This window comes from Bombina bombina, chromosome 7 (genome assembly GCF_027579735.1).
Source record: "Bombina bombina isolate aBomBom1 chromosome 7, aBomBom1.pri, whole genome shotgun sequence".
In the NCBI taxonomy this organism is placed as follows: domain Eukaryota; kingdom Metazoa; phylum Chordata; class Amphibia; order Anura; family Bombinatoridae; genus Bombina; species Bombina bombina.
The window spans coordinates 222275438-222347526 of record NC_069505.1 but is presented as its reverse complement, the minus strand read 5'-3'; the positions used below and the strand labels follow the sequence as shown (position 1 = coordinate 222347526).

The window sequence follows — 72089 nt, the reverse complement described above, 5'->3', positions numbered from 1 at the left end:
TTAATTGTGATATCTTTGTATAATCCCTGCACCATTGATTCAGCATACAAAGCTGTAGAGGTCTCATGTGAAAAGGAGCAAAGGGATTGCGTCCGATGCTGCAGTCATGAGACCTAAAACTTCCATGCACATAGCCACTGAAGGGAATGACTGAGACTGAAGGCGCCGGCAGGCTGCAACCAATTTTAAAGTCTCTTGTCTGTTAGAGACAGAGTCATGGACACTGAATCTATCTGGAAACCTAAAAAGGTGACCCTTGTCTGAGGAATCAAGAAACTCTTTGGTAAATTGATCCTCCAAAGATGTTTCCAAAGAAACAACACTAGTTGATTCGTGTGAGATTCTGCAGTATGTAAAGACTGAGCTAGTACCAAGATATCGTCTAAATAAGGAAACACCGCAATACCCTGTTCTCTGATTACAGATAGTAGGGCACCCAGAACCTTTGAAAAGATTCTTGGAGCTGTTGCTAGGCCAAATGGAAGAGCAACAAATTGGTAATGGTTGTCTAGAAAAGAGAATCTCAGAAACTGATAGTGTTCTGGATGATTCGGAATATGAAGGTATGCATCCTGCAAGTCTATTGTGGACATATAATGTCTGTCCTTGCTGAACAAAAGGCAGAATAGTCCTTATAGTCACCATCTTGAAAGTTGGTACTCTTACATAACGATTCAAAATTTTCAGATCCAGAACTGGTCTGAACAAATTTTCTTTCTTTGGTACAATGAATAGGTTTGAATAAAACCCCAAACCTTGTTCCTGAAGAGGAACTGGCATGATTACCCCAGAAGACTCCAGATCTGAAACACACTTCAGAAAAGCCTGAGCTTTTACTGGATTTACAGGAATGCGTGAGAGAAAAAAATCTTCTCACAGGAGGTCTTACTTTGAATCCTATTCGATACCCTTGAGAGACAATGCTCTGAATCCAATGATTTTGGACAGATTTTATCCAAAAATCCTTGAAAAACCTTAATCTGCCCCCTACCAGCTGAGCTGGAATGAGGGCCGCACCTTCATGCGGATTTAGGGGCAGACTTTGGTTTCCTAAATGGCTTGGATTTATTCCAATTTGAGGAAGGCTTCCAACTGGAAGCAGATTCCTTGGGAGGAGGATTGAGTTTTTGTTCCTTATTCTGACGAAAGGAACGAAAACAGTTAGAAACCTTAGATTTACCCTTAGGTTTTTTATCCTGAGGCAAAAAAAACTCCTTTTCCTCCAGTGATAGTTGAAATAATAGAATCCAACTGAGAACCAAATAAATTATTACCTTGGAAAGAAAGAGATAGTAATCTAGATTTAGATGTCATATCAGCATTCCAAGATTTAAGCCACAAAGCTCTTCTAGCTAATACAGCTAAAGACATGGATCTAACATCAATTTTGATAATATCAAAAATGGCATCACAAATAAAATGATTAGCATGTTGCAGTAAGCGAACAATGCTAGATACGTCAGAATCCAATTCATGTTGCGCTACGTTTTCCAACCAGAAAGTTGATGCAGCCGCAACATCATCCAAAGAAATAGCAGGTCTGAGAAGATGACCTGAATATAAATAGGCCTTCCTTAGATAAGATTCAAGCTTCCTATCTAAAGGATCCTTAAAGGAAGTGCTATCTTCCATAGGAATAGTGGTACGTTTAGCAAGAGTAGAAATAGCCCCATCAACTTTGGGGATCTTTTCCCAAAACTCTATAGATTTTGCTGGTAAAGGATACAATCTTTTAAACCTTGAAGAAGGAACAAAGGAAGTACCTGGCTTATTCCATTCCCTAGAAATCATATCAGAAATAGCCTCAGGAATGGGAAAAACACCTGGGGAAACCACAGGAGGTTTAAAAACAGCATTTAAACGTTTATTAGATTGAACGTCAATAGGACTGGTTACCTCAATATTCAAAGTAATTAACACTTCTTTTAATAAAGAACGCATATACTCTATTTTAAATAAATAAGTAGATTTGTCAGTGTCAATATCTGAGGAAGGATCTTCTGTTTCAGATAGATCCTCAGCAGAAGAGGATGAATTATTATGTTGTTGGTCATTTGAAATTTCATCAGCTAAATGAGAAGTTTTAAAAGACCTATTACGTTTATTAGAAGGTGGAAATGCAGACAAAGCCTTCATAATAGATTCAGAAACAAATTCTTTAAAATTTACAGGTATATCATGCACATTAGAAGTTGAAGGAACTGCAACTGGCAATGTACTATTACTGATAGAAACACTATCTGCATGTAAAAGTTTATCATGACAACTATTACAAATGACATTCGGTGGAATAATTTCTACAATTTTGCAACAAATGCACTTAGCTTTGGTAGAACCGATGTCAGGCAGCAATGTTCCAGCAGAAACTTCAGAGACAGGATCGGATTGGGACATCTTGCTCAATGTAAAAGAAAAAAACAACATATAAAGCAAAATTATCTATTTCCTTAAATGACAGTTTCAGGAATGGGAAAAAATGCAAAAGCATCGGCCTCTTGATAGAGAAGAAAGCAGGAGGCAAACATGAATGGGGTATTGAAATAATGAAAAAAATTTGGCGCCAAGTATGACGCACAACGTATCGCAAACTTTTTTATTTTTTAAAATAACCGGAAATGACACACTTGCGTCACTATTGACGCAGCCGTGTGAAAGGTCTCGACGTCACGTATGACGCCGGAAATGACGAAGTTGCGTCAAAAAACGTAATTTCCCGCGCCAAAAAATTTGCGCCAAAAATGACGCAATAAAGTCTAACATTTGACGCACCTGCGGGCCTAATACCCGCAAAAGTAGTCAAAATTGAAAAAGACTAAACCCCAGGTAAGAAACAAATTTCTTAAAGTGTTTATATTCCCAAATATGAAACTGACAGTCTGCAGAAGGAAATACATGAACCTGACTCATGGCAAATATAAGTACAATACATATATTTAGAACTTTATATAATTTGCATAAAGTGCCAAACCATAGCTGAGAGTGTCTTAAGTAATAAAAACATACTTACCAAAAAGACACCCATCCACATATGGCAAATAGCCAAACCAGTACTAAAACAGTTCTTTAGTAGAGGTAATGGTAAATTTGAGAGTATATCGTCGATCTGAAAAGGGAGGTAGGAGATGAATCTCTACAAATGATAACAGAGAACCCATAAAAAAGACCCCCGTTAGGGAAATCATCGTATTCAATAGGTGATACTCCCTTCACGTCCCTCTGACATTCGCTGTACTCTGAGAGGAATCGGGCTTCAACAATACTGAGAAGCGCATATCAACGTAGAAATCTTAGCACAAACTTACTTCACCACCTCCATAGGAGGCAAAGTTTGTAAAACTGAATTGTGGGTGTGGTGAGGGGTGTATTTATAGGCATTTTGAAATTTGGGAAACTTTGCCCCTCCTGGTAGGATTGTATATCCCATATGTCACTAGCTCATGGACTCTTGCCAATTACATGAAAGAAATCCTCATTTCAAAGCATTGACAGCTTTTTTTTTTTTTTTAAAGAAAGGGGTTCTCCCTCCATATGAATCCCCAACACAACTAGTAATAAAGAAGTACTTCTGTTATTTCCTCTTTGTGTGTGACATACTACTACTAGGGAAATGGAATAATTTCCCCACTTCTTTCTTTTAAAAGAATGACTCTTTTTTGTATGTTCAATTGATCACTAATGTGTCTAGATAAACAATTAATACAAAGCTGGAAAATTTGAATGAGCTGAGTAATTTCTGAGATATTTCCTACTTATCTCAGTTTAAAAACTTCTGGTGGTTGATGACAATTTGCTCCAAGAACAATATAATTACTTGTCAAGAACTGTGATACTAAGCTAAAATTAGAAAATATAATCAATTTGATAAAACTGGTTAAATATAGTTATACAGATAAAAGCTTTTTAAACACAATTTATATTGCTGAGACCTAGATTTGGAGTTTGGCGTTAGCCGTGAAAACCAGCGTTAGAGGCTCCTAACGCTGGTTTTAGGCTACCTCCGGTATTTGGAGTCACTCAAAAAAGGGTCTAACGCTCACTTTTCAGCCGCGACTTTTCCATACCGCAGATCCCCTTACGTCAATTGCATATCCTATCTTTTCAATGGGATTTTTCTAACTCCGGTATTTAGAGTTGTGTCTGAAGTGAGCGTTAGACATCTAACGACAAAACTCCAGCCGCAGGAAAAAAGTCAGTAGTTAAGAGCTTTCTGGGCTAACGCCGGTTTATAAAGCTCTTAACTACTGTACTCTAAAGTACACTAACACCCATAAACTACCTATGTACCCCTAAACCGAGGTCCCCCCACATCGCCGACACTCGATTAAATTTTTTTAACCCCTAATCTGCCGACCGCCACCTACGTTATACTTATGTACCCCTAATCTGCTGCCCCTAACACCGCCGACCCCTATATTATATTTATTAACCCCTAACCTGCCCCCCACAACGTTGCAGCCAGCTACCAACATTAATTAACCCCTAATCTGCCGACCGCAAAGCGCCGCCACCTACGTTATACTTATGTACCCCTAATCTGCTGCCCCTAACACCGCCGACCCCTATATTATATTTATTAACCCCTAATCTGCCCCCCTCAATGTCGCCTCCACCTGCCTACACTTATTAACCCCTAATCTGCCGAGCGGACCACACCGCTATTATTATAAAGTTATTAACCCCTAATCCGCCTCACTAACCCTATAATAAATAGTATTAACCCCTAATCTGCCCTCCCTAACATCGCCGACACCTAACTTCAAACATTAACCCCTAATCTGCCGACCGGAGCTCACCGCTATTCTAATAAATGTATTAACCCCTAAAGCTAAATCTAACCCTAACACTAACACCCCCCTAAGTTAAATATAATTTAAATCTAACGAAATTAATTAACTCTTATTAAATAAATTATTCCTATTTAAAGCTAAATACTTACCTGTAAAATAAATCCTAATATAGCTACAATATAAATTATAATTATATTTTAGCTATTTTAGGATTAATATTTATTTTACAGGTAACTTTGTATTTATTTTAACCAGGTACAATAGCTATTAAATAGTTAAGAACTATTTAATAGCTAAAATAGTTAAAATAATTACAAAATTACCCGTAAAATAAATCCTAACCTAAGTTACAATTAAACCTAACACTACACTATCAATAAATTAATTAAATAAACTACCTACAATTACCTACAATTAACCTAACACTACACTATCAATAAATTAATTAAATACAATTCCTACAAATAAATACAATTAAATAAACTTGCTAAAGTACAAAAAATAAAAAAGAACTAAGTTACAAAAAATAAAAAAATATTTACAAACATAAGAAAAATATTACAACAATTTTAAACTAATTACACCTACTCTAAGCCCCCTAATAAAATAACAAAGACCCCCAAAATAAAAAAAATTCCCTACCCTATTCTAAATTACTAAAGTTCAAAGCTCTTTTACCTTACCAGCCCTGAACAGGGCCCTTTGCGGGGCATGCCCCAAGAAGTTCAGCTCTTTTGCCTGTAAAACAAAACATACAATACCCAAGCCCCCCAACATTACAACCCACCACCCACATACCCCTAATCTAACCCAAACCCCCCTTAAATAAACCTAACACTAAGCCCCTGAAGATCTTCCTACCTTGTCTTCACCTCACCGGGTTCACCGATCTGTCCAGAAGAGCTCCTCCGATGTCCTTATCCAAGCCCAAGCGGGGGGCTGAAGAGGTCCATGACTTGGCTGAAGTCTTCATCCAAGCGGGGCAGAAGAGGTCTTCCATCCGATTGAAGTCTTCATCCAAGCGGGATCTTCTATGGTCATCCATCCGGAGCGGAGCGGCAGGATCCTGAAGACCTCCGACGCGGAACATCCATCCTGGCCGACGAATGACGGTTCCTTTAAATGACGTCATCCAAGATGGCGTCCCTTGAATTCCGATTGGCTGATAGGATTCTATCAGCCAATCGGAATTAAGGTAGGAATATTTTGATTGGCTGATGGAGTCAGCCAATCAGAATCAAGTTCAATCCAATTGGCTGATCCGATCAGCCAATCAGATTGAGCTTGCATTCTATTGGCTGATCGGAACAGCCAATAGAATGCGAGCTCAATCTGATTGACTGATCGGAACAGCCAATAGAATGCGAGCTCAATCTGATTGGCTGATTGGATCAGCCAATCGGATTGAACTTGATTCTGATTGGCTGATTCCATCAGCCAATCAGAATATTCCTACCTTAATTCCGATTGGCTGATAGAATCCTATCAGCCAATCGGAATTCGAGGGACGCCATCTTGGATGACGTCATTTAAAGGAACCGTCATTCGTCGTTCAGTCGTCGGCCAGGATGGATGTTCCGCGTCGGAGGTCTTCAGGATCCTGCCGCTCCGCTCCGGATGGATGACCATAGAAGATCCCGCTTGGATGAAGACTTCAATCAGATGGAAGACCTCTTCTGCCCCGCTTGGATGAAGACTTCAGCCGGATCACGGACCTCTTCAGCCCCCCACTTGGGCTTGGATCAGGACATCGGAGGAACTCTTCTGGACAGATCGGTGAACCCGGTGAGGTGAAGACAAGGTAGGAAGATCTTCAGGGGCTTAGTGTTAGGTTTATTTAAGGGGGGTTTGGGTTAGATTAGGGGTATGTTGGTGGTGGGTTGTAATGTTGGGGGGCTTGGGTATTGTATGTTTTGTTTTACAGGCAAAAGAGCTGAACTTCTTGGGGCATGCCCCACAAAGGGCCCTGTTCAGGGCTGGTAAGGTAAAAGAGCTTTGAACTTTAGTAATTTAGAATAGGGTAGGGCATTTTTTTATTTTGGGGGTCTTTGTTATTTTATTAGGGGGCTTAGAGTAGGTGTAATTAGTTTAAAATTGTTGTAATATTTTTCTTATGTTTGTAAATATTTTTTTATTTTTTGTAACTTAGTTCTTTTTTATTTTTTGTACTTTAGCAAGTTTATTTAATTGTATTTATTTGTAGGAATTGTATTTAATTAATTTATTGATAGTGTAGTGTTAGGTTAATTGTAGGTAATTGTAGGTAGTTTATTTAATTAATTTATTGATAGTGTAGTGTTAGGTTTAATTGTAACTTAGGTTAGGATTTATTTTACAGGTAATTTTGTAATTATTTTAACTATTTTAGCTATTAAATAGTTCTTAACTATTTAATAGCTATTGTACCTGGTTAAAATAAATACAAAGTCACCTGTAAAATAAATATTAATCCTAAAATAGCTATAATATAATTATAATTTATATTGTAGCTATATTAGGATTTATTTTACAGGTAAGTATTTAGCTTTAAATAGGAATAATTTATTTAATAAGAGTTAATTAATTTCGTTAGATTTAAATTATATTTAATTTAGGGGGGTGTTAGTGTTAGGGTTAGATTTAGCTTTAGGGGTTAATACATTTATTAGAATAGCGGTGAGCTCCAGTCGGCAGATTAGGGGTTAATGTTTGAAGTTAGGTGTCGGCGATGTTAGGGAGGGCAGATTAGGGGTTAATACTATTTATTATAGGGTTAGTGAGACGGATTAGGGGTTAATAACTTTATAATAATAGTGGTGCGGTCCGCTCGGCAGATTAGGGGTTAATAAGTGTAGGCAGGTGGACGCGACGTTGTGGGGGCAGATTAGGGGTTAATAAATATAATATAGGGGTCGGCGATGTTAGGGCAGCAGATTAGGGGTAAATAGGGATAATGTAAGTAGCGGCGGTTTACGGAGCGGCAGATTAGGGGTTAATAATAATATGCAGGGGTCAGCGATAGCGGGGGCGGCAGAATAGGGGTTAATAAGTGTAAGGTTAGGGGTGTTTAGACTCGGGGTACATGTTAGAGTGTTAGGTGCAGACGTAGGAAGTGTTTCCGCATAGCAAACAATGGGGCTGCGTTAGGAGCTGAACACAGCTTTTTTGCAGGTGTTAGGTTTTTTTTCAGCTCAAACAGCCCCATTGTTTTCTATGGGGGAATCGTGCACGAGCACGTTTTTGAGGCTGGCCGCTTGCGTAAACAACTCTGGTATCGAGAGTTGAAGCTGCGTTAAATATGCTCTACACTCCTTTTTTGGAGCCTAACGCAGCCTTTATGTGGACTCTCAATACCAGAGTTATTTTTATGGTGCGGCCAGAAAAAAGCCGGCGTTAGCTACGCGGGTCCTTACCGACAAAACTCCAAATCTAGGCCAAAGTGTTTTAAAACAGACCGCCAGCATACTATTGATATGCAACTGTAATAGTGTATATCTATCTGTCTTTTGTAAATACAAAATTATTAGTAATAGCACCATGTACCTTATGTATACAAAAAATGAATATGCATTGCTAGAGTTAGCAGGAAATGCATGTTAAATGCTTACTAGCAGATATACATTGAATCCTACTCAGTGGCATATTTAGGTTTTGTGCTGCCCTAGGCACTCAAAATTCTTATGAAACCCAATTTATTTTTATGATTCAGATAGAGCAGCAATTTTAAGCAACTTTCTAATTTACTCCTATTGTCAATTTGTATTTGTTCTCTTGCTATCTTTATTTGAATCAGGAATGTAAGCTTAGGACTCGGCCCATTTTTGGTTTAGCACCTGGGTAGCGCTTGCTGATTGATGGCTTAATGTAGTGCTACCCAGGGTGCTGAACCAAAATGGGCCGGCTCCTAAGCTTACATTCCTGCCTTTTCAAATAAAGATACCAAGAGAACAAAGAAAAATTGATAATAGGCATAAATTAGAAAATTGGTTAAAATTGCTGCTCTGTCTAAATCATGAAAGAAAAAATGTGGGATTCATATCCCTGTAAGTTAGAGGGTAGCAGATTCAGGAGAAATGGGAGGAAACTTTTTTTTTACAGAAAGGGTGGTGGAATCATGGAATAAACTTCTATTTGAAGTGGTAAACACAAAGGGGCATATTTAACAATGTGCGAGTGGACATGATGATGTCATGCCGTGCCGCTCTAGCCGTTGCTAGGGGCATGGCGTCTCCTTCCCTGCTCGTTGCCAGGGGCAGTGTCGACTCCGGATGCGTGCGGCGCTGATGTCATTGCCGCATGCTTCGGATGTCGGTCGGAGCTCAGTGGCACGAATCTGCGCCTACTTAAATGTTCTAATAACGATCTGTCACTGCCCAAGTATAGGTGATACTTTGTGTGCTCCTGGGTTTGACAGATCGTTCTTTCTATGTGCCTAAATATTGTTGCTGAACCTGCCTGTCTGACTACTCTACCTGCCCCTAACCATTACATTGCTGGATTGATTATTGTTGCTGAACCTGCCTGTCTGACTACTCTACCTACCTTAACCCTTAAACTGTTGGACTGCTTTACTGTTGCCAAACCCGGCCTGCCTGACCATTCTAGTGGTTTATCCTTGGACTGCTTTACTGTTGCCAGATCCTGCCTGACCATTCTAGTGGTTCATCCTTGGACTGCTCTGCTGTTGCCGCTGGGGACTGTCCTGCCTGTGGTGAGTGCCGCCTTCCTCATCTTAATAACTTTCTCTGCTCTGGGATATTCCCTATCATTCCGGCTCAATGCCGGGATAACAAGACTACTGGTCGAGTTTGGTCTGATAGAGGAGTATCCCACAAGTGTTACAGATACGGAGTAGCGTATCATGTCTGCTGCACATTGCTGCCCATCGATAAATGCTGACAGCATACGCACAAGAACTGCTGGTGCAATGCCGCCCCTGCAGATTCGCCAATCAATTGGGTTGATTTCTGTCCGCCGCATTAGAGCAGGCGAACAAGTTATGGAGCAGCGGTCTTTAGACCGCTGCTTCATAACTTCTTGATAACTTCTGTTTCCAGTGAGCCTTCAGGGGCTCCATACGGAGCTTGATAAATATGCCCTATTGACTGTAAAGGAATTAAAAAATGCCTGAGACATGCAAAAGGCTATTCTAAGAAAAAAATAACAATATGAGTACACTTGATGGGCCTTTTTGGATCTTATCTACCGTCAAATTCTATGTTTAGTGTAGGATATGTGCATATTCTTTTTCAACAAGGGATACTAACGGCTTGATTACGAGTCTTGCGTTAGCCTTAAAAAGCAGCATTGCTTTTTAACGCCTGCTGGTATTACGAGTCTGGCAGGTACAGGTGTACCACTCACTTTTTTTCTGCGACTCGAGCCTACTGCAAATCCTCTTACGTCAATTGCGTATCCTATCTTTTCCATGGGATTTTCCTAATGCCGGTATTACGAGTCTTGGAGAAAATGAGCGGTACAGCCTCTCCTGTCAAGACTCCTATCGCATTTAAAAGTCAGTAGTTAAGTGTTTTATGGGCTAACACCGTAACATAAAACTCTTAACTAAAGTGCTAAAAAGTACACTAACACCCATAAACTACCTATTGACCCCTAAACCGAGCCCCCCCCCGCACATCGCAAACACTTAAATTAAATTTTGAACCCCTAATCTGCCGACCGGACATCGCCGCCACTGTAAAAAATATATTAACCCCTAAACCTCCGCACTCCCGCATCACAAACACTAGTTAAATTTTATTAACCCCTAATCTGCCGTCCCTAACATCACTGACACCTACCTACATTTATTAACCCCTAATCTGCCCCCCAATGTCGCCGCCACTATATTAAATGTATTAACACCTAAACCTAAGTCTAAGCCTAACCCCCCCCCCCCAACTTAAATATAATTTAAAATAATCGGAAAAAAATACTACAATTAAATAAATTATTCCTATTTAAAACTAAATACTTACCTATAAAATAAACCCTAAGCTAGCTACAATATAACTAATAGTTACAATGTAGCTATCTCAAGGTTTATTTTTATTTTACAGGCAACTTTGTATTTATTTTAACTAGGTACAATGGTTATTAAATAGTTATTAACTATTTAATAACTTCCTAGTTAAAATAAGTACAAATTTACCTGTAAAATAAACCCTAACCTAAGTTACAATTACACCTAACACTACACTATAATTAAATTAATTCCCTAAACTAACTACAATTAATTACAATTAATTTAAATAAACTAAAGTGCGAAAAAAAAACACTAAATTACAGAAAATAATAAAATAATTACAAGAATTTTAAACTAATTACACCTAATCTAATCCCCCTAATAAAATTAAAAAAAAAAAAAAAACCCCTAACCTATACTAAATTACAAATAGCCCTTAAAAGGGCCTTTTGCGGGGCATTGCCCCAAAGTAATCAGCTCTTTTACCTGTAAAAAAAAGACAATACCCCCCCAACATTAAAACCCACCACCCACACACCCAACCCTACTCTAAAACCCAGCCAATCCCCCCTTAATAAAACCTAACACTAACCCCTTGAAGATCACCCTACCTTGAGACGTCTTCACCCAATAGGGCAGAAGTGGTCCTCCAGACGGCCAGAAGTCTTCATCCGATCCAGGCAGAAGAGGACCTCCAGACAGGCAGAAGTCTTCATCCAGGCGGCATCTTCTATCTTCATCCATCCGGAGCGGAGCAGGTCCATCTTCAAGCCATCCGACGCTGAGCATCCTTTTCCATCCGACAACTAACACTAAATGACGGTACCTTTAAGTGACGTCATCCAAGATGGCGTCCCTTCAATTCCGATTGGCTGATAGAATTCTATCAGCCAATCGGAATTAAGGTAGAAAAAATCCTATTGGCTGATGCAATGCATTAGATCAGGTGTAATTAGTTTAAAATTCTTGTAATTATTTTATTATTTTCTGTAATTTAGTGGGGGGGGGGGTTTTCCGTACTTTAGTTTATTTAATTTAATTGTAATTAATTGTAGTTAGTATAGGTAATTAATTTAATTATAGTGTAGTGTTAGGTGTAATTGTAACTTAGGTTAGGGTTTATTTTACAGGTACTTTTGTATTTATTTTAGCTAGGTAGTTATTAAATAGTTAATAACTATTTAATAACTATTCTACCTAGTTAAAATAAATACAAAGTTGCCTGTAAAATAAAAATAAATCCTAAAATGGCTACAATGTAACTATTAGTTATATTGTAGCTAGCTTAGGGTTTATTTTCTAGGTAAGTATTTAGTTTTAAATAGGAATAATTTAGTTAATTGTAGTTATTGTATTTAGATTTATTTAAATTATATTTAAGTTAGGGGGGTGTTAGGGTTAGGGTTAGACTTAGATTTAGGGGTTAATAATTTTATTATAGTGGCGGCGACGTTGGCGGCGGCAGATTAGGGGTTAATAAATGTAGTTAGGTGGCGGTGACATTGGGGGCAGCAGAGTAGGGGTTAATAAATAAAATGTAGGTGTCGGCGATGTTGGGGGCAGCAGATTAGGGGTTCATAGGGATAATGTAGGTGGCGGCGGTGTCCGGAGCGGCAGATTAGGGGTTAATAATATAATGCAGGTGTCGGCGATGTCGGGGCGGCGGATTATGGGTTAATAAGTGTAAGATTAGGGGTGTTTAGACTCGGGGTTCATGTTAGGGTGTTAGGTGTAGACATAAAAAGTATTTCCCCATAGGAATCAATGGGGCTACGTTAGAAGCTGATCGCTGCTTTTTTGCAGGTGTTAGTTTTTTTTTCAGCCGGCTCTCCCCCATTGATTCCTATGAGGAAATCGTGCACGAGCACGTTTAGCCAGCTCACCGCTACCGTAAGCAGCGCTGGTATTACAGTGAGATGTGGAGCTAAATTTTGCTATCCGCTCACTTTTTTTGCGGCTAACGCCGGGTTTAAAAAAACCTGTAATACTAGCGTTGTCTTAAGTGAGCGGTGAGAAAAAATGCTCATTAGCCCCGCACACCATTACCGACAAAAACTTGTAATCTAGCCATAAGAGAACAAAGCAGATTTGAAAATAGAAGTTCATTTAAAAGTGTCTTAAAATTACACACTCTATCTGAATCGTGCAAGTTTAATTTTTACTTTTCTATGCCTTTAATATAACATTGTTGGCTATGCAAAACTGAGGAATGGATATTAAAGGTATTATTTATCTTTTAACCCCTTATCGACCGAGGATGTACAAGGTACGTCCTACAAAAAACGGTTGTTAACGACCAAGGACGTACAAGGTACATGCTCAGGTAATCTGAGTGCTGCCCTCCCGAGTCTATGAGCCACGACTCATATGTGTTTAACCTTTTTTTAATTTCCCCCCCAAAAAAATAATTTAAATCATTTTTCTAGTGTAATCTAATAGTATTTTCTATCAGGCGTGTGTGTATCTGACTTACAGAGACTACTGTTTTAATAGCTGCCCTTCCAAGGCTATCAGCCACGACTCATATGTATGTGCTTAACCTTTTTCTTTAAATTCCCCAAAAAAAGTCTTTAAATCATTATGCTAGTGTAATCTAATTTTATTTTCTATCAGGCCTGTGTCTTACTGTCTATCTGACTTACACAGCATACTGTTGTTAATTGCTGCCCTACGTAGCAGCCAGCCAGTGCGACCACTCATATGTGCATTGCACTTCTTAACATAATTTTAATATTAAAATCTAAAATTTTAAAATATTTTGCTAGTGTAATCTAACTTAATTTTCTATCAGGCCTGTGTTTTTGTCACTTACACAGCATACTGTGTTAAATTGCTGCACTACCTACCATCTACGACTCATATCTGCCAGCCTGTGTGCCAGGCCCAACTAGCCAATTAGTGGCACCAATCATAATTCTTGTAACAGTATCAAAAAAATTAAAATTCATAATTTTTTGGAATGCAAATATTCAGTCTACTAGTGCCATTGAATTGCAGTTTCCTCCTGCCTGGCAGCCTGTGTGCCAAGCACAAACTAGCCAATTAGTGCCACCAATCCTAGTTGTTGTAAAAGTATTGTTAATCTTTAAAATTCCAAATTGATCGCTTGTGATTCCTCAGTTTGCTTGTACTACAAAATAAAAAAAAAACCTATGCTGCTCACTCAGCCTGTATTACTAAATGTAAACTTTGAAGGGCACGAACGTTACGCTAAGCAGAGCTGTATGTAACAAAGTACCAGCATCCAACTATGCTGGAGAGCCACAGTCCAGTCATTTTGAATAATGTGTCTGGGTTTCAGGTGGTCTGAAACCCGGACACATGATTTGAAACCTGGAGGTGTCAACCCTACTGGGACAGAATGAACAACTGGGTGGGACACTGGGACAGCGCCTCCAAACCGGGACAATCCCAGTAAAAGTGGGACTTCTGGTAAGCCTACTTATAGTGCTCCAATAGTAAAAACAAATAAGTCAACATAGATTGTGTAAAATAACAGCAAATAACTTTTCATGCTAAATGAACAGTTAGTATTTTTCATGTTAGCCCCTGTCCTCAGGGAGATACGAACAGTCATGTTGTGACCTAGTCTGAGCATGAGCAAAACAGACTTTACTGTCTCTCTAGCATTATATGAATAGTAATCCAGCTCATGTTACTCTAGTAGTTGTATGACATGAAGATAGACTTGCCTACAAACCACTGCCTCCTTATATGGGGTGACAGGAAGTAATGGACACTGCACAAATTATATTTTAAAATAAAAGGTAAAATCCTTTTAAAACTGCTGTTTTTTTTTATTACAATGAAACAGAATGTTTAACGTCCCTTTATATTGTGACTCCAGTGTAAGTGCTGTAGCAGTGATTACTGAGGTACTTCAGTGCATTTATAAAGTGAGGGCCTCAGGTTAAATTTAATTAAGTCCGCCAGACTTTCTGAGGAGATTTACAAAGAAGCAGGTGTTGGACATGGTAACATAAAGTGGCGCCAATCTCACTGAGGGGCTCCACCACTAAACTGCAGCTTGTTGCTCTTACAGAGAGTTACATCCGTGTATATACAGTTACACAGGACACACTCACACTGAGCGCATTGGGAAATGTCAGTACTTTTTGTGGAATGACGCAAGTACACGCCCCTAATGTAAACACCAATCAATATGCAGGAGGCGGAGCAAAGCGAAAGCGGAAGTTGACGCAGGCGCAGCACTTGTCAGGATTCAGTAGAGTTTTGGCACTGTTGCCTGGTGACATGTTCTTGTAGGAAGTTGAAGGTAGAGACTGGGCAAATAAAGAGTTAAAATATCATGGCTAAAATGACAGTAGATGAAGATAATAAGGAAAAGGCTAAAAAATAACAGTAATTGGGAGAGAAAACGAAGCGGCTATGCTGAGGGTTCTGTATATTTATTTATAACCAGGAGAGGAGGCACCGGGGAATTAGAGGCGGGGAGCTGAGCATGCAAGGGGAGGGAGCCGTTTTATTAAACACCGTATGGGTGAGCAGCACTTTAGAAATGAATGAGGGATCAGTATGGTCAGTTGCCCAGGTATGTGGCGCCCTGGCCAGCTGTGCGCTGCTGCTGCTCAGTGTCTTTATGGTCAGGCACATCATAAAGCAAAGGAGACCCAGGGGATTCCCCCCAGGGCCCACAGGTTTACCCCTCATTGGCAATATCCTGGCTCTGGCATCTGACCCTCATGTCTACATGAAGAAGCAAAGTAAGGTCCACGGACAGGTATTATAATCCTATACCCTGCTAATATGGGGGGAAGGGAATACTGCTGGGTTACTGTGTGTTATTTACTGCTACTATCATATATATATACTGTGTGTGTATATATGTGTATATGTATATATATATATATATATATATATATATATATATATATATATATATAGTGTGTATGTGTGTATATATATATAGTGTGTATGTGTGTATATATATATATACAGGGCAGGTTTAAATGATAGCTGAACCAGTGCACAGGTGACATAATCAGGTGATGGGTGAGAGCAAGTTAGTAACCACTGAGTTACTGATCAGCTGATTACTTCACCTGTGCACTGATTCAGCTATAATGAAAACCTGGCCTGTTGGGGGTACTTGAGGACCATTGTTGAGAAACACTGCACTAAAGCACCAGCTCATCGCAAATGTATTGATTTCCTGGAGAATAAAGCACACATACTCTGCTCACTGACACCCACACACACTCTGCTCACTGACATATTCACACAATTATGTGGCACAGTGCCAGTTACTAAGCAATTAGACTGATACACAATCTCTTCTCTACTCACTACTGTACAGTATTGTAAAAATAGAAATAATTTACCATACAAATTTTACACAAATGACAAGTTATCAATACTGCCAACACAGCTGCTGCAATATGGTGTTCAAGAAACGCACGTGCACAACACCACTTAGGTATGCTCTTCAACAAAGGACACCAAAGGATACCAAAAGAATGAAGTACATAATAATAAAAGTAAAATAGAAAGTTTCTTTATTTTTTTGTGCAATTTCTATCTGAATGATGGAAATGTAATTATGACTTTCATGTTCCTTTTAAAAACTAATTTGATTTGCTGACATAGGGCCAGTAACAGTTGATGCTAATTCTCAAAATATAAATAACTAGAAAAGTTAATTAAAATAGCATGGTCTACCTAAATCATGAAAGTTTAATTTTAAATGTCTCCCTTTGGCTATGTGTTTAACCAGTTACTTTACAGTGGCATTATTTCTAAAAACATTTAACTGCAATAATTACATATATTTTTTAAATGACTCATTATCTCCTTTTATTAATATAAACTTGTAAAAAAGCAGCACATATTAAAAACACAATGCAACAGCTTTCAATTGATTTGTGAATTACAAGTTAACAGCAGTCTTTAAAATAAATGGAGACACAGAGAAAAATAAAAATAGATACTGCATCCTCTGACTGAACAGACATAACATATATGGAGTTTGTACCTAATTAAATCAAATAACCATGAAAAAGGGAGGCTTAGCAATATGCAATGTCAAAAACTTTAATTTCAATAATGTGGACACTGCACACTTAACTTCAAACTCTGGGTTTTAAATTATGGATTTAAATTTGAATTGACCCTTTGACTTCCTGTCAGTATTGGGTTATGCTCACTTACTGTCCCCCTGTTAACGAGCTGTATCTGAACACAATTTGTGAATCACAAGAGATGTAGAATACTACTTTACTCTTCTGCTTGGTGTCATCTGTTCTTAGGTTACCTCAGCTTCCAGTTGTGTCACATGACCCTGCTCACTGCATCCTCCTGATTAATCTATATATCCTTCACTTGCTAGGAGGCATCAAGAGGGGTGCCTCCTATTGGTACCAATTTCTGCTGCTAATATATTGACAGAACACAGGTGGCGCTGCAGCACAGCTTTTCCTTTGACCCATGTACTGCAATGGAGAGAAGCGTTCCTGTACCTGCCTCTCCATAGCATTACATGGGGGGGAAAATATTTTTGGGGGACTTTTTTTGTTTTGTTTTAATTAAAATGTAATTAAGCTTTGGCCACATATGGCAGGGTAGGCACTGCCTCCCCTGCCTCCTATGAGTGAACGTCACTGATATATTGTGTGTGTATGTATATGTATGTATGTGTGTGTATGTATATATGTATATATATATATATATATATATATATCTCAGATGCCCTGCATGTTACTTACTGCTGCTATCACTATTATGTCTAATGTTACTTACTGCTGCTATTACTAGTGTATATATAATGTTACTTACTGCTACTATCACACACACATATACTGTGTATATATATATATATATATATATATATATATATATATATGTATGTATACCAGATGCCCTGCATGTTACTGCTGCTATCACTATTATATATAATGTTACTTACTGCTACTATCACACACTGTGTTTATATAACCCAGATGCCCTGCATGTTACTGCTGCTACCACTATTATATATAAGGTTACTTATTGCTAATATATATATATATATATATATATATATATATATATATATATATATATATATATATATCAATATATATATATCAATATATATATCAAACGGATGGTATCTGTGCTCCTTAGAAACTTCACACCGCAGGCACAGCAGTTTTTTAAATCCGTTTTAATAGTAAAGGTGAACCAAACGTTTCGGATCTCACAGGAGCCTTTGTCAATAGTGTCCGTTTTGGTTACCATTGACAAAAGCTCCTGTGAGAGCCGAAACGTTTGGTTCACCTTTACTATTAAAACGGATTAAAAAACCTGCTGTGTGAAGTTTCTGAGGAGCACGGATACCGTCCATGGGATTCATCACCTTGTTTGCTGTACATGTGTTTGGCAGAGCACCAGGTGGTTGTTTGATTGTAGTGTGCCGTATATATATAAACCAGATTCCCTGCATGTTATTTACTGTTACTAATATTATTATTATTATTATTAGGTATTTGTAGTTGGCCAACAGATTTGCAACGCTATAAAAATAGGCGGTATACAAGATAACATTTGCAGAGATCAAATGGGTAGAGGTCCCTGCCGAGAGTTGCACTGTTGTAGTTGGCTCTTGTGAAGGTGAACTATAAACAGATGGGCTCATATTCTTACATGCTAAGGGGTTCAAGGGGATAGCAGTGGAGATAGGACAGTTAGTGTAGGTTGTATGCATCCCTGAATAGTAGAGTCTTTTGGGAGCGCTTGAAGCTTTCAATACTTGGGGAGAGTCTTGTGGAGTGAGGCAGAGAGTTCCACAAGATGGGAGCCAGTCTGGAGATGTCTTGTAAATGGGAATGTGAGGAGGTAACAAGAGTGGAGGAGAGTAGGAGATCGTGAGCAGAGCGAAGGGGACGGGGGGAGAGTATCTGGAGACAAGGTCTGAGATATAGGGGGCAGCAGTGCAGTTGAGGGCTTTGTATGTCAGAGTGAGAATGTTGTGGTTAATCTTGGAAGCAAGAGGAAGCCAGTGAAGGGATTGGCAGAGAGGTGCAGCAGATGAAGAGCGACGTGTAAAGATGTGTAAGGATGATGAGCCTGGTGGAGGCATTCTTTATGGATTGTATAGGAGCTAGGTGGCAGCTAGGGAGACCAGAGAGGATGGAGTTGCAGTAGTCGATGCAGGAAAGGACGAGAGAGTGGATTAAAATCTTAGTTGTGTCTTGTGTGAGGAAATGTCTAATTTTAGAGATGGGTTTTTAAAGTGGAAGTGAGGAGTAAAAGAAAGATCTGAGTCAAGTGTGATGTGGGACAGGGGTTATGATGGGGTTATCAACAGTTATAAAGAAATGGGGATGAAGATTTTGGAAGAAGGTCGGGGGTATAAGGAGCTCAGTTTTGGAGAGATTTATCTTAAGGTAGTGAGAGGACATCCAAGATGAGATCTGAAAGAGACAGTTAGTGACATGGGGATATATATATATATTTTTTTTTTATTTTTTTTTTGCAGTTACACTTGGTTTAGATACCAGGTGCCCTGCATGTTATTGGTGGAACAGGTAGATAACTTACTGCAAACCAATGACATGTTAAGTCATCATTGTTTACATCTATAATACATTTATTATACTTTTGTAACAATATTCACTTTAATGGCTAAATAATTAAACTAAAATAGCTTATAATCTACCAAACCTGTCAAATTTAGAGTACTTAGTGCATACTTGTAGTGTGGTGCTCTATTTTTAGTGTGTTAGTAATTTTCTTTGTTTCTTAAAGGGACATGAAAACCATTTTTGTCCTTTCATTATTCAGAGTGAATGCAATTTAAACAACTTTTTAATTTACTCCTTATTTTCTCATTTGTTTCGTTCTCTTTGTATCCTTTGATATGCTCAGAGCTGCTGATTGGTGTGTGAATATATATGCATGATGTTATTGGCTCATTCATGTGCATTGCTGTATCTTCAATGAAGGATACCAAGAGAATGAAGCTAATTAGATAATAGAAGTAAACTGGAAAGCTGTTCAAAATAGTATCTTCTATCTGAATCATGAAAAAAATCAGAACAGGGTAACAATAACTGTTACTTGTTCTAATATTTGATACATTTATACCTCATTGTTTATTCCTTTTTCAGTAAGCTTTGGTGAATCTCAGCATCTTGATTGTGCAGGTTCTGCTAGGTTGGTCTATCTGTCATCTAGCTGCATTATCTATCAAACCATTCTCATTTCTCTGAATTTTTAAAGGAAGTTACTGTTCACTCTTAAAATGGAAGTCGGGGTATGGACACTGAGTGAACTGTGCCAGTTTTACTTTTTATTGAACAAGTGCCAGGTATTTACCAGGCATTCCTTTTTACGTGGAATAAAGTATATGTGTATTAAACATTGTATTTGCTTATCTTTGTGTTCTTTCCCTGCTAGATCACATATCTACCTGTAATGTGAATGTCATAATACTGCACTTTTATCTGAGCCAGAATTAAAGGGGCATGAAACCCAATTTTTTTCTTTTGTGATTTAGAAAGAGCATTTCATTTTAAACAACTTTCTAATTTACTTCTATTATCTAATTTGTTTCATTCTCTTGATATCACTTGCTGAAAAGCATATCTAGATATGCTCAGTAGCTGCTGATTGGTTGCTGCACATAAAGGCCTTGCGTGATTGGCTCACACATGTGCATTGCTATTTATTCAACAAAGGATATCTAAAGAATTGAGCAAATGAGATAATAGAAGTAAATTGGAAAGTTGTTTAAAATTGCATGCCCTATCTGAATCATGGAAGTTTAATTTTGACTAGACTGTCCCTTTAAGCTATTCTGTTCTACTATACAGGAATATAGTTTGTGATCTCTGACCACATGACTTGTGTTTCTCACTTGAATTCCATCTTTTATGCCTTAAGCAAAGATTAACATGAAATGCATTCCACTGTAGAGTGATGTAACAGAGACCGCATCTGACTTCACATTGCCCAGAGCTTACACGTTTGACATCTTCACTGATTATAAAAATGTAAATATAGGGAAATAAGTAACCTGTTTTAACACATTTGTCCTGGTGAGTGTTTCTTTTGTTAATGTACATTTTTTTTTTTATTAGATAGAAATAATGAGGTCCTGCTTCAAATGAAAATGGAAACAAATTTTAGCTATAATTTTGTTTCTCATCCTTTTGTAAATGTCCCCTCGCATGGAGGTACCTGGAGCTTTGACCAGACACTTGCCCTTTAATTATTTCTCATTGTTTCTCAGATATACCCTCAATCTCTCCTAACATCCCAGATTTGAATTCACTGTTTGATCTGGTCACTTACACTCACTGTAACTGACTCCAAACGTTGTCATCCAGGGAAATCCTTAGTCTGATCCGTTACTGACATTTCAGAACTGGATTTGAAAAATGCTTCTATAAAGTGTGTCACGTGGAAAGCTCCTGGAAAAGTGTTGCAGTCATGTGCCAGATATAGGCCACAGTGAAATATCTCAAGGAAAATGTCATGATGAAATGTTCTAGCAAAATTGTACTATATAGGATACGTCACCAGGAAGGGACATCACATGACCACCGCAACATCACTTTACACTCGGTTCCTGTGAGCTAATGCACTTTTTCTGTGGTGGTATTATGTTGCTATTGATGTCAACATTTGTGCCCTGAGTAACTTTTTTTGTTATTCTTTAATTATTGTGGAATAAATGTTTATTTGCTTACCAGTTCCTGTTTTGCCGGAGTGATTTATAAAGAAAGCGCTATTCTTTGAGCTAGTGCAGCTCATGAGCACGTGAGTGTGTTTTAACAGAGTTTTCAATTTGGGCTCTATTTGGAAAGGTGTTGTACTATTGTTTTTATTTTTCTCTATTTGAGGTTAACTATAAGCATGTTTTAACTATTGGATATACTTGCTGTTTTCCTGAATATTTTTTTGGAAGTTTCCTACTTGCGTCAGAGTAATTTAAAGTTTTTATTTTTTTTCCTTTACACAAAGAATCTATGTGCACAGTATATTTTCACATTGTTCTTTTTATTTTAATTATTTTTGTGACTATACACTGATTGTTTTTGACTTAAATGTTTTATACCACAAAAGTGTACTATACGCAAGTATGCCACAATAAAAGGAGCCTGGTATAATAGCCTATCAGTCTGATAATGTATATGATGACGTCTGATGCAGAAGTGTGTTAATATAAATATTACTTTCCCTAATTTTTTCTTATGTAAATGACATTGTATTAAAGAACTGTATGTGTGTTGTGTGGGTGTTTTCTCAAAAAGTTGCTTTATTATTTGTTGAGCCAATGATTTGCTGCGTTCGTATTAAGTAAAACTGGTTTTAAACAAACATATCTGATACCTAATAATATTTATGTGTTGCTGTTGGGGGTAATTAGGCAGTAAGTGTATGCCTGTGGCGGCGCTTAGGCAGTAAGTGTATGCCTGTGGCGGCGCTTAGGCAGTAAGTGTATGCCTGTGGCGGCGCTTGAGAAACACTGACCTAGTGCAAATCTTTACAAAATCTGGAATTTAGGGAAACCTCACTATATAAAATTTTTAGTTTAAGTTCCTATATTTGTATGGAATTTTACATGTATCAATACAAATGTTTTACTGGCTTCTAAGAGGTGTGTCTAACTTTTTGAAAATTTTTCCCATAAGTGTGTCAACCTCTAACCTGGCCTATATAGCCTGTCAGACTATATAGATTAAAGGGACATAACACTCAAATATTTTCCATTATGTATATGAAAGAGCAGTGATTGACCACAGTGTTGCACAAAACATGTCTGAAAGCTGCCTCTTTTACTTTCCTGCTTTATTTTTGCTTGCGTGAAAGGGAGGGGCCTCTGTTTTGAATATAATATATAAATTATTTGTATAAATATTTCATCCATAACTGCATCTGCCCTTCCTGTTTCAGATATTTAGCCTTGATCTGGGAGGCATATCTACAGTGGTCCTGAATGGCTATGATGCCGTGAAAGAATGCCTTGTGCGCCAGAGCGATGTGTTTGCGGATCGTCCATCTTTACCTTTGTTCCTCAAACTCACCAAAATGGGAGGTACTCACTTTTTTGTTTTTCTCCATTGCATGAGAAGTAAATTATATTTCAGGATGTAGTGCATATTCAGTGCATGAATAGGGCAGGGCCAAAAAAAAGCTTACAAAGTGCCAAGTATTATGTATGTATGAATGTCATATAAAAAAAAATGGCCACACTCACTGGATTTAAAAAAGTGACGTTTTAGGGACTTAATACCCTTCTTCAGATAAAGTACTTTCACTTTTTGAAATCCAGTAAGTGCGGCCATTTTTTATGGTTTGAATATTGGACGGACCGAACCCTGGTTGTTGCAGTTTACTTAAGGTGAGAGTGTAGACCCCTCAGGACTATGGTGTGTGTATGTGTATAATTTGATAATAGAAGTAACTCTTAAAGTTGATTAAAAGTGTATGCTCTATCTGAATCATAAAATAAAACATTTGTGTTCGATACCCTTTATGGTTTATTTCTCAACTTGGTATGTTTATTTTATAACAAGCTGCTGTGAAGAAGAGCCAAGTTATTTCTGCCACAAATTCACAGTTTTTAGAACTACAACAGCAACAATGTGTGATACCTTCTAAATATAAAAATGCCCAAAACAATCTTACAGAAACCTCTGGAAGAGCATGACATTGTGAATGGATTAATGTAATTTAATTTATCAAAAAATTAACATTACAGCCTGACCATGCTACATAAGTAAAAACTAATCCTTTTTTCTTTCCTATGACATGGAGAGTCCACAACGTCATTCCAATTACTAGTGGGATATTCCACTCCTGGCCAGCAGGAGGAGGCAAAGAGCGAGTGTAACTGCCTTACACATGACCCTCTGTCCATGGAGGTTGTGCAAAGTCCCAGAGGCAGAACTTTTTTTTTTCATTTTCTGCAATGAGATTTTTTTCTGCAGTGTCTCTGAGGAGCCAGTGTTGCGTTCTTTGCCCTTACTCGGTGTGCATGAGGACAGGTTCATGTACAGCCTTGCTGATGTCTGCTGTACGTTCCCACAGTGTCAGTCTGCCTGGGAACCTGCCCTACTGTACTGCTGGGGTCTATATGCTTATTTTGGAGGGGCTGCTGCTCCATGCTTATACTGCTGATGTATATGATATGTATGTGTGTGTGTGTGTGTGTATGTATATATATATATATGTTTGTGTGTGCGCTAATGCAGATTAATATACACACTCACACACACACACACTCTTCTATATATTAACACACATTTATTTAAAAAAACTAAATCTGTCTAAGTATTTTGGTTGGCTCCTTTTTTTTTTTTTTTTTTTTTACTGCTAGAATACATTTGTTAACCCTGACTTTTTTGTTAAGCCCTTTGACCTTTTCTGCAATGCGCGGTTACCCTGTACCGCACTGGAGTTCAGGAAGTTGTAGGAATTTGAAAAGAGAGGAACGTAGTAAATATTTACACTGTGATAGAACGGAACAGTGACACCTGCAGGTAGAATTTAAAAGTGCAGACAATTTTTTTTAAAATTTTTTTTTTTTTTTTTACTGTCATGGCCGGTCTTTCTGCAGACGCACTACAGTTTCCGCGATGAGATCGCACACTGTTCTGCCTTGGGGTGCAAAGTTAGTGTCTGAAGAATGTAATCCTTTTATGGCTACTTTTCCCTGCAAGCAAGGATTGGGGTCTAGCTGTGTCCATGTCAATCTCTTGAGTAACAGTAGTGGTGACTTTTAGCAATTACAAGGAGGCAAGGAAGTCCTATGCTTTACTTTTAACACTTGCTACCCCTTTGTGGAAAGCCAGAGTTGGTTACTCTGTTCTTTCTTTTCCTACAGGTCTATGACAGGGAGTGAAGCGCCTGCCACACCTAAGGAGCAGCATCAGTCCTACAGGATCTAAGGCAAGTGATTTTGCCTTCAAGGTACTGAAGGACAGCAGCACTTACGAGGTTAATCCTCAAACTAATATGGCTCCTTCTGGGACTTAGTAATCCTTTTTCCAATAAGGATTTATATTGTGAGCAGATAGATGGTTTTGAACTTATTTTGGGTTCATAAAGAGTATTCAAGGCAATATGAGATTTAAGAGAGGGACTTGGCTAAGGGATTTTTCCTTTATTGCAGCAAGGGGGAAACAAGATTGTTTTGTCGGGCACTCTGACAGTCTGAAAAAGTCGATACGCAGACTTGTATGACAGTGTACTTTATTACCTTTGTGTTGTTAGGCAATCTGATTTCTCTTGTAAGGTGTATCCAGTCCACGGGTTCATCCATTACTTGTGGGATATTCTCCTTCCCAACAGGAAGTTGCAAGAGGACACCCACAGCAGAGCTGTCTATATAGCTCCTCCCCTAACCCCCACCCCCAGTCATTCTCTTGCAACTCTCGACAAGATAGGAAGTCTCAAGAGATATGTGGTGACTTAGTGTAGTTTTAACTTCAATCAAGAGTTTGTTATTTTTAAACAGTACCGGCGTTGTACTGTTTTACTCTCAGGCAGAAATTAGAAGAAGAATTCTGCCTGGAGGTTGATGATCTTGGCGGTTTGTAACTAAGGTCCATTGCTGTTCTCACACATAACTGAAGAGTATGGGAAAACTTCAGTTGTGGGAACGGTCTGCAGATTACCTGCTTTGAGGTATGTTCAGTATTTTTATTTCTAGAGAGATGAATAAGTTCTAGAAAATTCTGACAGAGCCTTGTATATTTGAGGTAAGCTAGATGCAGTGATTTAACAACGACTGGGATCATGCTTACAAAACAGGGTAATACTCATGTTAATACTCATATTACTTAGTGACAAAACTTTTGCATGTTTTCATAAATAGAACGTTTTTTTCTCTGAGGGAGATAAGTCTTTATTTGGGGCCTAGTTTCCACAAGGCTAGTCAGATACTCCTAGGAGTACTTTCTTAAGGCCCAGTACATGGTGGGAGGGGCCTATTTTTGCGCTCTAGATGCGCAGTTTCCTGCAGACTGAGACATCCAGCTTCCCTAGAAGAGTCCTCTGGCATCTGAGGACAATCATAAAGGGTTTATTTCTTCACTAAATCGTATTTGAGGGCAGGTAGGAGCCTCAGCAGAGCTGTGGCAAGGTGCTCAACTGTTTTTTACTGGTGGCTGATGTTTTTTAAATCCGGTTTGGGGGCTAAGGGGTTAATCATCCATTTGCAAGTGGGTGCAATGTTGCTTTAGTCCCTTACACATACTGTAAAAATTTCAAAGTCTTTACTGTATCTTTACACTGTTTTGCAATTTAAGTGCTAGTTTTTTTTCTCTTTAAGGCACAGTAACGTTTTTGTTTAATTGCTGTTTCACCTTTATTAAAGTGTTTTCAAAGCTTGCTTGTCTCATTACTAGTCTGTTTAACATGTCTGACATAGAGGAAACTCCTTGTTCAATATGTTTGGAAGCCATTGTGGTACCCCCTCTTAGAATGTGTACCAAATGTACTGAAATTTCTATAAAATATAAAGACCATATTATGGCGCTTAAAGATTTATCTCCAGAGGATTCTCTGACTAAAAAAAGGGAGATTATGCCATCTAGCTCTCCCCACGTGTCAGAACCTATAACTCCCGCTCAAGTGATGCCAAGTACATCTAGCGCGTCTAATTCTTTTACCTTACAGGACATGGCGGCAGTTATGAATGCTACCCTCTCAGAGGTACTGTCCAAACTGCCAGGGTTACAAGGTAAGCGAGACAGCTCTGGGGCTAGAACAAATGCAGAGCTTTCTGACGCTTTAATACCTGTGTCCGATATATCCTCACAATACTCAGAAGCCGAGGTAGGAGAGCTTCTATCTGTGGGTGACATTTCAGATTCAGGGAAGGCGTTGCTTCAGTCTGATTCTGAAATGACAGCGTTTAAATTTTAAGCTTGAACACCTCCGCTTATTGCTTAGGGAGGTTTTAGCGACTCTGGATGACTGTGAACCCATTGCAGTTCCAGAGAAATTGTGTAAGATGGACAAATACTTTGCAGTGCCTGTTTACACTGATGTTTTTCCAGTCCCTAAGAGATTTTCGGAAATTATTACTAAGGAATGGGATAGACCAGGTGTGCCGTTCTCTCCCCCTCCTGCTTTTAAAAAGATGTTTCCCATAGATGCCGCCATACGGGACTCGTGGCAGACGGTCCCTAAGGTGGAGGGAGCAGTCTCTACCCTAGCTAAGCGTACAACTATCCCTGTCAAGGACAGTTGTGCTTTCCTAGATCCTATGGATAAAAAATTGGAGGGTCTCCTTAAGAAAATTTTTATACATCAAGGTTTTATTCTCCAGCCTCTTACTGCTGCAGCGGCTTTATGGTTCGAGTCTCTTGAGGAGGCTCTACAGGTGGAGACCCCGTTAGATGATATTTTAGACAGGATTAAAGCTCTTAAGTTAGCTAATTCCTTTATCTCTGACGCCGTTTTTCATTTAGCCAAGCTAACGGCTAAGAATTCAGGTTTTACCATTCTGGTGCGTAGGCCGCTATGGCTTAAGTCCTGGTCAGCAGACGTTACTTCAAAGTCTAAGCTTCTTAACATCCCCTTCAAGGGACAGACCCTATTCGGGCCTGGTCTAAAGGAGATAATTTCTGATATTACCGGAGGAAAAGATCACGCCCTTCCTCAGGATAGGTCCAATAAGTTAAGGACCAAACAGAATAATTTTCGTTCCTTTCGAAACTTCAAGAGTGGCGCAGCTTCAGCTTCCTCTAATGCAAAACAAGAGGGAAATTTCGCCCAGTCCAAACCAGTCTGGAGACCTAACCAGGCTTGGAACAAGGGGAACCAGGCCAAAAAACCTGCTGCTGCCTCTAAGACAGCATGAAGGAGTAGCCCCCGATCTGGGACCGGATCTAGTAGGGGCAGACTTTATCTCTTCGCTGAGGCTTGGGCAAGTGACGTCCAGGATCCCTGGGCACTAGAGATTGTTTCCCAGGGATATCTTCTGGAATTCAAGGGTTCATCTCCAAAGGGGAGATTTCACCTCTTACAACTATCTGCAAACCAGATAAAGAGAGAGGCATTCTTACGTTGTGTTCAAGACCTTCTGGTTATGGGAGTGATCCACCCAGTTCCAAGGGAGGAACAGGGGCAGGGTTTCTATTCAAACCTGTTTATAGTTCCCAAAAAAGAAGGAACGTTCAGACCAATCTTGGATCTCAAAATCCTAAACAAATTTCTCAGGGTCCCATCTTTCAAGATGGAGACAATCCGAACCATCCTCCCTATGATCCAGGAGGGTCAATATATGACTACCGTGGACTTAAAGGATGCTTATCTCCACATTCCAATTCACAGAGATCATCATCAGTTCCTCAGGTTCGCCTTCCTAGACAGGCATTACCAGTTTGTGGCTCTTCCCTTCGGGTTAGCCACGGTGCCAAGAATCTTTACAAAGGTTCTAGGGTCTCTACTGGTGGTTCTAAGGCCGCGGGGCATAGCGGTGGCTCCTTACCTAGACGACATCCTGATCCAGGCGTCGACTTTTCAAATCGCCAAGTCCCATACGGACATTGTTCTGGCCTTTCTGAGGTCTCACGGGTGGAAGGTGAACAGAGAAAAGAGTTCACTCTCCCCTCTCACAAGAGTTTCTTTCCTAAAAAAAAACTGATAGATTCAGTAGAAATTAAAATTTTTCGGACAGAGGTCAGGATATCAAAGCTTCTAACTTCTTGCCGTGCTCTTCATTCCACTTCTCGGCCGTCAGTGGCTCAGTGTATGGAAATGATCGGCCTGATGGTTGCGGCAATGGACATAGTTCCGTTTGCCCGCCTACATCTCAGACCACTGCAACTTTGCATGCTCAATCAGTGGTATGGGGACTACACAGATTTGTCTCCTCTGTTAAATCTGGATCAAGAGACCAGGAATTCTCTTCTCTGGTGGTTATCTCGGGTCCATCTATCCAGGGGAATGAGTTTCCGCAGGCCAGAGTGGACTATAGTGACGACAGATGCCAGCCTTCTGGGCTGGGGCGCAGTCTGGAATTCCCTGAAGGCTCAGGGTTCGTGGACTCAGGAGGAGGCCCTCCTTCCGATAAACATTCTGGGGCTAAGAGCGATATTCAATGCTCTTCAGGCTTGGCCTCAATTGGCTGCGGTCAGATTCATCCGATTTCAGTCGGACAATATCACGACTGTAGCCTATATAAACCATCAGGGGGGAACAAGGAGTCCCCTGGCAATGATGGAGGTTTCCAAGATAATTCTTTGGGCAGAGGTTCACTCTTGCCATCTCTCAGCTACCCATATCCCAGGAGTAGAGAACTGGGAGGCAGACTTTCTAAGTCGGCAGACTTTTCATCCGGGGGAGTGGGAGCTCCATCCGGAGGTATTTGCCCAGCTGATTAAACTATGGGGCAAACCAGAACTGGATCTGATGGCGTCTCGTCAGAACGCCAAGCTTCCTCGTTACGGGTCCAGGTCAATGGATCCCCAGGCAACATTGATAGATGCTCTAGCAGTGCCCTGGTCCTTCAGCCTGGCTTATGTGTTTCCACCATTTCCTCTCCTCCCTCATCTAATTGCCAAGATCAAGCAGGAGAGGGAGTGGCCACGCAGGACTTGGTATGCAGATCTGGTGGACATGTCATCCTTTCCACCATGGACTCTACCGCTGAGGCAGGACCTTCTACTCCAAGGTCCATTCAAACATCCAAATCTAATTTCTCTGCGTCTGACTGCTTGATTTTATCAAAACGTGGTTTCTCCGAGTCGGTCATTGATACCTTGATTCAGGCTCGAAAGCCTGTCACCAGGAAAATCTATCATAAGATATGGTGTAAATATCTTCATTGGTGTGAATCCAAGGGTTACTGGTGGAGTAAGGTCAGGATTCCTAGGATATTATCCTTTCTCCAAGAAGGATTGGAAAAGGGATTATCGGCTAGTTCCTTAAAGGGACAGATTTCTGCTCTGTCTATTCTTTTGCATAAGCGTCTGGCTGATGTTCCAGACGTTCAGGCGTATTGTCAGGCTTTAGTTAGAATCAAGCCTGTGTTTAAACCTGTTGCTCCGCCATGGAGTTTAAATTTAGTTCTTAAAGTTCTTCAAGGGGTTCCGTTTGAACCTTTGCATTCCATAGATATCAAGCTTTTATCTTAGAAAGTTCTGTTCCTAGTAGCTATCTCTTCGGCTCGAAGAGTTTCAGAGTTATCTGCCTTACAATGTGATTACCCTTATCTGATCTTCCATGCAGATAAGGTAGTTTTGCGTACCAAACCTGGATTTCTTCCTAAGGTGGTATCTAATAAGAATATCAATCAGGAGATTGTTGTTCCGTCTCAGCGTCCTAATCCTTCTTCAAAGAAGGAACGTCTGTTACACAATCATGACGTGGTTCGTGCTTTTAAAGTTTTATTTGCAAGCTACTAAGGATTTTCGTCAAACATCTGCATTGTTTGTTGTCTATTCTGGAAAGAGGAGAGGCCAAAAGGCTTCCGCAACTTCTCTTTCTTTTTGGCTGAGAATCATAATCCGTTTAGCTTATGAGACTGCTGGCCAGCAGCCTCCTGAAAGAATTACAGCTCATTCTACTAGTGCTTCCACATGGGCTTTTAAACATGAGGCCTCTGTTGTACAGATTTGTAAGGCGGCGACTTGGTCTCCGCTTCATACTTTTTCTAAATTCTACAAATTTGATACTTTTGCTTCCTCGGAGGCTATTTGTGGGAGAAAGGTCTTACAGGCAGTGGTGCCTTCCGTTTAAGTTCCTGCCTTGTCCCTCCCTTCATCTGTGTCCTAAAGCTTTGGTATTGGTATCCCACAAGTAATGGATGAACCCGTGGACTGGATACACCTTACAAGAGAAAACAAAATTTATGCTTACCTGATAAATTTCTTTCTCTTGTGGTGTATCCAGTCCACGGCCCGCCCTGTCACTTTAGGTGTTTTTATTTTTAAAACTACAGTCACCACTGCACCCTATAGTTTCTCCTTTTTCTTACTTGTCTTCGGTCGAATGACTGGAGGTGGGGGTTAGGGGAGGAGATATATAGACAGCTCTGCTGTGGGTGTCCTCTTGTAACTTCCTGTTGGGAAGGAGAATATCCCACAAGTAATGGATGAACCCGTGGACTGGAAATCACCACAAGAGAAAGAAATTTATCAGGTAAGCATAAATTTTGCTTTTTTTTCCGCACACTTGGTGACGCAGTATTTTCGGACCCACCCACGTGTCGCCCGTACTTCCGGTTTATCGGAATGGAGCTTGTGAATTAATCTGCGTAGCTGGTCAGTGTCGGCTTTGTAGCTTCTCATAAACAGCTAGTTTTCTTGAGGAGTTCTTTTCGTTGGAGGAGATAATCAGGAGATTAACTCTTCCAATTGCTATTGGGGGTTATATCTGTCTGGTAGGAACGTCAGGCAATCTGAGGTTGCATCACTTAATATTTTTTATTATTGTCTCTTTTTTTAAATAAAAGTTTAAAAATAGTTAAGTGATATTTGTGATTATGGATTCAGAATTGGAACTGTCTGTACCTATGGATAAATGCCTTTTATGTTTAGAGGCTCAGGTTGTCTTGCCATTGCAACTTTGTTCCTCCTGCTTGGAAATTTTTTTTTAAATTTAAAGATAAATTACTCCCTTCTGAGTCTGTCTCTTAGGATAATGCTGTGCGTGATATGCCTTAGCTTTCTTCTCAAACATCCCAAACCTTTGATGTTTCTAATACTATGCCTTCTGTGTCCTCTCATTCACCTGGGGGTGTTTGCTTACCTGGGGAGTTTGCCGCTCAGGTTTCTTCTGCAGTAAACAGCGGCTTTGTCATTTTTCCCTTCATTGTGTAAGCGTAAGAGAAAATCTAAACACTTGCCTAATGCTAAGGTTTCTGATTCTAGAACTGCATTAGCCACTCTTGCTCAGATGTCTGATGATGAGAATACTTCAGTAGCTTCTGAAGGTGAGATTTCAGACTCTTAACACTTTAGCAGAAAAATCTTCAAAATCTGAATAAGTTTATTTTAGATTTAAGCTTGAGCACCTCAGATTACTTTTGAAGGAGGTTCTAGCTACTTTGGACAACTCTAAACCGGTGGTTGTTATCAACCCTGCAAAGTCCTCAAAATTGGATAGAGTCTATGATTCACCATCTTCTGAGGAGTTTTTTCCTGTACCAAGAAAGATGTCTGAAATTATTGCTCAGGAATGGAACAAACCAGGGGTTCCTTTTTCTCCTTCACCTGTTTTTAAGAAAATGTTTCCTGTGGCTGACTCTCTATTCGTGACTCATGGCCCACTGTTCCTAAAGTAGAAGGAGCTATTTCTACTCTTGCTAAGAGAACTACCATTCCTATTGAGAATAGTTGCTCTTTTAAGGATCCAATGGACAAAAAGCTAGAGGCTTATTTTAAAAAGATGTGTCTATCAAGGGTTACAGTGGCAACCAGCAGCGAGTATTGCTATGGTTGCAGGTGCTGCATCTTATTGGTGCAATGCTTTATCTTAACTTATTACAGAGGAAACTACAGTAGAGGAGATCCAGGATATGATCAAAGCTCTTAAATTGGCCAACACTTTTATCTGTGATCCCAATATGCAGATAATTTGCCGGGGAGCTAAGATGTCTAGCTTCACAACTCTAGCTCGTAGGGCTTTGTGGTTAAAATATTGGTTGGCTGATGTCTTTTCTAAGGCCAAGTTTTTGGCTTTGCCTTACAAGGGAAAGACTCTGTTTGAACCTGGTCTGGTAGAGATCATTTCAGAGATTACAGGTGGAAAGGGATCTTTCCTACCTCAGGACAAGAAGAACAGACCTAGAGGTTGTCAGACTTCTAATTTTCTTAACTTTAAGGGACAAAAGTCCTTCTCATCTAAAGCAATGGGGAATAGAAGAGGCGCCACATATGGTAATAACGTAGAGAACAAGCCTGCTTATGTGTCAGAGCCCCCCTCCAGAAAACTACTCACATAAGAGGTGGCAAAATCGGAGTGCCTATCCTAGCAGTACGGGACTGAGGAGTCGCCCGAAAGACTCGGGTGAGACGCCTAGTCACCAACGTCAGAGATAGTATGACATAATAGTGGGTGTGCAATGACACCATGAGCTTATTGGCCAAAAGTTTCTTTATATAGAGCAAGTAGTTCATTTTTAACTCACAGCCTGATAAAACAGAAATTTTATATGCTGAGAAACGTGTTGCTGTTCTAGTGTGTCCAAAAAAAATTCACACTTTTTATTATTACTACTTGCTCCGTTCTTATTGGTCTGCAATACTGACCCATTGTAGCCTGTGCTATTCAGGTTGGCCGAGAGCCTGTGATCCCCTGACCCTCCGAGAACATGTTGTGCCGGTGACTGCTGTATCCTTCCGCGCTCTCTAACGTTGGTGTCTGGGCGTCTCACCTGAGTCTTTCGGGCGACTCCTTAGTCCCGTACTGCTCGGATAGGCGCCTCTTATGTGAGTAGTTTTCTGGAGGGGGGCTCTGACACATAAGCAGCCATGTTCTCTACGTTATTACCCTATGTGGCGCCTCTTCTATTCCCCGTTGCTATAGGTCTCTATCTCCACGGATACGACTAAGATTGCTGCTGGATCTCGTTCATCATCACCTTTCCTATTACACCATTGTGCACCTCTTTCGGATCAGAAGATTCCGATTATCGTTTGACTCCTCATCTAAAGAAGATCAATCCAGATCTTCTTGGAAATCCAACCAGCCCTGGAATAAGGGAAAACAAAACAAGAAGCTTTCTGCTGAATCTAAATCAGCATGAAGGATCCGCCACCAATTCCTGTGTGGTTTACGTGGGGGCAGGCTTTCTCTTTTTCGTTAAGCTTGGATACACAATGTCCCAGACCCTTGGGCGGTGGACATAGTATCTCGGGGTTAAAGAATGGGTTTTAAGTCTTGTCCTCCCAGGGGCAGATTTCTTCTGTCAAGACTCAAAACCAAATAAAGAAGGAAGGCCTCTTACACTGTGTAAAAGACCTAATATCTCTGGGAGTTATTGTTCCTGTCCCTCTAGCAGAACAGGGTCTAGGATTCTACTCAAATATATTTGTGGTTCCCAAAAAGGAGGGAACTTTTAGGCAAATTTTTGACCTCAAGTGTTTAAACAAATTCCTCAGGGTTTCGTCCTTCAAGATAGAAACTATTCGTTCCATTCTTCCTTTGGTACAGGACGACCATAGACCTGAAAGACGCATACCTTCATGTTCCCATCACAGGGAACACCATCAGTATCTGAGGTTTGCCTTTTTGGACAAGCACTTCCAATTTGTTGCACTTCCATTTGGTCTGACCACGGCTCCTCCTTCACAAAGGTTCTGGGGGCGCTATTGGCTGTGATCAGATCCCAGGGAATTGCTGTGGCATCTTATCTAGATGATATCTTTCTTGAGGTGTCATCTTTTCAACTAGTCCAATCTCATACAGAGATGCTGTTGTCTTTTCTATGTTCCCACGGGTGGAAGGTGAATTTGGAAAATAGTGCTCCTTTTTTTTTCCATCTACCAAAGTGTGTTTCCTAGGGACTATAATAGATTCCCAGTCCATGAAGATTTTCCTGACGGAGGTCAGAAAAACCAAAATTCTTGCTTCCTGCCTTTCTCTGTCTCCCTTTCATCCATCTGTGACTTAATGCATGGAGGTGATTGGTCTGATGGTGGCATCCATGGACATCATTCCTTTTAATCTGTTCCATCTACGACCGCTGCAACTTTGTATGTTCAGTCAATGGAACGGAGATCATTTGATCATTTATCACAGAGGATAAATCTGGACCCTCTAACAATATATTCTCTCTTGTGGTGGGTGTCACCGGAACATCTGTCTTGAAGCATTTGCTTTCTGAGACCTTCGTGGGAAATTGTGACTATGGGCGCAAGCCTGTCGGGCTGAAGAGCTGTTTGGGGTCCTCTAAAGGCTCAGGGCCTGTGGTCTTGGGATAAGTCCTCTCTTCCCATAAACATTTTGGAGTTGAGAGCTATCTTCAATGCCCTATTAGCGTGGCCTCAACTGGCGTTGGTCCGGTTTATAAGATTTAAATTGGACAACGTCACCTCAGTGGCTTACATCAACCACCAGGGAGGAACTCGGAGTTCCTTAGCCATGAGGGAGGTGACTCTAATTCTGCTGTGGGCGGAAGCACACAATTGTCTATCTGCCATCCACATTCCAGGAGTGGACAATTGGGAGGCAGATTTTCTGAGCAGACAGACTTTTCATCCCGGGGAGTGGGCTCTCCATCCGGAAGTGTTCTCTCAGATAACCCTCAAGTGCGGGGGGGGGGTTTCCAGAGTTGGATCTGATGGCGTCATGCCAAAACGCCAAGGTTCCAAAGTATGGTTCAAGGTCAAGAGATCCTCCAGGCTTTTCTGATGGATGCTCTAGCAGTTCCTTGGAGGTTTTCTCTGGCATATCTTTCCTCCGTTTGCTCCCCTTTCACGAGTCATTGCTCGTATCAAACAGGAGAGAGCATCAGTGATCCTAATAGCTCCTGCATGGCCTTGCAGGATATGGTTTGCTGATCTGGTGAGGATGTCTTCTCTACCTCCTTGGAGGTTACCTCTGAGGAAGGATTTTCTACTTCAGGGACCTTTCCTCCATCTAAAACTAGATTCTCTGAAGCTAACTGCGTGGAGGTTGAACACCTAGTTCTGTCTAAGCATGTTTTTTTTTTTTCTGAAGATTTCATTGATACTATGATTCAAGCTTGGAAGCAGGTTACTCGCAGGATTTACCATAATATATGGTGTAAATATCTTTATTGGTGTGATTCTAAGGGGTTCTCCTAGAGTCAGATGAGGATTCACCGGATTTTGTCTTTTCTTCATGATGGACTGGATAAGGTTTCTCTAAAGGGTCAGATTTCAGCATTATCTATCCTTTTGCACGAACGTCTGGCTCATCTACCAGATGTTCAAGCCTTTGTACAGGCCTTGATTAGAACCAGACCTATGTTTAAACCTGTTGCTCCTCCATGGAGTCTTTAGTTCTTAAGGTTTTACAGCATGCTCCGTTTGAGCCTATGCATGTTGTTGATATAAAACTGTTATCCTGGAAGGTTTTGTTTCTTGTGGCCATTTCTTCTGCTCGCAGAGTGTCTGAGCTTTCAACTCTGCAGTGTGATTCACCCTTATTTTACATGCTGATAAGGCGGTCCTTCGTACTAAATTTGGGGTTTCTTCCTAAGGTAGTATAGGATCGAAACATTTAATCAGGGAATTGTTCCTTTTCTTTGTCCTAATCTTCTCAATAACAACATCTTTTGCATAACTTGGATGTTGTGCGGGCTCTAAAGTTTTACTTACAAGCTACTAAAGATTTTAGGCAATCTTCTGCCCTGTTTGTTGTTTTCTCTGGTAAACGTAAGGGTCAGAAGGCCACTTCTACTACTCTGTCTCTCTGGTTGTGAAGTTTGATTTGTTTGGCCTATGAGACTGCTGGACAGCAGCCTCCTGAGAGAATTATGGCTCATTCCACTAGGGCTGTATCCTCGTCTTGGGCTTTCAAAAATGAAGCTTCTGTGGAACAGATTTGCAAGGCGGCAACGTGGTCCTCTCTGCATACTTTTTCCAAAAGGCTTCTTTTGGGAGACAGGGTTCTTCAAGCGGTGGTGCCTTCTGTTTAGGTCCTCCTGCCCTTTTTTCTCCTATGTTCATTCTGTGTCCTCTAGCTTGGGTATTGGTTCCCACTAGTACTTGGAATGACGTTGTGGACTCTCCATGTCATAGGGAAAAAAACAAAGTTTATGCTTACCTGATAAATTTCTTTCTTTCCAGACATGAAGAGTACACGACCCCACCTTCTTAATTATAATTCGGCAGTTTTTTTATGTAAACTTCAGGCACCTTTTCACCCTTGTGTTTCTTCCTTTCCATTTGCTTTGGCTGAATGACTGGGGGTTATGGGTAAGGCAGTAACCCTTAATAGCTTTGCTGGGGTGCTCTTTTCCTCCTGCTGGCCAGGAGTTGAATATCCCTCTAGTAATCGGAATGATGTTGTGGACTCTCCATGTCTGGAAAGAGAGAAATTTATCAGGTAAGCATACATTTTTGTTTTTCAGGATGAATAACCTTTTGGATTTTAATATATGTTAAATACAAAACTATCTATAGATTTTATATCTTTAAATAAAAATAAAAAAAAATAAACTTTTTTTTATTTTATATATATATATATATATATATATATATATATATATATATATATATATATATATATATATATATATATATATATATATATATATATATATATGAGACAAAGAGAAAGATTGTGACACCGGCGCAAGTATAGGTATTGCTAATGTATTATCTGAAGGTAAATATTGAGTAGGAATATTATAATTATAAATGAAGTATAGTTAGCTCACTATGCAGCCCCAAAATTACTTATTAGAAAAGTGGGATCCCCAAACCCCACAAAACTAATAGAGCCCAAAAAATATAAATCCAAGAGAAGGTAAAATATAGAGGCGCTTAGTGTAAGGAGCTAGTTACAATATCTATAATAAGACACATAAAGTACAAAGTGTTACAATAATGCACTGCTAATTGATATTAGGGGAAAAACCCAGATACATATAAAGCTATCACAGAGTTAACAGTAGTAATATTTACAATTATGTAGCTGATATAAAATAATGTTGCTAATATAAAACACCTGCAGCTATCTGTATAATATATAGAGAAATTAATATGGCAAATAATATTAATATTAGTAGAACACCACAGATGACAAAAAAGTATCGCAGTACATACAGTTAGTACAGGCAATTTAACAAAGAAAAACCACAAGAGTGTGCATGCAGTTAGAGTCCATATGTGATACTGTTGTGACCAAAAAAGGAGAAAAAGGTGGAAATCCCAAGGTGGCGGATCACACTGTCCCCTCAAGGGGTTCTACTTACTCTCCTTTACCTCAATCTGTATGAGGTAAGTGTCGCGTGAGGTAAGTAGAAAATCCTTCCTTGTAGTGGCAAGTATCCTATGGCTTGTTTCCTGTCTTCCAACACTGATAGGCTGGTGTTGGTGAGACTGTCACGGGTTACCAGATAGATACAGAAGGCACAGCTGGTTTGAGGAAGGCTGTCACTGGTACGATAGACACAAGATACTAGCGGGTACTGTTGGTGAGACTGTCACAGGATATTAGATAGGTACAGCAGGCACAGCTGGTTTGAGGAAGGCTGTCACTGGTACGGTAGACACAGGATACTAGCGGGTACTGTTGGTGAGACTGTCACAGGATATTAGATAGGTACAGCAGGCACAGCTGGTTTGAGGAAGGCTGTCACTGGTACGGTAGACACAGGATTCTCAGCAGGCACAGGATACCTATTAGTCACTGTCCCCCTCACACTGCACAAAGTAAAACATATTTAGTCAGATATATATATATATATATATATATATATATATATATATATATATATATATATATTTCACCCTATGGTTAATTGTGTTTAATTTATGGAATTTTTTTTTTTTCCTAATCGAGTTTATTTAATAAAAAAACATGCAAAAATTTACAGAGCTCCCCTTCTATGTACAATGCCCATAATTGCCTGCTGTAAGTATAGTTTTTTTTTTTTATGTGATACAACTGTGAGTTAAATTGTGTTATAGACAATTGTTGTGTGTTCTGCAAGGAACATACATGATCATACTCACACATCATGCACCGAATTGCTTTTCTCCTCCTTCCGTTACTAAAAATTATTTTGGCCTACAAAAAAATATATATTTTTGGTCCCCAAGTTCTATCATTTATCTCCACTTAGTTTGCCGCAAAAATATAATAAAGTACCATATTAGAAGTTACCATTTTTTCTGTTTTCCAGGTCTTCTCAATGCAAAATATGGTCGTTGTTGGACAGAGCATCGGAAATTAGCTGTGAGTTGTTTTCGGACTTTCGGGTATGGTCAGAAGTCTTTTGAAAACAAAATTTCAGAAGAATCTTTATTTTTCATTGACTCAGTTGATACTTACAAGGGAAAAGCATTTGATCCTAAACATTTAATAACCATAGCTGTCTCCAATGTCTCCAATCTTATAATATTTGGAGAGCGTTTTAGATATGACGACAATGATTTTTTACACATGATTGAAATATTCAGTGAAAATATTGAACTAGCTACAAGTGCTTGGGTCTTTCTATACAATGCATTCCCTTTAATTGGCCTTGTTCCTTTTGGGAAGCACCAGCACCTTTTCAGAAATGCCTCAGAGGTATATGACTTTCTTCTCAAAATTATTGAACGGTTCTCTGAAAATAGAAAGCCACAATCGCCCCGTCATTTTATTGATGCTTACCTGGATGAGATGGAGAGAAGTGAGGGTGACCCAGATTCCACCTACTCTACAGAGAATTTGATTTTCTCAGTTGGGGAACTCATTATTGCTGGGACTGAAACCACTACTAATGTTTTAAGATGGGCAATTTTGTTTATGGCCCTTTACCCGAACATACAAGGTGAGTCAGTTATTCAGAGTATATCGTGACTTGATAAATTGTTAGAGATCTCTGCAGATCTTTATGATGATGTTACAAAGTTGTATTTTGAAATCTATGGAAAATAACAAAATGTTCTACACAAATGTTTTAATTTTTTTATTTAGACAGAGAATAAACTTTAAAAAAGTTACCAATTTACTTCCATTATCAAATTTGCATTGTTTTTGTTATTCTTTGGTTAAGAGATATTTAGATAGGTAGCGTGCACATGCCTAGAGCACTTCATGACAGGAAATAGTGTTGCCATCTAGTGCTCTTGCCAATGTATAACCGTTATAAAACTGCTGCCATCTAGGGCTCTTGCTAATGTATAACATTATTATAAAACTGCTGCCATCTAGTGCTCTTGCCAATGTATCACATTGTTATAAAACTGCTGCCATCTAGTGCTCTTGCTAATGTATAACATTGTTATAAAACTGCTGCCATCTAGTGCTCCTGCTAATGTATCACATTGTTATAAAACTGCTGCCATCTAGTGCTCCTGCTAATGTATCACATTGTTATAAAACTGCTGCCATCTAGTGCTCTTGCTAATGTATAACATTGTTATAAAACTGCTGCCATCTAGTGCTCCTGCTAATGTATCACATTGTTATAAAACTGCTGCCATCTAGTGCTCCTGCTAATGTATCACATTGTTATAAAACTGCTGCCATCTAGTGCTCTTGCTAATGTATAACATTGTTATAAAACTGCTGCCATCTAGTGCTCCTGCTAATGTATAACAGTGTCATAAAACTGCTGCCATCTAGTGCTCCTGCTAATGTATCACATTGTTATAAAACTGCTGCCATCTAGTGCTCTTGCTAATGTATAACATTGTTATAAAACTGCTGCCATCTAGTGCTCCTGCTAATGTATAACATTGTTATAAAACTGCTGCCATCTAGTGCTCTTGCTAATGTATAACATTGTTATAAAGCTGCTTCCATTTAGTGCTCTTGCTAATGTATAACATTGTTATAAAGCTGCTGCCATCTAGTGCTCCTGCTAATGTATAACATTGTTATAAAACTGCTGCCATCTAGTGCTCCTGCTAATGTATAACATTGTTATAAAACTGCTGCCATCTAGTGCTCTTGCTAATGTATAACATTGTTATAAAACTGCTGCCATTTATTGATCTTGCTAATGTATAACATTGTTATAAAACTACTGCCATCTAGTGCTCTTGCTAATGTATAATATTGTTATAAAACTGCTGCCATCTAGTGCTCTTGCCAATGTCTAACATTGTTATAAAACTGCTGCCATCTAGTGCTGCTGTCACGTGCACACTCCTGAACTTACCTTCCTGCTTTTTAACAAAGGATTACAAGAACTTTGATAATAGAAGTACATTGGAAAGTTGTTTAAAATTGTATTTTTATCTGAATCATGAAAGAAAAAATGTGGGGTTTATGTCCCTTTTAAAAGAGAATGTATGTTTAAAAAAAAAAAAAAGCAAGCTGGATTTAAACATGGTCTATTATTACTAGAGATGTGATTATTTTTTTTTTTAGTTTGTGTGTGTGTGTATACGTATGTACTATTACTGGTAAAGTGAGAAATCCAGGTAATGTGATGCTAGAATTACCCAAGTGGCTGTGGGTAAAGCCTGATGTACTGTAATTCCCCCATCTACACTATATTATAAAAAAATAAAAAAAATAAAAAATAATTTTGCCCCACCGATCCTCTGGCATTGTAATTCCCCCATATTCACTTTCTTTTTTTTTTTGCCTCCATCTGGGGTGATGGAGGCAAAAAAAAAGAAAGTGAATATGGGGGAATTACAATGCATCAAATATGTTTGATGCAGTGACTCGATCAGTCTGATGGGATTTACGATCATATATCAGGCTTTACCCACAGTTGCTTGGGTAATCCTAGGATTACCCGGATTTCTGACTTTACTGGCTTTACTGGGAATTATATATATATATGGCAAATTTAATATAATGTACTGAGAGAAGGGAGTTACATATTTTATTTTGTGGGAATTAAATCTGTAGTTATGGACACAGATGAAAATTTACCTTTTTCTTGTGAAAAATGTTTACTTTGCTTGGAGACTCAGATTGTTCCTCCTGTGGAATTTTGTTCCTCATGCTTATCTAAAACCTTAATGTCTAGAGATACGATTAACCCTTCTGAGCCATGTGTTTCTCAGGAAAATGTTGTTCATAATATGCCTCATCTTTCTCTTCAAACGTCCCAAGCTGTTTCACATGCAGTGCCCTGTGGTCCCTATCAATTTACTCCTGGGGGTGTTTATTTACTGAGAGATTTTGCTGCCAGATTACGTCTGCTGTTAGTGCTGCTTTACCAGCTTTCCCAGTTGCTGGGAAGAGAGAGGAAATCTAAGAATTTATTTCTAAGCAAGAGTTCTGACTCCGCTAAGACTGCGTTAGTCAATATCTCTCTCATTTGTCTGATGAAGAGGATACCTCTGTAGCTTCTGAGGGAGATATCTCAGCCTCTGACTCTGTAGTGGGAAATTCTACAGATTCAGAGGAGGTTAATTTTAGATTTAAGCTAGAACCTCTCTGGTTACTTTTAAAGGAGGTCCTTGCTACTTTAGAAGACTCTTCTGTCGCTGAGAACCCAAAAAAGACCTTAATAGAGTATATGATGTACCTTCATTTGTGGAAGTGTTTCCAGTTCCAGACCGTATGTCAGAAATAATAGCTCAGGAATGGGGGGAAAAAACAGGGATTCCTTTTCCCCCGTCCCCTGTTTTTAAAAAAATGTTTCCTGTTGCTGACTCTATACGTGACTTGTGGCGTACAGTGCCCAAGGTTGAGGATAGTTGTTCTTTCAAGGATCTCATGGATAAGAAGCTAGAGGCTTACGTAAGAAAGATGTACATTCATCAGGGATTACAGTGGCAACCTATGACAAGTATTGCTAGAGTTGCAGGGGCAGCATCTTATTGATGCAATGCCTTGTCTGACCTAATTTCAGAAGAGACCACTATAGATTAGATATAGGATAGGATCAAGGCAATTAAGTTGGCCAATACTTTTATCTGTGATGCCAACATGTAAGTGGTTAGACTGGGAGCCAAGATTTCTAGTCTAGCTGTTCTAGCTCGCAAAACTCTGTGGTTAAAGTCTTGGTCTGCAGATGTAACATCCAATTCCAAACTTCTGTCTTTACCTTTATAAAGGCAAGACATTATTTGGTCCTGGTCTGGCTGAGATCATTTCTAAAATTATGGGTGGAAAGGTATCTTTCCTACCTCAAAACAAGAAAAATAGACCTAAGGGTCACCAGAATTCTAATTTTCGTTTCTTTTGTAACTTCAAAGGACAGAAGTCTTCCGGCTTGGAAGAGGAGGAACAATCCAGGATCTCATGGAGGTCCAGTCCGCCTTGGAATAAGGGGAAGCAAGCCAAGAAGCCTTCCTCTGAATCTAAATTAGCATGAAGGGAACAACCCCAATCCAGTCTTGGATCAAGCGGGGGGCAGGCTTCTCTTTTTTTTTCGACAGGCTTGGATACGTGATGTCCCAGATTTTTGGGCTGTGGACATTGTATCCCAGGGTTACAGAATAGGATTCTGGGAGGTTTATCCTGTCACGGTTATCTGCAAACCATGTAAAGAGAGAAGCCTTCTTAAACTATGTAAAGGACATATCTTCCCTGGGAGTAATTGTTCCTGTTCCCGTAGAGGAACAGGGTCAAGGATTCTATTCAAATCTTTTTGTGGTTCCCAAAAAGGAGGGAACTTTCAGTCCCACCCTAGACGTAAAGTGTCTCAAATTCCTCAAGGTTCCGTCCTTCAAAATGGAAACTATTCGTTCCATTCTTCCCTTGGTCCAAGACGGTCAGTTCATGATGACCATAGATCTGAAAGACTTGTATGTTCATGTTCCCATTCAAAAAATTACCAGTTTCTGAGGTTTGCATTTCTGGACATTCTAGTTCAAGAATCATCTTTTCATCTAGCAAGATCTCATACCGAGATGTTGTTGTCTATTCTATGTTCCCACGGGTGGAAAGTGAATCTAGAAAAGAGTTCCCTAGTAAGGGTTTGCTTCTTGGGGAAACAATTATAGATTCTATATACATAAAAAACAATCTGATGGATGTCAGAAAAGCCAAACTTCTTGCCTTTCATTTTAGTCTTCTAGCTGCCCAGCAGTATCTCAATGCATGGAGTGATTGGTCTGATGGTTGCGTCTATGGACATCATTCCTTTTGCTCGGTTCCATCTGAGACCTCTGCAACTATGCATGCTCAATCAATGGAACGGAGACCACTCGGATTTTTCGCAGAGGATAGATCTGGATGCCCTAACAAGAAACAGTCTCTTGTGGCGGATTTTACAGGACCATCTGTCTCGGGGTACATGCTTCCTGAGACTTGCTTGGGTGATTGTGACCACGGACGCAGTTTGGGTCTCTTCAAAAGCTCAGGGCCTTTGGGCTCGGGAGGAGTCTTCTCTTCCCATAAACATCTTAGAGTTGAGAGCAATCTGCAATGCCTTGACAGCTTTGCCTCAACTATCCTTGGTCTAGTTTATCAGATTCCAATTGGACAACATCACCTCAATGGCTTACATCAACCACCAGGGAGTTGCCATCTACATTCCAGGGGTGAAAAACTGGGAAGCGGATTTTCTGAGCAGGCAGACTTTTCATCCCGGGGAGTGGGCTCTCCATCCGGAGGTATTTGCAATGATTACCCTCAGGTGGGTGATTTTGGAGTTGGATCTGATGGCATTGCATCAAAACGCCAATCTTCCAAAGTATGGTTCAAGATCAAGAGATCCTCAAGCCGCTCTGATAGATGCTCTGGCGGTTCCTTGGATCTTCAGTATAGCATACATGTTTGCTCTCTTTGCACGAGTCATCGCTCGTATCAAAAACAGGAGATGTTGTCAGTGATTCTAATAGCTTCTGCCTGGCCTCGCAGGATCTGGTTCGCGTATCTGGTAAAGATATCATTTCTTCCTCCTTGGAGGTTGTCTCTGAGGAAGGACCTTTTACTTCAGGGTCCTTTCCTCGACCCAAATCTGGATTCTCTGAAGTTGACTGCTTGGCTAGGCGTGGATTCTCTAAGGTCATTCATACCATGCTTCAGGCTCGTAAGCCTTTAACTCGTAAGATTTACCACAAGGTATGGCGTAAATACCTTTTTTATTGGTGTGAATCGAAGGGTTTCTCTTGGAGCAGGGTAAGGGTACCCTGAATTTTGGCTTTTCTTCAGGAGGGCCTGGATAAAGGTTTGTCAGTCAGCACTCTGAAGGGTCAGATTTCTGCACTGTCTATTCTTTTGCACAAACGTCTGGCAGATCTGCCAGATGTTCAATCTTTTGTTCAGGCATTGGTCAGAATCAGGCCTGTGTTTAAACCTGTTGCTCTTCCTTGGAGCCTTGTTCTTATAGTTTTGCAGCAGGCTATGTTTGAGCCAATGCATTCGGTTGATGTTAAGTTATCTTGGAAAGTCTTGTTTCTTTTTGCTATTTGTTCTAGTCGCAGAGTTTCCGAGCATTCGGCTCTGCAGTGTGATACCCCTTATCTTATTTTTTTAATGTGGATAAGGCGATCCTTCGTACTAAGTTGGGATTTCTTCCCAAGGTGGTATTGGATCGCAATATCAATCAGGAAATGATTGTTCCTTCCTTTTGTCCTAATCCTTCTTCTACGAAGGAACGCCTCTTGCATAACCTGGATGTTGTGCGTTCTCTAAAATTTTACCTTCAAGCTACTTAAGATTTTCTGCAATCACCTGCACTGTTCGTCGCTTTTTCTGGTAAGGGTCAGAAGACCACTTCTACTACTCTTTCTCTTTTTGGTTGAGAAGTGTTATCAGGTTAGCTTATGATATAGCCGGACAACAGCCTCCTGAGAGAATTACAGCTCATTCGACTAGGGCTGTCTCTTCTTCCTGGGCTTTAAAAAATAAAGCTTTTGTGGAACAGATTTGCAAGGCAGCTACATGGTCCTCTTTGCATAACTTTTCCAAATTCTACAAATTTTATACTTTTGCCTCGGCTGAGGCTTCCTTTGGGAGAAAAGTTCTTCAAGCGGTGGTGCCTTCTGTCTAGGTTCGCCTGTCTTGTTCTCCCTCCCTTTCATTCTGTGTCATTGGGTATTGGTTCCCACTAGTAATTGGAATGAAGTTGTGGATTCTCCATGCCATAGGAAATGAAACAAAATTTGTGCTTACCTGATAAATTTTATTTATTTCCAGGCATGGAGAGTCCACGACCCGCCCTTATTTATATTTAAGACTGCAGTTTTTTTTTTATAAACCTCAGGCACCTCCTATACCTTTGTGTTATCTTTTTCCATTTCCCTTCGGCTGAGGAGTTGAATATCCCACTAGTAATTGGATTGAAGTTGTAGACTCTCCATTCCTGGAAAGAAATACATTTATCAGATAAGCATACATTTTGTTTTTCACGTTCAAATTTGTTGATATGTTCATCATCTATTATTATTATTAATTTTTTTTATTTTTTTTTTAAAATTAGTTAATAAATGATAACCACATGCTAAAGGGACAGTCTAGTCAAAATGAAACATTCATTATTCAGATAGGACATGTAATTTTAAACAACTTTCCAATTCCTTTATCAAATTTGCTTTCTCTTATTCTTTGTTGAAAGCTATACCTAGGTAGGCTCATATACTTATTCCTAAGCCTTTGAAGGCTGCCTCTTATCTCAGTGGATTCAGACATGTTTTTCACAGTTAGGCAACGTTAGTTCATGTGTGTCTGCTAAGTGGCTCACCAGCTGTATCTGTTCAGGTTCAGCAGTGCTCTGTACTTCTTAGAACTATGTATAACCCCTTTATGGGTTTAAACACATAGCACTGCAGGGCTGCTAGTGCTAAAATTACATAACACATTTTAGTGATCTAATAACCCTTTAAATTACATTTTGCTTTTAAAATACAGTAGGTTTGTAAATTTCACTTAAAACAGTACTTAGGCTAATTTGGTACTCTCTAAAATGTATGTTCTGATAATTTTATAAATGAACATTTTCCAACTATAAATAATTAATTAGGAAATGTGAAGCATCAGTGAATTTTAGTTTATCAATGCATCTAATTATCAAGTCTAAGGCTAATTGGGGAAACTATAGGCTGCTTAGAAATATATTTATAGTTCAGTTATTTAATGCAAATTCAAAAATATAAAATTGCTAAATTTCTTCAGCACTAAAAACATTGTTTTTTTGTTGTGTTTTTTTTTTTTTTACATATATATATATATATATATATATATATATAACAGGTCAAGTTCACAAAGAAATAGACATGGTCGCTGGACCAAACAGAGTGCCAACATTGGAAGAGAGATCCAGAATGCCATATACAGAAGCAGTGTTACACGAAATACTACGTTTTTGCAACATCGCCCCTTTAGGAATCTTCCATGCTACTTCAAGAGACACTGTTGTACGTGGATATTCAATCCCAGAAGGTACAACGGTCATAACAAATCTTTATTCAGTCCATTTTGATGAAAAATATTGGAGTGACCCTGAAGTATTTTATCCTGAACGGTTCTTGGATGCTAGCGGCCAATTTGTTAAGAAAGAAGCATTTGTTCCTTTTTCATTAGGTAAGAACTATTATTTTAGTCATCCAGTTCTTTGTTTAAATTCTTGATGTAATTACCTTGATGTTGCAATGACCATGAAAAAAAGATGAAATAATGTAGTGCCCCAGACTCTTAAATCATAATGACATAGTATAAAATATTAATGGGGAAACTAGACGTAGACCCCCTGTCCAATGTGCCTAGAGGAATATGGCTGCACCTCACTGACAAGGCCCACAGAAAGCCGAAGCTATTTTCTGTGGTTGCCATATCCCTTGTTCAGAGGAGAATTGTCTGATATTTTCAGGGCTGGACTTAATAAATACTTTTGGGTTTCAGAAATAGCATACAATTTTCAGATTTACTTCTATTATCAAATTTGCTCCATTCTCTTTGTATCCTTTGTTGATGGAAAGCAATGCTCTACTGGGGCCTACCTACATATGCTTTTCAATAATGGATACCAAGAGAACTAAGCAAATTAGGTAAGAGAAGTAAATTGGAAATATATATATATATATATATATATATATATACAGTACATAGTGTGTGTGTATGTATGTGTATATATATGTATGTATGTATATGTGTGTGTGTATGTATGTATATATATGTATGTATGTATGTGTGTATATATATATATATATATATATATATATATATATATATATAAAATGTGTGTGTGTGTGGTATATGTATATGTGTGTGTATATATATATATATATATATATATATATATATATGTTATATGTATGTGTATGTATACATACACATATACATACACATATATATATATATATATATATATATATATATATATATATGTGTGTGTATGTATACATACACACATAACATATATATATATATATATATATATATATATATACACACAAACACACACACACACACACACACATATATATAATAATATTCTCAACCCATACTAAGTTTAAAGAAGCTCACTGAATAGAAGATTGTCTAGAGTAGAATAGATCTTCACAAGTACCTAAGTGTGAGGAGGGAGGGGCAAGCATTGAAAATTAAATTTAATATTGTTTTATTTAAATTATTATTCAAGTAATGGCTATTTTTTTTTCTTTATTTAAATAAATAAATAAAACTATGTAAATTGTTATTATTTTTCTTCTTCCAATAAAGTACAGCTGAAAGGTTGATAAAATATCAATGATTAACCTATTAAACTGGATATAGTTCACCTGCCAATAATTTCAGTCATGTCAATGCCCTATCTCTGCATATCTAATGATATATAACAGTAATGGTCTGATATAACTGGAAAAATAATATGAAGTTATTATTTAAAAAAAAACATTTAAATAATTCTTGCTGACTAGTGAATTAAATTGTGATTGAAATCAAATCCATCCTGTAAAGTACCATTTTGTATATTAGTGGAATTCCCTACCTAATACTTAATTACATAGTAATAAAGGCTGAAAAAAGTCCATCAGGTTCAATCATTCACAGATTCCTGTTACTGCTGATCCAAAAGAAGGCAAAAAAATAAATAAATGAAGTGATTTCCAAATATGCCTCAAAGGGAAAAAATCCCAAAGTGTCAATTCTATTTCTGTGTGGCACAAAAAACTACCATACACATTTTTGTTATCTACTGGTACGTTGAAGTGCGCACACATTTCTAGAGTCGCTATTTTCAGCCGGAGTGTCCTAACCCTATGCAGTTAAGGTTGAATGTGAACATTTTTTTCAAATTGTTTATGGTATTTTTAGGTTTAATTTAACTTCTTGAAAAGTCTTTAAATGGCATGTCTCATAGAAGCATCTTGTAGTTTCAATACTACAAAATCATTGGGGGAATAAAATGATCTTTAGAACTATGTAGGCAAGTTTTTAGACGTACACTAACAATGATTTTTGTTAGTAAAGATATTAAAATGAATTTGTTTTGATGGCTAACCAGTGTGCATTGTTATTTTTAATAGAATTGTGTGTTTTTAATATTTATGTATCTCTGTTCTACGTGTAGGAAGAAGACATTGTCTTGGTGAACAGCTCGCCCGTATGGAAATGTTCCTTTTCTTCACCGCTCTACTCCAGCAATTTCACCTGCATTTTCCACATGGGTTTGTTCCGAATCTCAAACCAAAACTCGGCATGACCTTGCAACCACATCCATACCTAATCTGTGCTGAGAGACGCTAGGGTCATTGAAAGACATTTTAATTTTACTGAAGAACTTAAACCAGGATTAGCGGAAGGTGCATTCAACTTTATATGTTTTTGTTATTGTCTATACAAATATATAGAATCTTTTAAAAGCCTGAGTGAAATTTAAAAATGTGTATGATCTCTTTTGTGACAAGGGTGTATTTCAGTAGGACAACACCAAAGCAATAAGCTATATTATATGACCAAAATATATCAGGTGGGGGCAGTAATACTTAGCAATATTATAACACATTTTTTGTTATTTTTAAATATATATGTAAGCTATCCAAAGCACAAATTTAATTGCATCATTTAATATAAATTGAATTAATGGTAATTTGTGCAAGAACCATTGACCATTTTTAGTATTAGCTAATTTTAGCTTATTATTGGCTTAAATTTTAGCTGGGTGGTGTGCCCATTAACTATGTCCTAGGGAAACACTGATGTTTATATTATCAATGCCAGTAGTATGCAGAGACACAGCAATAATTTACTTTTATAAATGGTGCTAGGAATGTCGCCCTTCAGCATTTCAGCAAAGCTTTTTTTTAAAAAAAATATTACTTTTTAATGTAAAAGTTTTTTTTTATGTTTTTAAATGCATTAAAAAAAAAGCTGGAAGTTTTCGTGTCTAATTGAAAACTAACTATCTCTCCAAATATATATTGCATTTGTATATTTTTATATATTATTTTTGATATTTTATTCATATTTATATGTACTAATAATATGACGCATAAATAATATTTGAAAACTGATAACTTTTTTTTTCTTCACATTAAAATGATTACTTACAAAAGATGCTACACTTGTCTATTATTCATTTTGATTGAATCTGGTTATTTTAAAGTGGTGGTAAATGTTAACTATTCTGAATAGCTCAATGTATTCCTTAATGATCATTATTGTTAATCACTAACTTTTAATTTTTTATATTTGCCCCATCATTTTAAAAATGTATATATTACTCTTACCTGACAACAGAAGCTTACTTCTCCCCCTCTCTTCCTGCTTTGTGTGATATGACGTAGAGAGCAGTCCCACCCGCTCCCTACGCAATTATCTCTGAGGATTTCTACCTTCAACCAACTGTAGTGGCAGAAAATAGTTATACTTGTGAGGGGTGTAATCATATCATCGAAAGGCTCCAGCTGGGCCTGCGAACGATTGGATATTAGAAGAACGTGACCTCAAAAAAAGTGCTTGAAAATAGACGGACGGAGGATCAGCGGCAGTAATAAAGATGATTCATTGATATTGTATACATCAGGCCTTAGACTGGACAATATTTCTTTCATGTAAATAGCAAGAGTCCATGAGCTAATTAAAGTATGGGATATACATTCCTACCAGGAGGAGGCAAAGTTTCCCAAACCTCAAAATGCCTATAAATACACCTCCCACCACACACATACTTAAGTTTTACCTCCTATGGAGGTGGTGAAGTAAGTTTAATTTTATGATTTCTTCTATGATAAGCGCTTCTAAGCATTCTGAAGCCCAATTCCTCTCAGAGTACAGTGTTTGTCAGAGGGACGTGAAGAGAGTATTGCCTGTTGATTTTTATGGTTTAACTCATGGGAAATCTTTTCAAGGGTTCTCTGTTCTTGGTCGTAGAGATTCATCTCCTTCTTCCCTTTTCAGATCGACGATATACTCTTATATCATTACCTCTGCTGATATGTTTCAGTACTGGTTTGGCTATCTGTTATATGTGGATGGGTGTCTTCGGTAAGTATGTATCATTATTTAAGACACTCTCAGCTATGTTTGGCGCTTTATGTATTTAATATAAAGTTTTAAATATATGTATTTACTTATATTTGCCATGAGTCAGATCTATGTGTATTTCCCTTTACAGTCTAACAGTTTCAGTATGAGAATCATGTTTTAGTAAGTTTATTAAAAAAAAAATTCCAATTTAACTTGTATTTTCCATAAATTTTTGCGGGCAAATCTAGGCTCGCGAGAGGGCAAAATGCTGTTATTTATTGCGTCATTTTTGGCGCAAACTTTTTTGGGCGCAAATTATTTCCGGATGTTTGGCGCCAAAACATTTTCACTTTGCGTTGTGCGTCATACTTGGTTCCAAAATATTTTTTGGTTGTATTACCCCACTTACTTTTTGCTCCCTGCTCTCTTTATATTCTAGAGGGCTATGCTGTTTGCTTTTCTGCTTATTTAGCATATGCACTTTTTCCCATTCCTGAAACTGCTATATGAGGAAATTGGATATTTTGTTTAAATGTTGTTTTTTTTTTTACTTTTACATTTTGCAAGATGTCTGTCTGATCCTGTCTCGGAAGCTACTGTAGGAACCATGCTGCCTGAACACAGTTCTACCAAAGCTAAGTATATCTGTTGTAAGCAAGCTGAGATTATATCTCCGGCTATATTATGTAACTGTTGTCATGATAAGCTTTTGCATGCCGATAATGTTTTTATTAGTACTAGTACAGCACCTGTTCCCTTAACATCTAATGTACATGATATCCCTGTTGATATGAAAAATTATATTGATGATGCAATACAGGCGGCTATGACTGCTATTCCACCTTCTAATAAATGTAAAAGGTCTTTTCAATTTCTCATAAAACTGATGAAATTTGTGATGACCAACAACATACTGAAATATCCTCCTCTGAAGAGGATCTCTCTGGTTCAGAAGATCCTACTTCAGACATCTTTTTAAGATTGAATATATTCGTTCTTTATTGAAAGAAGTATTGGTTACTTTGGGTATTAAGGAGTCTGATCCTCTTGATAACAAAACCAGTAAACGTTTAAATTCTGTTTTTAAACCTTCTGTGATTACTCCTGAGGTTTTTTCCTGTTCCAGATGCGGTTTCTGATGTGACTGCTAAGGAATGGTCTAAGCCTGGTGCTTCTTTTAATCCTTATTCTAGGTTTAAGAAGTTATATCCTTTACCAGTGGCTAATTTGGAGTTTTGGGAAAAAGTTGATGGGGCTATTTCTACTCTTGCCAAATGTACTACTATTCCTATGGAAGATAGTACTGCTTTTAAGGATCCTTTAGATAGGAAGATTGAATCTTATCTAAGGAAAGCTTATTTACATTCTGGCTATATTGTCAAGGACTGCCATTTCTATGGCTGGCTGCATCAACTTTTTGGTTAAATAGCTTAGCACATCAGGAAACAGATTCTGATTTGTCTAGCATTGTTCGTTTGCTTCAATATGCTAATCATTTTATCTGTGATGCTATTTTTGATATCATCAAGATTTATGTTAAATCTATGTCTTTAGCTATTCGAGCTAGAAGAGCCGTATGGCTTAAATCATGAAATGCTGCTATGGTTTCTAAATCTAGATTACTATATCTTTCCAGAGTAATAATTTATTTGGTTCTCAGTTGGATTCTATTATTTCCACTATCACTGGGGGGAAGGGAGTTTTTTTTGCCCCAAGATAAAAAGTCTAAGGGTAAATTTTAAATCTTCTAATCGGTTTTGTTCCTTTCGTCAGAATAGAGAACAGAAAACCACTCCTTGCCCTAAGGACTCTGGTTACAATTGGAAGCCATCTTCAAGTTGGCATAAATCCAAGCCTTGTAAGAAGCCAAAGCCAGCCCCTAAGACTGCATGAAGGTGCGTCCTCAATCCAATTCAACTGGTGGGGGGCAAATTGAAAATATTTCAAAACATTTGGGCAGATTCTGTTCAGAATCAGTGGATTCAGAGCATTGTCTCTCAAGGGTATTGAAAAGGTTTCAGAATAAGACCTCCTGTGAGAAGATTCTTTCTCTCTCATGTTCCAATAAATCCTGTGAAAGCTCAGGCTTTTCTGAAGTATGTTTCAGATCTGGAGCTTTCAGGGGTGATTACACCAGTTCTGCTTCAGGAACAGGGTCTGGGTTTTCATTCAAATCTATTTATAGAAAGAAAGATTGATTCAGACCAGTTCTGGATCTGAAGTGTTTGAATTGTTTTGTAAGGGTCCAAATAGGATTTACAGACACAACAAATACTAGAATCACCTTTGGAAAATTCTGTGTATGTTTTTTGGTCTCACTGATTTTTTTACAATTTTTTGCTTTTTTCTTCTCTTTTTTTCCTTTTTTCAATCACTTTTCAACACGTGTATGATTTTTTAATTTTTTAATTTTTTTGGTTTTTATACATATATATATATATATATATATATATATATATATATATATATATATATATATATATATATATATATATATATATATATATATATAGGTCACTTATTTGGTTTACTCTTCATATTTTTAAATGTAATTTTTTCACATGTTCTCTACATTTTTTCTACACACCTTCTACAATTTTTGATTCTACCATTATTTGATTTCACCATCATCTTCATCACTTTAATTCTACTATCGCCAACACCTGGAGGATAAATTCTTTGTGACTTTTAACCAGGCACTCTTTGGACTTTATCCATATCACATTTCTGGACAATTATTGCAATATTTGGAGACTCACTAGATCCGGATCTTATATATTATTATTATTATTATTATTATTATTTGCTTATATGTTTTTATGCTATTTGTAATAAATTAAGATTTTTACTGTCAATTCCTTTTAATGGGCTTTTAAACTTGACTTTTTAAGGGCTTTTTAACTAGATAAGTGTCTGGTCAGCACATTGGTCCAGATATTACCCAGCCGTTTGAGGCGCTTTATACATATTCCCTATTATCTGACAGTTAATCTGAGGCCAGCTAGGAGGCCTCATGTATAAAGCTTAAGGGTAATCACCTGTGGCGCTTAATCTTTTTGTTCAATAAATCCAAGCCTTGTAAGAAGCCAAAGCCAGCCCCTAAGACTGCATGAAGGTGCGTCCTCAATCCAATTCAACTGGTGGGGGGCAAATTGAAAATATTTCAAAACATTTGAGCAGATTCTGTTCAGAATCAGTGGATTCAGAGCATTGTCTCTCAAGGGTATTGAAAAGGTTTCAGAATAAGACCTCCTGTGAGAATATTCTTTCTCTCTCATGTTCCAATAAATCCTGTGAAAGCTCAGGCTTTTCTGAAGTATGTTTCAGATCTGGAGCTTTCAGGGGTGATTACACCAGTTCTGCTTCAGGAACAGGGTCTGGGTTTTCATTCAAATCTATTTATAGAAAGAAAGAAAGATTTGATTCAGACCAGTTCTGGATTTGAAGTTTTTGAATTGTTTTGTAAGGGTCCAAACTTTCAAGATGGTGACTATAAGGACTATTCTGCCTTTTGTTTAGCACGGTCATTTCATGTCTGCAACAGACTTACAGGACGCTTATCGTCACATTCCGATTAATCCAGATCACTATTGGTTTCTGAGATTCTCTTTTCTAGTAAATTAATTGGGGTTAAGAAATATACATTTTATTTACATATATGCAACACATACATTTAAAAACACAGCTGGTAATACTACATAATAGGGGGAAAAATCACTTCCACTATTTAAATGATGGTCTAGTAGCCAACTGCTATATTAAAAAGACTGCATGAGCTATGAGAGATGATGGGTTAGCTAGATGTCAATATAAGGGAACACACAGGCATACAATATGTAATCACACAGGTCTATGCGCTCAAGGGCGACCTCCATCCTGCATACTGCTGTGATATAACAAAGTCAGCCGATTTCTAGCTGTGTCCCTAATACTTATGACAAACATTCATAGCAATCAATATTTAGAGCTTGAAACTTAAGTAAATACTCATCATTGGGCGTATCAAATTCATATATTAGAGCAGCATGGCCCCATAGCTCCGCCCACCAACGCGTTTCGTCACTGTGCGTGACTTTGGGGCAGTCTCAGTAATCTTTCCTACATTTATAGGCATATGTTGCCAAAGCAATCATCTCTGATTGGCAGCAGTGTTTATTGCCTGGCGTCAACATAGAGTAATCTGTCGGCATTGAATGCTAATATCATAGAACATATTCATTGTGTCCTAATATCTGTCAGATTACATTACGGAACATTATCTATTATGTTCTTAATGTCATTCTTGATTAAGTAATCTGGCTCACAATATTTCAAGAACGTTATCAGTATAGACTTTATTGATAGTCATTAAGGACTTAGCACCTAAAATGACATCAGTATGAAATACAGAACATATTTTATTTGCCTAATTTGCACATACTTTTGCATACTATGAAGGAGAAATAACATCCTTTACTGCTAAAATAATATACCTTGATTAAGAAACGAATACCTGTTAAAGATTACTTAATCAAGAATGACCTTAAGAACATAATAGATAATGTTCCGTAATGTAATCTAACAGATATTAGAGGACACAATGAATATGTTCTATGATATTAGCATTCAATGCCGACAGATTACTCTATGTTGACGCCAGGCAGTAAACACTGCTGCCAATCGGAGAAGATTGCTATGACAACATATGCCTATAAATGTAGGAAAGATGACTGAGACCGCCCCTTACCCCTGACGAAGTTACGCACAGTGACGAAACGCGTCGGTGGGCAGCGCTATGAGACGTGAATGTGTGGTTATGATTATACTAACTTGAACTTAAGATAGTTCTGAACGTTTGATACATTAGATACAATTGATATAATGTTATATTTGATGTAGTAGCAATATACAGTCTGTAAGCGTGATTATAGTAGTTGGAGATTGAATAACCAATTAACCTGTTTGATATTATATACGCTAAGGGGGCTGTGCTGCTCTAATATATGAATTTGATAAACCCAATGAGGAGTATTTACTTAAGTTTCAAGCTCTAAATATTGATTGCTATGAATGTCTGTCATAAGAATTAGGGACACAGCTAGAAATCTGCTGACTGTGTTAAATCACAGCAGTACGCAGGAAGGAGGTCGCCCTTGAGCGCATAGACCTGTGTGATTACATATTGTATGCCTGTGTGTTCCCTTATATTGACATCTAGCTAACCCATCATCTCTCATAGCTCACTCAGTCTTTTTAATATAGCAGTTGGCTACTAGACCATCATTTAAATATTGGAAGTGATTCCCCCCCCCCCCTTTTTATCTAGTATTACCAGCTGTGTTTTTAAATGTATGTGTTTGAATATATGTAAACAAAGTGTATATTTCTTAACCCCAATTAATTTACTTTAGTAGTGCTTAATTCAGCACTGGGCTCAAAGCCCTAAATCCTTGTTTGGATCCATAATCCTATACATATTCTCTTTTCTAGACAAGCATTACCAATTTGTCGCTCTTCCATTTGGCCTAGCGACAGCTCCAAGAATCTTTTCAAATGTTCTTGGTGCCCTTCTATCTGTAATTGGAGAGCAGGGTATTGTGGTGTTTCCTTATTTGGACGATATCTTGGTACTGGCTCAATCCTTTTCATTTAGCAGAATCTCACACAAATCAACTAGTGTTGTTTCTTCGAAGACATGGTTGGAGGATCAATTTACCAAAGAGTTTGATTCCTCAGACAAGGGTCACCTTTTTAGGTTTCCAGATAGATTCAGTGTCCATGACTCTGTCTTTAACAGACAAGAGACGAATGAAATTGGTTTCAGCCTGTCGAAACCTTCAGTCTCGATAATTCCCTTCAGTGGCTATGTGCATGGAAGTTTTAGATTTCATGACTGCAGCATCGGACGCGATCCCCTTTGCTCGTTTTCATATGAGACCTCTGCAACTTTGCATGCTGAATCAATGGTGCAGAGATTATACTCTGATATCACAATTGATATTCTTAAAGCCCAACATTCTACTATCTCTGAGTTGGTGGTTAGACCATCATTGTATTATTCATGGGGCCTCTCCTTGTTCGTCCTTCCTGGACTGTAATCTCAACAGATGCAAGTCTTTCAGGTTGGGGAGCTGTCTGGGGTTCTCTGACAGCACAAGGGGTTTGGAATCCTCTAGAGGCGAGGTTAACAATCAATATCTTATAACTCCATGCTATTTTCTGGGCTCTTCAGGCTTGGCCTCTATCAAAGAGAAAACTATACATTTGTTTTCAGACAGACAATATCACAACTGTGGCATATGTCAATCATCAAGGAGGGACTCACAGTCCTTTAGCAATGAAAGAAGTATCACAGATACTTTCTTGGGCGGAATTCAACTCTTGTCCAATTTCTGCGATTCATATCCCAGGTGTAGACAATTGGGAAGCAGATTATCTCAGCCGTCGGACTTTGCTTCCGGGGGAGTGGTCTCTCCATCCAGATGTTTTTTTCAGATTGTACAGATGTGGGGTCTTCCAGAAATAGATCTGATGACTTCTCATCTAAACGGGAAACTTTCCAGATACCTTTCCAGGTCCAGGGATTCTCAGGCGGGGATGGTGGATGCGTTAGCAGTTCCTTGGTCTTATCAACTGGCTTATATTTTTCTGCCTCTAGTTCTTCTTCCAAGGGTGATCTCCAAGATCATAATGGAACAATCATGTGTTTCTTATAGCACCAGCATGGCCTCACAGGTTTTGGTATGTGGATCTTGCCGTTTTTCCATCAGTATTTCAAATCACTAAATTTGAAGGTATGGAAATTGAACGTTTAGTGCTTAGTCATAGAGGTTTCTCTGACTCCGTGATCAATACTATGTTGCAGACTTATAAGTCTGTTTCAAGGAAGATTTATTATCGGGTTTGGAAAACCTATATTTCCCCATGGTGTTTTTCTGATAAATTCTCTTGGCATTCTTTTAGGATTCCTCCATGGAGTCTTAATTTGGTTTTGAAGGTTTTGCAGGCTCCTCCTTTTGAGCCTATGCATTATTTGGATATTAAGCTACTTTCTTGGAAAGTATTGTTCCTTTTGGCTATCTCTTCTTCTGCTAGAAGAGTTTCTGAATTGTCTGCTCTCTCTTGTGAGTCTCCTTTCCTGATTTTCCATCAGGATAAGGCTGTTTTGCTGACTTCGTTTAAATTTCTTCCTAAGATTGTGAATTCTAACAACGTTAGTAGGGAAATTGTTGTTCCTTCCTTGTGTCCGAATCCTAAGAATTCGCTTGAAAAATCGTGGTAAGGGCTTTGAAATACTATGTTGAGGCTACTAAGGTTTTCAGGAAGACTTCTAGACTATTTGTTGTCTTTTCCGGTTCTAGGAACCATTTCTTTGGCATCTTGGTTAAAGCTTTTGATTCACAAGGCTTATTTGGAGGCGGGGCAGTCTCCGCCTCAGAGAATTACAGCTCATTCTACTAGATCGGTTGCCACTTCTTGGGCTTTTAAGAATGAAGCTTCAGTTGATCAGATTTGCAAAGCAGCAACTTGGTCTTCTTTGCATACATTTTACTAAATTTTACCATTTCGGTGTATTTGCTACTTCTGAAGCAGTCTTTGGTAGAAAAGTTCTTCAGGCAGCTGTCTCAGTTTGATTCTTCTGTTTTTAAGAAGAACTTATTTTTTGGATTTAATTTTTCAGCGGAAATAGCTGTTTTTATTTTATCCCTCCCTCTCTAGGTACTCGTCTGTGGACTTCCACATCTTGGGTATTTTAGCCCATACATCATTAGCTCATGGACTCTTGCCATTTACATGAAAGAAAAGCATAATTTATGTAAGAACTTACCTGATTAATTTCTTTCATAATTGCAAGAGTCCATGAGGCCCATCCTGTTTTTAGTGGTTATTAGTGATGTTGCGAACTTAAAACTTTGCGTCGGCGGATGCGAACTTCCACAACTGTTCTCGACCGGGCGAACCGCCATAGACTTCAATAGGCAGGCGAATTTTAAAACCCACAGGGACTCTTTCTGGCAACAATAGCGATGGAAAAGTTGTTTCAAGGGTACTAACACCTGAACTGTGGCATGCCGGAGGGGGATCCATGGCAAAACTCCCATGGAAAATTGCATAGTTGATGCAGACCATGTCTGGTTTTAATCGATAAAGAGCATAAATCACCTAACATTGCTAAATTGTTTGGAACAACGTGTTTTAAAACATCAGGTATGATGTTGTATCGATCAGGTAGTGTAAGGGTTACGCCCGTTTCACAGTGACAGACCAAACTCCCCGTTTAAAGAGACAGTCTACACCAGAATTTTTATTGTTTTAAAAGATAGATAATCTCTTTATTAAGAAAAAAAGAGTTTTCAAAAACTTTTTTGCGCTGCCTAGTGTTGGTAAGCCTTAACTCCTGAAATATCAACCCCAAAAGATATTGGATACGTTTGTAAAGAAAAGAGTTTAGGAGTGTGGGGCACAAATAAATGCTAAAACCTTAAAAGATGGTTTAAATGTGTTGCTATATGCATAAAAAACTAAAAAATGCCTTTTAATTTTAAAAAAGTTATCTTTATTGGTACAATATTTCATAAACAAATGTAATTTGTGTTGGATCAATATTGCAAACAGTATTACAAATATTATATATATATAATCCTGTAATTTATCTATAGATCTATCTATAAAAAGTCTATAAAAGATTTGTAAAAAAATCTATTAAAAATACATAAAGATCATAGAGGGGTACAGTAAAACTTCATATAGATGTAAAAGAATATAAAGAGGTCATATATTGATCTGTTCAGTAATAAGGTCCCGGGGAGTTATTAAAGATAGGAGGATTTCTCTGAATATATCCTGTCTAAGTATGTAAAGAACCTGACTATCGGCTAGATTTAGAGTTCTGCGGCCAAAGGGGTGCGTTAGCTACGCGTGCTTTTTTTCCCCCCGCATCTTTTAAATACCGCTGGTATTTAGAAATCACAGAAGGGCTGCGTTAGGCTCCAAAAAAGGAGCGTAGAGCATATTTACCGCCACTGCAACTCTAAATACCAGCATTGCTTACGGACGCGGCCAGCTTCAAAAACGTGCTCGTGCACGATTCCCCCATAGAAAACAATGGGGCTGTTTGAGCTGAAAAAAACCTAACACCTGCAAAAAAGCAGCGTTCAGCTCCTAACGCAGCCCCATTGTTTACTATGGGGAAACACTTCCTAAGTCTGCACCTAACACCCTAACATGAACCCCGAGTCTAAACACCCCTAACCTTACACTTATTAACCCCTAATCTGCCGCCCCCGCTATCGCTGACACCTGCATATTTTTTTTAACCCCTAATCTGCCGCTCCGTATGCCGCCGCAACCTACATTATACCTATGTACCCCTAATCTGCTGCCCCTAACACCGCCGACCCCTATATTATATTTATTAACCCCTAATCTACCCCCCACAACGTCGCCGCCAGCTACCTACAATAATTAACCCCTAATCTGCCGATCGGATCTCGCCGCTAGTCTAATAAATGGATTAACCCCTAAAGCTAAATCTAACACCCCCCTAAGTTAAATATAATTTAAATCTAACAAAATAAATTAACTCTTATTATATAAATTATTCCTATTTAAAGCTAAATACTTACCTGTAAAATAAACCCTAATATAGCTACAATATAAATTATAATTATATTGTAGCTATTTTAGGATTAATATTTATTTTACAGGCAACTTTGTAATTATTTTAAACAGGTACAGTAGCTATTAAATAGTTAATAACTATTTAATAGCTAAAATAGTTAAAATAATTACAAAATTACCTGTAAAATAAATCCTAACCTAAGTTACAATTAAACCTAACACTACACTATCAATAAATTAATTAAATAAAATACCTACAATTACCTACAATTAAACCTAACACTACACTATCAATAAATTAATTAAATTAAATACCTACAAATAACTACAATGAAATAAACTAACTAAAGTACAAAAAATAAAAAAGAACTAAGTTACAAAAAATAAAAAAATATTTACAAACATTAGAAAAATATTACAACAATTTTAAACTAATTACACCTACTCTAAGCCCCCTATAAAATAACAAAGACCCCCAAAATAAAAAAATGCCCTACCCTATTCTAAATTTAAAAAGTTCAAAGCTCTTTTACCTTACCAGCCCTGAAAAGGGTCCTTTGCGGGGCATGCCCCAAAGAATTCAGCTCTTTTGCCTGTAAAAAAAAAACATACAATACCCCCCCACCAACATTACAACCCACCACCCACATACCCCTAATCTAACCCAAACCCCCCTTAAATAAACATAACACTAAGCCCCTGAAGATCTCCCTACCTTGTCTTCACCTCACCGGGTTCAGTGATCGGTCCAGAAGAGGGTCCGAAGTCTTGATCCAAGCGGCGGCTGAAGAACTCCATCATCGGGCTGAAGTCGGAAGTCCATCATCGGGATGAAGTCTTCTATCAAGCCGCATCTTCAATCTTCTTTCTTCCGGAGCGGAGCCATCTTCTTCCCAGCCGACACGGATCCAACCTCTTCAAGCGACGCCTACTCGCCGAATGACGGTTCCTTTAAATGACGTCATCCAAGATGGCGTCCCTCGAATTCCGATTGGCTGATAGGATTCTATCAGCCAATCGGAATTAAGGTAGGAATATTCTGATTGGCTGATGGAATCAGCCAATCAGATTCAAGTTCAATCCGATTGGCTGATCCAATCAGCCAATCAGATTGAGCTTGCATACTATTGGCTGATCGGAACAGCCTCTAACGCTGGTTTTGACGGCTACCGCCCAACTCTAAATCTAGCCATATGAAAAGTAAATATGTGTTGGGAAGATTTTCCAAAAATAATCCTAAAGTGTAGTCAATATAGATTTTGCTAATATATGTGCAATACACCTAGTACATAGAAACCTAGTGTAGTGTAAATAAACATTAAATTCACAATTGTTACAAGTCAATGGAAAAAATTCCTCATTGACACATCATATTATTGGCGGAACATTAAAACAATCTATCGTTGCCTTTAGTGCAATTGATAGGCGATTGTTGGATACTTCGAGAAATAAATATAATAGATATATAAGGTTTAAAAAGTATTAATCAAAATTAGTCACGTAGATTGCGGTTCAAAGTCACTTGAAATGTGACTAATTGATTTTTGTGCAGCGAAATACAGTCGGCCGACTGAAAGGAAAAACCTTTTTTCTTAAACTATTTTCTTTAAAACAAATGGTATTCGTTATTATGGCTTTATGAGTCTATTCATCTCTTGCTATTGTAAGCAATAACCGGATGCTGGGGATGTTTATACACGGTGCCAGGGCTCTACGGTCTAGGAGCAAACAATAGATAGTAAGGAGCGGGGGTTTACTTACTTTCTCCTAGCCGATTCTGGAGCCTGGATGTTGATACAGATGTTTCTGTGTTGGTCTTCCGCTCAATAAATGTTGCCAAAGATAGCTTCTTTTTCGCTATCTTGATGTCCTCAGTTGTTGTCGGGTTTTTTTCGCTAACAGCTTAAGTGCAACGGCACAGGTGTAACAGTATCCAGTCCTCTGGTCCGCTAACAGATAGCGGCTACTTTGTTGCATAGATGTGAGGGCTTGTTTGTAATCCGCTGTCAGATTGCGGTCCTTTTGTGAAAAAAGTTTAAACAATGGTAACAATGATATAGTTGTTTTTCTGTCCTTTGGAACACAATAGGTAGATTTTTGGCAGTAGTTTGCTATGCGTTTCGGCCGTAAACCTTGGCCTTTTTCAAGCTGTACCAAGCTTGAAAAGACCGCAATCTGACAGCGGATTACAAACAAGCCCTCATATCTATGCAACAAAGTAGCCGCTATCTGTTAGCGGTCCAGAGGACTGGATACTGTTACACCTGTCCCGTTGCACTTAAGCTGTTAGCGAAGAAAAACCCGACAACAACTGAGGACATCAAGATAGCAAAAAAGAAGCTATCTTTGGCAACATTTATTGAGCGGAAGACCAACACAGAAACATCTGTATCAACATCCAGGCTCCAGAATCGGCTAGGAGAAAGTAAGTAAACCCCCGCTCCTTACTATCTATTGTTTGCTCCTAGACTGTAGAGCCCTGGCAGCGTGTATAAACATCCCCAGCATCCGGTTATTGCTTACAATAGCAAGAGATGAATAGACTCATAAAGCCATAATAACGAATACCATTTGTTTTAAAGAAAATAGTTTGAGAAAAAAGGTTTTTCCTTTCAGTCGGCCGACTGTATTTCGCTGCACAAAAATCAAGTAGTCACATTTCAAGTGACTTTGAACCGCAATCTATGTTACTAATTTTGATTAATACTTTTTAAACCTTATATATCTATTATATTTATTTCTCGAAGTATCCAACAATCGCCTATCAATTGCACTAAAGGCAACGATAGATTGTTTTAATGTTCCGCCAATAATATGATGTGTCAATGAGGAATTTTTTCCATTGATGTGTAACAATTGTGAATTTAATGTTTATTTACACTACCCTAGGTTTTTATGTACTAGGTGTATTGCACATATACTAGCAAAATCTATATTGACTACACTTTAGGATTATTTTTGGAAAATCTTCCCAACACATATTTACTTTTCTTAGTCAGGTTCTTTACATACTTAGACAGGATATATTCAGAGAAATCCTCCTATCTTTAATAACTCCCTGGGACCTTATTACTGAACAGATCAATATATGACCTCTTTATATTCTTTTACATCTATATGAAGTTTTACTATACCCCTCTATGATCTTTATGTATTTTTAATAGATTTTTTACAGATTTTTTTATAGACTTTTTATAGATAGATCTATAGATAAATTACAGGATTATATATATAAATATTTGTAATACTGTTTGCAAAATTGATCCAACACAAATTACATTTGTTTATGAAATATTGTACCAATAAAGATAACTTTTTTAAAATAAAAAGGCATTTTTTAGTTTTTTATGCATATAGCAACACATTTAAACCATCTTTTAAGGTTTTAGCATTTATTTGCGCCCCACACTCCTAATCCCTTTATTACCCATTTCCCAGTTTTGCATAACTAATACATTTATAATAATATACTTTTAACCTCTGTGATTATCTTGTATCTAAGCCTCTGCAAACTGCCCCTTTTTTCAGTTCTTTTGACAGACTTGCAGTCTAGCCAATCAGTGCCTGCTCCCAGATAACTTCTTGTGCACGAGCACAGTGTTATCTATATGAAATACGTGAGCTAACACCCTCTAGTGGTGAAAAACTGTTAAAATGCAATCTGAAAGAGGTGGGCTTCAAGGTCTAAGAAATTAGCATATGAACCTCCTAGGTTAAGCTTTCAACTAAGAATACCAAGAGAACAAAGCAAAATTGGTGATAAAAGTAAATTGGAAAATTGTTTAAAATTACATGCTCTATCTGAATCATGAAAGTTTATTTTGGCCTAGACTGTCCCTTTAACGCACCGCAAACAACCGCAAACAGTCCATTTGCACAACCGCAAACTCCCCATTTGCATAAGGTTGGATACCAAGCTAGCCATGTCCCGTTCCTTGTCCTCACTGATGTCATTGAAGGTCTCTTCCTCCACCCAGCCACGTACAACACCAAGGGTCCCCAAAAGGTGACAACAAGCCCCCTGGGACGCCTGCTGTGTTTGGTCTTCCACCTCCTCAAAGCCACCTTCCTCCTCTGACTCCTCTTCTTCAGACTCCTCTCTCTGCGTTGCCTCTCTCTGCGTTATTATAAGGTGTGTTAAGTAGTACTATTCCTATCAGTTTAATCCCTGTTACATCCCCTATCAGGGGACGTGTATATGGCATCGATTTTAGGAACCGGGAGATGGAAAAAGATGCTTGGTCGGTCCTCCTACTTCAAATTTGGGGCACTGCGCGTGCAATCTAATGTGCCACCATATAGGAGTGGTGTGTTAAGTAGTACTATTCCTATAAATTTAATTCCTGTTATGTGCCTTTTTTTTGGTTTGGTTTTTGAAGCCACAGTGCAGCACCAGAGGCCAGAAAAATTAGGCATGTACACATGCCTGAAAAATTAGGTATTGTTGCAGCCGCTGCTGTAGCAGCGGCCAGAAATATTGATGTTTGTTTCCCAGGCAGAAAGTGCCCTAAAACATTGCGGCTTGAACCCTAGTTGGTGGCGGATAAGTCTTGCAAGTCATCCGGCATTCAGAGATAAAATACAGAAGAGTGTGGACCATTTTTAGCCCAAAGCAGCTCATCTCATCAGGCCTTTTTTAGTCAAATGTATCGCCCACTGTCAGTCCCTTCGGGATCCATCCCTCATTCATCTTAATAAAGGTGAGGTAATCTAGACTTTTTTGACCTAGGCGACTTCTCTTCTCAGTGACAATACCTCCTGCTGCACTGAAGGTCCTTTCTGACAGGACACTTGAAACGGGGCAGGCCAGAAGTTCAATCGCAAATTGGGATAGCTCAGGCCACAGGTCAAGCCTGCACACCCAGTAGTCAAGGGGTTCATCGCTCCTCAGAGTGTCAATATCTGCAGTTAAGGCGAGGTAGTCTGCTACATGTTGGTCGAGTCGTTCTCCGAGGGTGGACCCCAAAGGGCTGTGGCGATTAGTAGGACTTAAAAAGCTCTGCATGTCCTCCATCAACAACATGTCTGTACAGCGTCCTGTCCTTGCCGGCATGGTCGTGGGAGGAGGAGGATTACTTTCACCTCTTCCCATGTTAGATTCCCGTTGTGCTGTGACATCACCCTTATACGCTGTGTAAAGCATACTTTTTAATTTATTTTGGAACTGCTGCATCCTTTCCGACTTGCGGGAATTCGGTAACATTTCAGGCACTTTATAAGCATGGACACCCAGTACAGGTCGTTCTCCTTCAGCCTTTTTATACGAGGGTCCCTCAACAGGCACGACAGCATGAAAGACCCCATTTGCACAAGGTTGGATGCTGAGCTACTCATGTCCCGTTCCTCGTCCTCAGTGATCTCACTGAAGGTATCTTCTTCCCCCCAGCCACGTACAACACCACGGGTACCCTGGGATGCCTGTTGTGGTTGGTCTTCCTCCTCCTCAAAGCCACATTCCTCCTCTGACTCCTCTTCCTCACAATCCTCTTCCAGCGTTGCCGCAGGTCCAGCAAGCGATGCTGATAAGGCTGTTTCTGGTGGTGATGGTGACCACAACTCTTCACGCTCATCTACGGCCTGATCCAGCACTCTTCGAAGGGCACGCTCCAGGAAGAAAACAAATGGTATGATGTCGCTGATGTTGCCTTCGGTGCGACTGACTAGGTTTGTCACCTCCTCAAAAGGACGCATGAGCCTACAGGCATTGCGCATGAGCGTCCAGTAACGTGGCAAAAAAATTCCCAGCTCCGCAGAGGCTGTCCTAGCACCCCGGTCGTTAACGGCTTTTTCTTGTTGGATCAGGCGGTCGAACATTAGGAGTGTTGAATTCCAACATGTCTGGCTGTCGCAAATCAAGCGCCTCACTGACATGTTGTTTCGCCGCTGGATATCTGAAAAGTGCGCCATGGCCGTGTAGGAACTCCTGAAATGGCCACACACCTTCCTGGCCTGCTTCAGGACGTCCTGTAAGCCTGGGTACTTATGCACAAAGCGTTATACGATCAGATTACACACATGTGCCATGCACGGCACATGTGTCAACTTGCCCAATTTTAATGCCGCCTTCAAATTTCTTCCGTTGTCACTAACCACTTTGCCGATCTCCAGTTGGTGCGGAGTCAGCTACTGATCCACCTGTGCGTTCAGGGCGGACAGGAGTGCTGGTCCGGTGTGACTCTCTGCTTTCAGGCAAGTCAACCCCAAGACGGCGTGACACTGCCGTATCCGGGATATGGAATAGTACCTGGTGAGCTGGGGGGGGGGTGCCGTTGATGTGGAGCAAGACGCAGCAGCAGAAGAGGACTCAGCCGAGGAGGTTATGGAAGAGGATGGAGTAGGAGGAGTAGAGGAGGTGGCAGCAGGCCTGCCTGCAAGTCGTGGCGGTGTCACCAACTCCTCTGCAGAGCCACACATTCTATGCTTGTCAGCCGTCAGCAGGTTTACCCAATGCGCAGCGTAGGTGATATACCTGCCCTGACCATGCTTTGCAGACCAGGTATCAGTGGTCAGATGGACCCTTGCCCCAACACTGTGTGCCAGACATGCCATTACTTCCTTTTGCACAATCAAGTACAGGTTGGGTATTGCCTTTTGTGCAAAGAAATTTCGGCCGGGTACCTTCCACTGCGGTGTCCCAATAGCTACAAATTTTTGGAACGCCTCAGACTCCACCAGCTTGTATGGTAAAAGCTGGCAGGCTAAGAGTTTAGACAAGCCAGCTGTCAGATGCCGGGCAAGGGGGTGACTTTGTGACATTGGCTTCTTACGCTCAAACATGTCCTTGACAGACACCTGACTTTGGGCAGATGAGCAGGAACTGGCGGCTTTGAGTTTGTGTGCTGCTTGTACTCATGTGTTGATCCCATAGGCGTTTGTGATGTGCGATCATGTGCCTTCGCAAAGCAGTTGTACCTTGGTGGGTGTTGGACTTCCCACGACTTAGTTTCTTTTGGCATAGGTTGCAAATGGCATTGCTGTTGTCAGAGGCAGACACACAAAAAAAATGCCACACTGCTGAGCTCTGCGATGACGGCATTCTGGTGGTGGCAACAGCATGCGTTGATTGGCGTGCTGTCTGGCTGACCCCGGGTGCCGATGCATGCTGTCTGACTGTGCCACTAGCTCCTTGAGACGACCTCCCCCTCCTTCCAACTCGTCTCCTCCTCTCTGTCTCCCCATCTGAACTTTCCCCCTCTTCTTCTTCTCTTCTAGCGGGCACCCACGTGACATCCACGGACACATCGTCATCATCAACCGCTTCACTTGTATCTGACAAGTCAACAAAGGAAGCAGCAGCGGGTACAACATCATCACACCGTACGTCCATGTGTGTAATGCTGCCTGACTGAGACATATCCCTGTTATCTACATCCTCTGGCAATAATGGTTACGCATCACTATCACTCATTTCAATAATGGTTACACATCATCTATCACACACTTTTTTTAAATCTACACTACTGTTACACCATATATGAGTGGTGGCACTGGGCAAGTGGGCACAGTATACGCTGTGAGCCTGACACACACGCTGGCAGGCAGGCAGGCAACTGCAATTAGATTACACAGGAAAAAAAAAAGCAGCCCTAGAAAGGTCTTTTTGGGTTGCTGTCCTTACAGCAGAGATCAGATGAGTCCTTCAGGACTGTAGTTGACACTGAATACACTAGCCTAGCTATAGATTTCCCCACTAAATCAGCAGCAGCTACACTGTCCCTCCTCTCACTAACAATGCAGCTTCCGAATGAATCTAAAATGGATGCTGTCCAGGAGGTAGGAGGGTCTGCTGCTGATTGGCTGGAATGTGCCTGCTGACTGTGAGGTACAGGGTCAAAGTATTACTCAATGATGACGAATAGGGGGTGGATCGAAGATTGCATATGTTCGCCCGCCGCGGCAAACGCGAACATGCTATGTTCGCCGGGAACAATTCGCGACATCACTAGTGGTTATATTTTTTTGTGTAAAACACAATATCTTCCAGTTACTCTTTTTTTGTATGCTTTTTTACTCCTTTTTTACACCTCACTACTTGGCTATACGTTAAACTAAAGTATGTGTGTGGTGGGAGGTGTATTTATAGGCATTTTGAAGTTTGGGAAACTTTGCCCCCTCCTGGTAGGAATGTATATCCCATACGTCACTAGCTCATGGACTCTTGCCATTATGAAAGAATTACATTTATCAGGTAAGTTCTTACATAAATTATGTTTTTTATTTGGAGGCACCACAACTAGATCATTAGCTATCTATGCAGCCATAAAGGAGCAGTCTACATAAAAAAATGTTTGTTTAAAAAGATAGTTAATCCCTTTTATTACCCATTCCCCAATTTTGCATTATCAGCACAGTTATATTAGATAAAAGATAATCACAGAGGTAAAAAGTATATTAAGTCTCTGCAGACCCCCCCCCCCTTATTTAATCTCTTCTGACAGACTTGCATTTAGGCCAATCAGTGCTGACTCATAAATAACTCCATGGGAGTGACCACAAAGTTAACTATATGGCAAACATGAGCTAGCGCTGTCTAGCTGTGAAAAATTGTCAAAATGTACTGAGAAGAGACAGCCTTCAAGGACTTTGAAATTAGCTTATGAGCCTACCTAGGTTTAGCTTTCAACAAAGAATACCAAGAGAACAAAGCAAATTTGATTATGGAACGTTGTTTAAAATTATATGCCCTATCTGTATCATGAAAGTTTAATTTTTGACTACACCGTCCCTTTAATTAATCTGCATGGTTTGAACAGCAATGGTCAGCCCTATAGTCTGTCTACAAGTTTACCAAGCAACTTCTTTTCTATAACTCAGACATACAAATATTTTACACACATTTAACCGTTTCCTGATGGGACTTATTTGTCTACATCAGAACAAAGTTCTGTTGTAAACAAATGAGGAAAAAATGCACGTGCATTGAGAATATCCAGTTATGCTTCACATACACGTGCAAAGAAAAATGTTAACACTAAAACAGTGATAATTTTTACTACAAGCATTTTTCCAACACATGTATGTTGTAAATATGTTTCTATTCAAAGATGTAATTAATCTATGTGCAATTAAATTTTAACCAGAATGTCCCTTTAACTTCTCAGACTGAAATCATCCAGATCCGATTCGTTCGGGATGATTGACATCCCCTGCTAGCAGCCAATTGGCTGCCAGTGAGCAGGAGGCAGCATTGCACAAGCATTTCTCGGCATTTCGCGAGGTCGAGCGGACATGATTCACTACAGCAAATTATGTCAGCTCGAGCTTTGCTAAATCTACCCCTTAGGTTCTTGTGCAGATCTGTTTCACTCCAAACAATCTTCTGTTGAGCTACTTGAAACTTAAGTTTATTCTGTGTAGATAGATTTAAATCTGGTCAAAAATAAGCTTTCATGATTCAGATAGGGAATGTCATTTTAAACAACTTTCCAATTTACTTTTATCATCAAATTTTCTTTGTTCTCTTGGTATTCTTTGATGAAAGCTAAACCTAGGTTCATATGCTAACTTCATAGCCCTTGAAGGCCGCCTCTTATCTCACAGCATTTTGATAGTTTGTTTACAGCTAAAGGGCGTTAGTTTATGTATGCCATATAGATAGCATTGTGCTTGTGCACGTGGAGTTACCTAGGAGTCGGCAATGATTGGCTAAAATGCAAAATAACAGATAAGGGGGCAGTCTGCAGAGGCTTAGATACAGGGTAATCACAGAGGTAAAAAGTATATTAATATAACTGAGATAAGGAGCAGTCTGCAGAGGTTTAGATACAAGGTGATCAAAGAGGTATAAAGTATATTAATAAAACTGAGATAAGGGGCAGTCTGCAGAGGCTTAGATACAGGGTAATCACAGAGGTAAAAAGTATATTAATATAACTGAGATAAGGGGCAGTCTGCAGAGGTTTAGATACAAGGTAATCACAGAGGTAAAAAGTATATTAATATAACTGAGATAAGGAGCAGTCTGCAGAGGTTTAGATACAAGGTGATCACAGAGGTATAAAGTATATTAATAAAACTGAGATAAGGGGCAGTCTGCAGAGGCTTAGATACAAGGTAATCACAGAGGTATAACATATATTAATATAACAATGTTGGGTATGCAAAACTGGGGAATGGGTAATAAAGGGATTATCTATCTTTTTAGTAGACTGTCCCTTTAATGATTCAGCTAGAACTTGCAATCGGACCAGTAAATACAGTAGATTTGCATAAACAACAAAAGCATGATAAAAAGACAATGCAATAGCACTGTCTGAACTTCAAATGAGTAGATTTTTTTTTCTTCCTGACAATTTTAAAAGTTATGTCTGTTTCCACTCCCCCTGCATCATGTGACATCCATCAGCCAATCACAAACGCATACACGTACCATGTCACAGCCATCAGCCAATCACACATGTATATACGCATATTCAGTGAATTCTTGCGCATGCACAGTAGGAGCTGATGACTCAAAAAGTTTAAATATAAAAAAACTGCACATTTTGTTAAAGGAAGTAAATTGGAAAGTTGTTTAAAATTGCTGCTCTAGCTGATTAATAAATGTTTAATTTTGACTTGAGTGTCCCTTTTAACTTTCCAATTTACTTCTCTTATCTAATTTGCTTTGTTCTTTTGGTATCCATTGTTGAAAAGCATACATAGGTAGGTTCAGAAAGCAATATACTACTGTGAGCTAGCTGCTTGTCACTGGCTCACCCAATGTGTTGACCTAGCTAACAGTAGAGAATTGATCTTTCAACAAGAGCATTAATTAAATTCGATAAAAGAAGTAAATTTGAAAATTGTATCCTCTATCTGAACCATGAAATAAAGTTTGTAGTTTTATGTCCCTTTAAGGTTTAGTTCTCAACTTTGTATGTTTATTTTATAACATTTTGCTGTAATGAAGAGGCATTCTGTTCTAGATTTTCCATTAAAAAAATATCAACCTCAGGGGTTTCAAGCGTTGGAAGTGATTGTGATTGCCTCAAAATCGGACATGAAAATATTGGCATAAGCTGGGGCCATATTTGACCCCATTGCCATTCCTGCCGTCTGTAGGTAAAACTAATTTTCAAAGCAAAAGTAATTCTGATGGAGACAGAAATCAATAAGTGGTAGCAAGTACTCAACCAGAGGTCCCTCATATTGTGCATCCGACGAGATGTTTCTTTGACAGCCAACAGTCCCACATCATGAGGAATTATGGTGTAGAGATTGTTGATGTCTAAGGTAACAAGAATATCATCATCTAGAATCCTTACATCACTTAATAAACTGATCAACTGATTAGTGTCAAGTAAAAAGGAACACATTTGTTTCACTATGGGTTGGAGGAGGAAGTCAATATATTGTGTCACAGGCTGTGAAACAAATCCACGGCAGACTCAATGGGATGCCCCGGGGGTTATCCAGGGTCTTATGTATCTTTGGGATAGTGTAAAGTACAGGGATCCTAGAATATTGTGTAGTGCAATAGTTACAGATCTGTTCTGGTATGAACCCTTGTTCATATCCAAAGGACAACAATAAATCCATTTTTTTCTTGAAAGGCACTGTTGGATCAAACGTAAGGTTTTTTTTGAATGTTTATCAGAGATAGCCACAGAGGTTGGAATCTGGGAGGTATACACTAAGGGTCCACTACAGATGAATGATCCAGGATGGTAGTGGGATGACTTGTTCATGCTGGACTGAGCGATTAAAACCATACTCATGGAGTTAATATGAGAGAGGTTCTAATTCATATGTAGAACCAATTTTTACTGGCATACTTAGATATGCAGAGTCGAATATCAATCTTTGTTGTTTTTATTATGATTGTTTTATTATGATTTAATTGCACTGCTAGTATTGCTGCTCATAAA

The 72089-nt window shown here is 38.9% G+C and overlaps 1 protein-coding gene across 2 annotated transcripts; it reads left to right on the top strand.

Moving 5' to 3' along the window:
- The first annotated feature begins 14946 nt into the window (after positions 1-14946).
- On the top strand, positions 14947-49735 carry LOC128666172 (vitamin D 25-hydroxylase). 2 transcript variants are annotated; one of them, XM_053720624.1, is made up of 5 exons: positions 14947-15455; positions 22630-22771; positions 38513-39145; positions 46426-46755; positions 48743-49735. In XM_053720624.1, the coding sequence occupies exons 2-5, from the start codon at positions 22765-22767 to the stop codon at positions 48916-48918; spliced, it is 1146 nt and encodes a 381-aa protein (XP_053576599.1). In that variant the 5' UTR covers positions 14947-15455; positions 22630-22764; the 3' UTR covers positions 48919-49735. The 2 variants fall into 2 exon arrangements, with proteins under 2 accessions (XP_053576599.1, XP_053576598.1); XM_053720623.1 differs by having other exon boundaries at positions 14947-15472.
- The last annotated feature ends 22354 nt before the right edge of the window (positions 49736-72089 follow it).

Coding starts and splice junctions, on each gene's coding strand:
- LOC128666172 (XM_053720623.1), top strand. CDS start 15,194: ATGCAAGGGGAGGGAGCCGTTTTATTAAACACCGTATGGGTGAGCAGC. Junction 15,473..22,629: donor AAAGTAAGGTCCACGGACAG/GTATTATAATCC, acceptor TTCCTGTTTCAG/ATATTTAGCCTTGATCTGGG. Junction 46,756..48,742: donor ATTTGTTCCTTTTTCATTAG/GTAAGAACTATT, acceptor TTCTACGTGTAG/GAAGAAGACATTGTCTTGGT.